This window comes from Nyctereutes procyonoides, unplaced genomic scaffold, assembly GCF_905146905.1.
Source record: "Nyctereutes procyonoides isolate TBG_1078 unplaced genomic scaffold, NYPRO_anot_genome, whole genome shotgun sequence".
In the NCBI taxonomy this organism is placed as follows: domain Eukaryota; kingdom Metazoa; phylum Chordata; class Mammalia; order Carnivora; family Canidae; genus Nyctereutes; species Nyctereutes procyonoides.
The window spans coordinates 7,322,714-7,394,802 of record NW_026575120.1 but is presented as its reverse complement, the minus strand read 5'-3'; the positions used below and the strand labels follow the sequence as shown (position 1 = coordinate 7,394,802).

The window sequence follows — 72,089 nt, the reverse complement described above, 5'->3', positions numbered from 1 at the left end:
ATATTCAGATGTGATTTCTAAACCTGCTCCTCCATAGCCAGAGCCCACACCTAAAAAAAGACCGCTGCAAAGAAGGGAGAGAAGGTACCTGAAGGAAAATCAGGAAAAGTTGATGCTGACAAGGATGGAAATAACTGCAGAAAATGGAGATGCCCAAACACACCAGGCACAGAAAGGTGAAGCCGCTGGACATACCACATGAAGCGTACATCTTTGTGGTGACTGTACAGTTTAAAATACTGCTTTTTATCAAGTTCGATTATACATGAAAAAGGAACATATGAGTCTTGATCTTGTTGTAAGTTCAAGCCCTGCATTAGGTGTAGAGATTACTTAAAAATAAACTCTTAAAAAAAAAAAACACTTCCCGTGTGCCTAGGACCGACCTAAGTGCTTGACACCCTTCCTTGAGGCCCATGATCTCTTCCTCTTGACAGGTGAGGACACTGAGATGCAAGAGGTTAATCCAGGATGGGCAGCTGGTGCATGACAGAACTGGGATTCTGACTACAGTGGCCTGATCCCAATGCCTGTGTTCATGACTGTGATGTGACAGGTGAGTGGCCCACAGAGGTAAGCAGACGTGTGGAGCGAGCAGAATCACAGCCGAGTTCCCACTGTGTCATGTATTTTTGAAGGTTTTATTAAATTTCCCAGTTACATGTGAGTTTTTTCCTCTAGAAACCAAAGGGCCATTCTATTCCATCTTCCCCTTTATCATCCATACTTGACAAAGTTCTGCTAGGAACCATGGGAAATATAAAGCATAAGTAGACACAGCTCTTGCCTTCAAAGGGTTTTAATACAGAAGATGGATGGGGGATGAAGTCAGTGCTGAATGAGGCTTTAAGCACGTTTCTTGGCTGTTTCCTCTTGTTGCCAGAAGTAGCCCAGCTCAGGTTATTCTGCTCAATAGCTCAAATTGTGGAAAGGCCTCGAATTCAACAGCTGATGGCTAGGTTTTAGGAGTACACGGTCTTTGTGTGTTTTAAGGGGCAAAGATAAGACTTGAGAGTAGGGTGATGCTGTTCCTCTCAATCACTGTGAAACATTGCAATCTGTCCCTGCCCAGGGATAAGTTCTCCTTAAAACTCCTCCACGGGGATCCCTGGGTAGCGCAACGGTTTGGCGCCTGCCTTTGGCCCAGGGCACGATTCTGGAGACCCCGGATCGAATCCCACGTCGGGCTCCCGGTGCATGGAGCCTGCTTCTCCCTCTGCCTGTGTCTCTGCCTCTCTCTCTCTCTCTCTGTGTGTGTGTGACTATCATAAAATAAATAAATTAAAAAAAATAAATAAAATAAAGCTATTAAAAAACAACAACAACAAAAAAAAAAAAACTCCTCCACGGAGGAGACTAAATTTTAGCTCTGGTCACCAGAGAAGCCATTCCACATCCCAGTCCCTCTGACCTGCCTCAGAGCTGTTGTTAGGCCCAGTGTAGTAAACCTCTATTGAGGACCCACTGTGAACTAGAGAGGATGTGAGGGAAGGCGGGAGGTGCGGTGAAGGTGGTGTTGAAGGTCCAAAGGGCATGGTGTCTGACTTGGAAGGATTTGTCACTGAAATGGGACAGTTTGTGTATTTTTTAAAGATTTTATTTACCAAAAAAAAAATTTATTTACTCATTCATGAGAGACACACAGAGAGAGGCAGAGACATAGGCAGAGGGAGAAGCAGGCTCCTTCCCGGGGAGCTTGATGCAGGACTCAATCCCAGGACCCTGGAATCATGACCTGAGCCAAAGGCAGACACTCAACCTCTGAGCCACCCAACTGCCCCAGAAGGACAGATTTGTCAGTAAAAGCTGCTCAGTGCAGTGGCAGAGGTTCCAGAGAAGACCCTGTGAGAGCTCAGAGAGGGGGTTTAAACCGGTTTTGGAGTGTGGTATTAGTAATGTGTGTGTGTATATGTATGTGCATGTACATGTCTCTCTCTGTTTCTATGTTATGCATCTATGCGTGTCTATGCATGTCTGAGTGTGTCTGTGTGTGTATCTTCCTTGAAGACAAGATACCTGACCTAAATCTTGGAAGGAGATTCCAAACCAAGAGAAGTCATGAGCAAGTGCACAGAGGTAACAGGTGACATGCAAAGACCCATAAACTGGGCTGTGAGGTGGGGAGGTCAGGTGACAAGGCCTGTCAAGCTTAAGCTTAATGGACCTACACAACTTAAGACACCTATGAGGGGTTAAGTTATGCTGTTAGAGAGCCAGGGGTCCTAACTCTGAGAGGTTTTACACAACCATTTCTTTTTTTTTTATGATTTTATTTTTAAGTAATCTCCACACCCAGTGTGGGCTTGAACTCACAACCCCAAGATAAGAGTCGCATGCTCTAAGGACAGAGCCAGCCAGGCACCCCACAATATTTCTTTTTCCTTCTAATGGAAACATGTTTTCCTCAGCCCTCTCCCATGACCCCTCTCCTGCCGGCTCAGTTGTCCAGGTGAAGACCCTGTATCCACTCAGTGGGGGGTTCCTGTTATCTCAGGAACAGACTTCCACTATGACAGTTTCTTTATAAAAGCTTATTTTTTGCTTCTAGAAGTCATTTCAATAAATAGCTGTCAGATTAGACTCTCATTTAAACAGTATCTATGGTGGGGAGAGGAGTAATTAAAATGTAATGAGATGGTTAGCAAATGGATCTGGGACTTTTTAGCTTTCTTATTCTAGGGAAATCAGAACCAAAAGGCATTTTTAAGCACCTGATCTGCCAAAGCTTTGCACTAGGGAGAGGGGCCAGTATGTGGATGAGCAAGAGAACAGCCTGTCCTGTCCTCCACAACATAGGTCCACGCTCCCAGGGGAGCAGAGGGGAGAGCAGCTGACTGTGTCCAAGGAAGTGGAGGGTGCTTGTGTCTGAACTGAATTTCTAATTAATTGGATGTTTGACAGGCAAAGACAAGGGCATTTGGAGCTGAAGAGACAGCGGAACAGACAGTGTGACCAGTGTGGCCTGGGAGGAAATGGTGCTGGAGCCGAGGAGAAGTCAGGGCTGGCTGAAGGCCTGTGTCCTTGTGGAGGAGCAGTAAGGGGAGGCAGCTGGTAAGGTGGCCCGAGGGCTGACCCCAAAGGCCGTGGGGCACCAGGCTCTGGAGCCGGGCTGTACCTACAAGCAACCAGAAGTCGTCGAATGTGTGCAGGCCTGATGCATTTCATGTTTTAGGAAGGCAACTGGATGGACGAGAGAGAGGAAATGGTGAGAATCAATCTGGAAGCTGTTAGAGGAATAGATGATGAAGCCTGCTTTAGGCAGAGGGATTCACGGAAAGGGACACGTCAAGAGATATTTAGGATGCAGACCTGCGCTGAGCTGGGTCCTGACGGTAGGGGAAGGAGTAAAGTATGGTTAGAAAGCTTGCTGGTTTGGGAAAATAGGTGCCTACCACACACCGTGCCAGGATACCTGAGGAGAGCGAACGCTTTTATAAACTGCCTTCTGGTATCATCTCAAGCGAATCTAAGAATGGAATCACCTAAATATGTGGCAGAAGGCAAAAGGAAGAGCTAAAGGAGGGCATGCTGAGAGGTTTGTTCTTTGGGCCCAGATGGAATCTGCCAGTTTTTCTAAGGTCTGCAATTGTACTGTTGGTGCCAACCACTGTCTGCTGTATAAAGTGGGACTCACTCCAGACTCCCACATGAGACATTTCTGGGAGACCCGTTGGATGAGAGCACATGACGAATGCAATGCTGGAAGGACATCGACGGGGAGCTCTCTAGAAAGTCGCTGGAGCTCAGATATGAGGAGACACACGGGCTGGAAATCCAGGCTGCAAATAATTAGCACACCAGAGCCAGCTGGAGCTAGCAGAGGGGAGGGGGGCACAGGTGAAACCACCCAAGGAGGGCCCAGGACAGGAACCCAAGGAGCTTCAGCATTCAGGAAGCAGCTGAGGAGGGGTGGCGGTGGAAATGAGACGCGAAGAGGACAAGGAGAGAGTGGCGGCTAGGAATCTGCCATAAGAAGGACCAGGCTGGTCAAGGGCAAGGAAAACCTGTGAGGGGACAACTTCACAGTGGGAGTAAGGGGATTGGGCAGCAGGTGCTGTGTGGGCCTAAGTGATGCTGGGCACATTGCAAGTCAGGCCATTCCCTCTGGACTGCTGTGCCTGCCCATGTGCTAACTTCTCTCAATCCAGACCCAGCACTTGGCCCACAACTCATGGCTGCAAGGGAGGCCACTGCCTTGACCTTTTGGGGCTCAGGCCGCTGGGATCAGCGGTAAAGTCTCATGACTTCCCTTCACTCATCTGTGGGATAAGAGCTTTTGGGCCACTGGGCCAACGCCACTCTTTCTTGTTTTGCACTGAGAAAAACCATCAGTGTAGATACCGTGCAAAGATATTTTTGGAGCATGGCTTTGATCATGCGGTAGCAACATTCCAGAAGAAAAAAGCTTCTTAAGAATCTGCTGCTTGTTGGCTGAGAGATTGGGTGTCGTGCTGATTGATGAAGGTCCCAATGCTCAGCAGTTCGGGGGAGAAAGCAGGCCTTTGCTATCAGAGGAACCGCATTGCATGTTCTCATCGTGGCAAGCCAGCTGCTATCTTCATGGTTAAGCAGCTCTAATGGCTACCATGTGTCAGCTGGAAATTGTACTTAACCAAAGGGATAAACAGCACTGCATCACAGAGCCACGAAGCTTCTGTGCCTATCTGCGCATCATGAGCGAATCACGTCTGTTAGAATCCTATACTTTGTGTCAACAGACTTTTTAATACATGTATGACGTTTTATAGTCAGCTCTGAAGATTTTTAATGTGGGAATGTGATGGAATAGGATTGGAGAACTTAATGATGTAAAGGTTCTACAAGTCAAACCATTCTACTTTTCATAATCATGCTGCAACAAGACATATATTAGTATTAGTATGTGCATATATTAGCAAGTTATTTCTTTGGTTAAACAGAGATCCCAATGGACAGGAGGTTGATTTTAGAAGTTTTTAACCACGAATGAAGCAAGATAGGGTAATTATTAGACTGAGATAAATCCAAGAAAATTCTATTCCTTTTGATGGATTGGGACCAAATGCAGGTTTTTCAAGAAAAGGTAAAAAGGCATTTAACCCACAGTTTTTTCTTTTAGAAAATTAGTATTTTTTTTATTTGATTAATGATGGGAATTGGTCATGTCCATATTCTGGCCTTTCCTCTTGTCAATTCAGAAAATAGAATATATTCCATCTGCTGTTGCTCCCCTCACCCCACATCTTAATCTCATTAAGGCAGAGTTGCGGGATCCCTGGGTGGCTCGGTGGTTCAGTGCCTGCCTTCAGCCTTCAGCCTGGGACATAATCCTGGGGTCCTGGGATCGAGTCCCACGTCGGGCTCCCTGCATGGAGCCTGTTTCTCCCTCTGCCTGTGTCTCTGCCCGCCCCCTCTGTGTCTCTCAAGAATAAATAACTCTTTAAGAAAAAAAGGCAGAGTTGCTAAATAGTAATAGTTTATGATAGTTTTCAATGAGAATTGGATAATTATAGATATTGAGGAATACCCAACACTCATGATCAAAGAAGGAGGCTATGTACATGAGGAAATCCGTGAGGTCTCATTTTGGCAATTTTATTTTGACAATTTATTCCCCTTGTTAATTTTTTTTTTTTCTGGCCTGAACTTGAACCATTAAGGTCATTTTTGTTCTGGATGGGTTTGGTTCTCATTCATTTATTTACTAGTGCCTAAGATCTGCAATTGTGCTACTGGTACCCACCATCATCTGCCTTAGACGTGGGACTCACTCCAGACCCCCCAACCTGTGCCATTTCTGGGAGACTTTCAGGGACTGCACTGGACCATGGGCTACACAAGTGGGTTCTTGAGGGCAGGGATCTCAGATCCCCAAGAGGGATAATAGGAGAATCCTGTCTGGCTAGATTCTCCAATCTCTCTGACCAGCACTAGAAATATGTTTTAAGAGTCTTCTAGTTGAAATCGTCTATTACATGCGACGTGAACAATGTCATTTACTCTTTTTCTTATTTGTCATGGCTCCCAAGAATCATGGAGATGTTTTTCAGACCAAAATATTGGGGACCTTATTGCCTCAAACTTTCCAGTGAGAGACGAAGGAACTAAACATATGGCAAAAGAACATTGCTAGTTTAATCATTCCTTTTTATTTCCTAAAAGACAAGACTCAAATGATTCTGAGTTAGAGTAAGCGCCCACACAGTCCAGTAGAGCTTGGTGCTGGAATGTTCTAGAAGATTCTGATCCTGTGGTGTCTCATTACGAAAGCCTGAAAAATCAACGTAGCTTCAAATTCATGCGGTGAAATAACGGGCATATGAGGAATGTAATACTATGAAATATAACATTAACCATGTATCAGCCCTATCAGTCTATCAGAAATACACAACAAAGCAAGGGGTCCTGAGAATCTGAAGAAGGCCACTCAATGTGGCTAAATGGCTTTGTTATTAAAAGAGCCCTAATCTGGTAAGGCTCTGAGGTAAAACCCCTAAATCCTGACTTGGGTGTTCTTGTGTTTTAATGTTTGTTCTGCTGAGGTACTATTTTTCACCCAGCGTGGGTAAGAGTGAGTGGGAAGGATGGACCTTAAAGCAATGGAAGGATTTTTAATTCTTATTTTCTACCTATACTGCCTGGAAAATGTTTCCGTTGTTATGTCAAGTAGTACAAAATAAAACCAAGCAGTCTTGTGTATTTACACTGGGGCCTTAGTTATGCAAAAATGTGGATAGGTGAAGCATTAGTAAAAAATGTAGTAAAATGGTACCAGTTATGTTGGGGTTGTAAATGTGTCCTTTTGCTTTTCTTTTTTCTAAATATCAGTACTAAATAAAACATGTACTAAATATTTATAATGAAATTGAAATCTGAAAAAAAAAATCCTATTCTTATTTTGTAATTAGTACCACACATTCTTGTCTTGTCTGAAAAATCCCATCAAATGTAATTAATAGTCTTCTACCTTGGGGTAATGTCATCTGGGAAGCTTTTCAAGTTTTGAAAAGGAACGCCTGGGTGGCTCAGTGTGAGTATCTGCCTTTGGCTTGGGTGGTGATCCTAGGGTCCTGGGATCGAATCCTATGTCAGGTTCCCTGCAGGGAGGAATCTCCCTCTGCCTATGTCTCTGTCTCTGTCTCTCATGAATAAATAAATAAAATCTTTAAAAAATAATAATAGTTTTTAGGAACTGTGAAGTCTGTGTGGGGAGCTGATGTACAGCCAAGGTTGAGGACCATGACAAATAGGACTCTAGACTAGATCACTGAAGCTGAAGGGAGTGTCTGCAGCCACTCACTATTATGAATAGTGGGTAACAGAGTGTGAGACTCCTGGGTGGATCCCTTTGAACAGGATTCCCTACTGAGGTTTCCATGTCACTATTAGCTTAATGGGACCTGGAAAATAGTCAAAGTTAATTCTTTTTAAAATTATTTATTTGAGAGAGAGACAGGAGGAAGAGGAGATAGCATGAGCAGGGCGGGAGAGGGAGAAGCAGGCTTCCCGCTGAGCCAGGAGCCCAACATTGGCTTGAGCCCAGGACCCAGGGATCATGACCTGAGCTGAAGGCAGATGCTTAGCTGACTGAGCCATCCAGGTGACCCTCAAAGTTAATTCTTAACGCAATTTTCATTTAAATTCATTTTTTAAAAAAAGCACAGATCTCCTAGCACTCAGAAATGGGAGAGGATTTGTGAAACAAACTATACATGGGACACTACAGGTTGGAATTCACCTCCTCAGATGATTGGTACTAACCAATAGATCAATCATGACAACTTTTTTTCCTCTTTAAACATTTATTTGAGAGAGCACAAGCAGGGGGAGCAGCAAAAGAAGAGGGAGAAGCAGGCTTCCCGCTGAGCAGGAAGCTTGATGCAGGGCTGAATCCCAGGATCCCGGGACCATGACCGGAGCCCAAGGCTTAACCAACTGAGCCACCCAGGTGCCCAAACCATGGCACGTTTTAAGCTAAAAATTCAGGAAGACACTAAATGTATCTTTTTAGCTAAATGTGTGTGTGTGTGGGGGGTGGGTAGATGGTAGTGTGGCAGCTATAGTGATGGTGACTGGAATCTGAAACTGTAATATGGGAAGTGACACAAACTCCTCAAGGCTTGGACTGCAATAAAAATAAGATGTAAATCAACATAATGGAGATTCTGATCTAAAGGCAAGATCATTGTGTATGTAAAGTCTTCTTAATTATCTCCATAGGAAAAGAGAATATTTTCAGATTCTAGAGACTATTATAAATGAAAATTTCTTGAAATCCAGGCATACAGACATTTTCAATTGAGTGGAACAGGAGACACTGATGGGGTGTCTCTCAGCCTCTGCTCCCCTTTCCAGGAGTTGCCCATGGTCAGACCCAGCGGCTGCCATCACACTTGCCTTCTTGGCTCTGGATGATAATGGGACTTGGCATGAGATCAAGCAAAGTCTCCATCCTGGGAGTTCTGAATTGGGACTGTGAGATGCTAGGTTATTATTCCTGCAGGTCATATAAACCAGGGAGTGAAGGCAACCACAGTGGGTCACGATGCACATGTAAGCAGGGACTGGTTTGCTGAGACCAATGGAGCGGACGATGGAAGAGGGAACTCAAGGGAGGGAAGCTGACTGCTGACTTCTTGGTCCTGTCCTCTGTGGGTCTCAGCTCTGCTTGATGAACTTGGATTCCATTAGCCATCTCGAGAGCCTTCCATAAATGCCTTTTTGCTTAAACTAGTTTGAAGTGATGGTTTTGCCTTGTGACCCAAAATGCCTTGACTAGAAAAAATGGTAACCAAAATAAAATGTGTAACCTAACCAATAATTAACACTGAGAAAGGAATGTAAATGGAAGCAACATTAAGAATGTATTAGTCATTTCTCTCTGCTGAAAATTTTAGTGCAGTCATTCTTACCTTTTTGGGGGTGGTAGCAGTTAGAATTCCTTAAGAAGCTGATGATGGAAGCTATAGAGCTTCTCTTTAGTGAATCCCTCCCCTCTGTTTTTGCATATAATCCATGTATCACATGATAAGTACCTAGGTAACTGGTTTTGATTTGAACTGTAATAAATGTACACAGATATCAGTCATTCTCATTCTATCATTTAGGTTATAATCTTCTTTCTAAAGGAGGAAACCAGTTTTCTCTATAAATTTTAGTTCCTTTACCTTGATGGCTCAATCAGAATTATTCAATTAAGTTATTATCATCTGTTAAATTATGGGATCTATATGGTATCAAAATACCTTTTTATAATATTAAAATACTTTTTGAATGCAAATCATGGTCTGTGCCCCAAACATGAATGTCTTATTAAGGTGGATTAAGGGTACTTCACATTGAAATCGAATGCCCTCTTCTGTAGGCTAGGCTTTTCTTCCCTCTATCGAACTTGAACTTATTGAAGGGCCCCAGCAGCTACAAGTCAGTCTGTTATCTGAATCCAGTCTCTACTACTTGTCAGATAAGCTTGGGCAAGTTCTCTAATCCTTTGAGACTACATTTTCTCATTGGCAAATGAGGTCAACAGTGGTACCTAATCATAAGGTTTTTGTGAGGTTTTAGTAAGATAATCCATTTAAAGCACTTGGCAAAATGCCTAGCACAAGACAATAAATATTACTTTATTATCTAGATGAATAGACATAGAAATTCAGTCACAATATACTGTGAACTTGCTTCTCTTGAAAAGCCTTTTCTCCTGACTTGTCCTGCAGACTTATACTGATAGAGAAAGGGCTAGGATTGAGTCAGGGTCAGGTCCATTCAGGGCTTTCCTTCTCTGTGAAACTCCCTCCCTCTTCTAGACAGAACGAGGGACGTCTTCAGGCTTCCCTGGGTATTCCTCCACATTGAGTTGGAATCAACTGTGTAGACGGGCTCCATCTCCAGACTCTGAGACAGGAACTGTTTGATTCTCCTCCTCTGTATCCCATAAGACAATTTGTTGAATAAATACATGCATAAAGAAGCACAGAGCCAGTAGCACAGGGGATTCCTGCCCTTTCCCTCTCATTAATCAGATCCCGAGGGAGAGCATGGAAGAGGTTACAGAAGTGAAGAGGTTGGTATGAGAATAAGAAGGATCCCTACAAACTTAGGGAAAGACTGATTGTTCAGTAGCCATGGTAACAAGGAGCCGCTCGAACTGGTTTTAAGTCTTTTCAATCTATCCGCGACAACTAGCTGAAGTGAACATGCTTTTGCAAACCAACTGGTGTTGGCTCTTGCATACGAAGATCAGTCAATAAATTAGAATGGATCTGTGCCAGTAAAAAGCATCCAAGCACCAGCCAATTGATAGGTCTCGCATGAGCAACCACACTTCCACAGATGTCAACCTACTCTCACTAAGTTCACCAATCCATGAATTCCACACTTCTCAAAAACCCTACATGAGATTAGCCGTCTGCTCTGTTCTTGGAGACTATGCCTGAAAAGCACAGTGTTCCCTTACTAGAGCCAATAATAAATTCAGTTTTGCCCTTTTACTTCAGAATATTGGGAAACTGTCTCATCATTTTCCCAATCCTGATATAGAAAATTTTTGTATTTAGATAAATTTCATGTAACATAATTCACCATCTTAAACATTTTAGCGTATAATTTAGTGATTTTTAGTATATTCACAATGCTATGCAATCGTCATCCCTATTCAATTACTGAATATACCCTTTTATCCTCAAAGGAAACTCTGTACTTCCCATTGATCTTCTCTTCATCACTTGCCAACCACTAGTCTACTTTTTGTCTCTGTATGCTTGTCTATTCTTGACACATCAGATGAATGAAATCATACATCATGTGGCCTTTTGGGTCTGGCTTCTTTAACTTCAGCATGTTTCATGATTCATCCATGTTGGAGGATGGATCCATGCTTCATTCCTTTTTATGGCCAAATAATATTCTACTGTATGGACATAATACATATTTTTAGCCATTCTTCTGTAAATAGATACTTGGGTTGTTTCTACCTTTTGGCTATTGTGAATAATGCTGCTATGAACACTGGTGTACTTTGGTGTACAACTATCTGTGAGCACCTGTTTTCAATTGGTTGACAATTTTTTTTTTTTTTTAGGACTCTGACTATATCACCTTAGGGGTGCCCTGCCTGGCTAGGTCAGAGAAACATGTGATTCCTGATTTTGGGATTGTGAGTTTGAGCCCCACACTGGGTGTGGAGATTACTTTAAAATAAAATCTGAAAAATAAATAAATGAACCACCCTACTGTCTTCTAGCTTCCATGATTTATTTTTAAAAAAATTTTTATTAATTAAAAAAATTTCAGTTTTCTATTTAGCTTTCTAACTGTGCTTGTGCCTTCAACACTTTCGCAGTGATTTTCTGCTCCTCAATTGGGAAAGCACACTTGATCCTGTCACAAACACAACACACATGGAACCACTGTAGGCCCTGCTGACATGTTTTCTTTCTTATAGACAACTTCATAAGAACTATAGGTCTCATAGCATGAACTCCTCAAATCACCATGTGTGGATTCTGTGCTTTCCCGACCTTCTCAGTATAAAGTTAAATGATCCTACTACCAGGGGTTTCAGACAGCCTAGTACTGTTAGAAGCTGTATCATATATAGGACAGCCTATGACAGTGTGTCAAATGCTGGGCTATTCTGAATGTCTATGGATGTCATCCCCATAAAAGGAAAAAGCTGTATGATTCCTGATAAGAAATCAGCCATTAACCTCATTAAGGATCCATTTTATGTGATGAGGTGCTTGTCAGAACAGGCAAATCCAGACACAGAGAGTAGATTAGCGGTTGCCAGGGTTAGGAAGAAGAAGGAATGAAAAATAAGGTATGGGTTTTGTTTTGTTTTTTGAGTGATGAAAACATTAGAAATTAGTAATGATGATTGCATAGATCTGTGAATGTATTAAAATCCCCCCAATTAAAAAAAATCCCCCAAATTGTACATTTTTAAAAGGATAAATTATGTCTTGAGCTGCTATAGAAAATCTAAATTGGATATCTCAAAGGCATCTCAAAATCATTGTGTCCAACAACATATTTTTGTTCTTTAATATCAAACCTTGTCTTCTTTCTGTGCTCTCTAGAGCTCAGTGAGTGGACCACCATGCATCTACTTCCACAACAGAAACCCTAGGTTATGCTTGCCACCTTGCTATTCCCTTCCCTCAATATTTAGTCCATCCCTGAATCCTATCAATTTCACCTCCTAAATGTCTCTTTAATTTTTCCATTTGTCCCTATCTTGAAGATTCCATCCCAAAGCCACCATCTCTCATTAACAATGCTTCTTATCTGGCCTCCTTATGTATGCACTCCTGCCCCTCTTCAATTTGCCATCCCTGCAGCAGCTGGCAGGGCTGGAATGCTCAACAGATATACCAGGTGCATACTAATTACATCAGCAAAGCAGACCACTTAACAAATTGAGGAAAAATTTCTTGGAAAATTTTGGTATTTTTCTGAATATAAAATTTCTGTAAGTAACAGAACACCCAGCTCACACTTGCTGAGATAGTGGGAATGTATTTTCTCACCTAACAAGTCCAGAGTTAGGTAGGCTCTAAGGTTAAGCTCAGCCATGTCTTGAAGCACCTACACTTTTTTCCATACTGCCATTCTACTGCCTCCCCGATGGTGGTAAGATGGCTGCGAAGCAGCAAATTGGCAGCATGTTCCTCTGTTCGCATCCAGTGACAGAAGAAAAAAATCCCTCAAGGATAGGTTCTTCCTTTAGCTTGTATCAGGCAAATTTAAGTTATAGGCACACATGTGGACCAGGAAAAGGCCAAATACTCATTGGTATGGACTGATTATGGTCTACTTGTGGATTGGATGGGCAGTGGAATAAAATTTGATAATCTGCAGAGGAGGAAGACAGGGACGGATGCTTGCCCTTGATGCAATAATATGGACCTTCTTTTAGGCAAGACTTGAAATATAGGGAAGGGGCCCTAATATACTGCAGAAAGAGGAAGCTAACTTTAGCTAAATCTCATTTACAGCATGAGTTTTCCCCCTTTGTATTTCAATATTCAAAACTCAAATGCATTTTCTGTCATCTGGCACAAACAAAATTCAGTAATTTATCTGTAATTCAGTAAAGACCTTTCCAATTTTTCTTATTGCACTATGATAAAGTTAAAATTTAAAGATTATCATATGGATTCAAAGGTGGATCATTCTTTTTCCAGTTATAAAATATATTGAGCACAATGACAGAGATTCACTAACCACAGGGTAAATACAAGTCAAACACTTCCCTTTTGGGCTCTATGCATTTAAGCAATATATATCACACATTTACAATTGTGCCAGCCAGCTTTAAGTAAAAAGAAAACATATTTTAGGAACAGTTACAGGATAAGCCAAAAGACCTCTAAACAACTCTTTTGGCTAATAGACCTAGATACATAATAGGTAATCAAATTATAAAAATCTGCTGTATTAAGAATCAAGTGCATTTAACCCAGAGATCAGGGGTTCTATGTGTAATCTTTATAAAAATGAGGTGTTATTCATTTGACAGTATACATAAGTCACTAGCAAGCATTGAGATGCATTATTCCCCTACCTATGTGTGGTTGGCAGCTCCTGGAAATCTATAGTAGAAGCTCTCTTCCCTAAGTAGCCAGGATCTGTAGCTGGTCAGTTAAAAACCAAAGTAGTTAAAGTGGAGAATCACAAAATTACAATAAATATCTTTAAAATGTTATTTTAAATTAAAAACATACAAGTCTATTCATTCATCACTCCTTTGATAACAGGCTTTTTCTTGTGGCATCTGGGTGGCTCAGAGGTTGAGTGTCTGCCTTTGGCTCAGGTCGTGATCCCAGGATCCTGGGATCGAGTCCTACATCAGGCTCCTTGGAGGGAGCCTGCTTCTCCCTCTGCCTATCTCTGCCTCTCTTTGTGTCTCTCATGAATAAATAAATAAAATCTTTAAAAAATAAAATAAATAAATAAATAAAAGGCTTTTCCTTGGAGTGGAGTCTACAGAAGGGGGCTGTACATAAGACATGCATTAATGCAAGCAAGTAGCACTACCAATTTTAGTTTCAAGTGAAGACTCAAGGCACCTGTGGAAAAAAACTGAGGGTAGAATTCCGCTGGATTTGGACAACATTTCTTTCCCCCTAAACTTACATGTTTTTCCCATACCTAATTCCACAGCATTTTTTCTTAAGACCCGATAAAGACCTATCTTTAGAGATAGGTGCTGATATCAGATAGCTCTTTATCAGGTCTTCCCAAGAATTTGGCTTATTTTCACAGAGATCACAACTCTCTTCACGCTCCTATTTGTTTGCTTTGGGTAATATTGAATTAACTTATGTAATTACTCAGTATAACTTGCATAAACAAGTTTGGGAACAAATGACTGACTTTTGGAATGCATACAACTCACGAAGAAGTGATTAGCCCATCAGGGGTTAGCCTACTTACTAGTTGTAAAAATTGCATGGGTCTTCAGCATTAGGAATGTTTTTCACACAGAACAGGCACTGGTTCAAAGGTCTAAACCAAAGGAAAGCTGAGTTGGTTTTAGAAACAGAAAAATCTAAATTCAGAAACAGCATTGAAATTTATATGAACTTACAAAACTCCTTTGAGAAGAATGCTAAGGAGTAAGATTTGAGCAGACCTTTCTTTACAAAGCTTCCAGTAGGGCCTGCAATGCTTCTCTGTGGAAGAGCATGATGCCTGAGCCTCCCATTGGATGTGTTTACTATCACTGGGTCTACTCTTGATGAATTCTCTAAAATATTAGAATATATCTCTCTTTGAAGAAGGCAGGAAAGGAGCTCTTCCCAGTTCATGTTTAAGGAAATATTAAAGTCTAGCTTTTGGCTTTCAGCTTGGAGGAGGCCAAGGTGTAACCGGCTTCAGTTATCTAGATATCTGGCCAGGTTCACCCAACACTAGGCACCCACTTCCAACCATGCTGCCTACATTCGGCCCCAACAAGATCAAAGTTGTATACCTGAGGTGCACCAGTGGGGAAGTTGATGCCACATCTGCCCTGGGGTGAGGATCAGCTCCCTGGGTCTTTCTCCAAAAAAGGTTGGTGATGACATTACCAAGACAACAGGTGATTAGTAAGGGTCTGAGGATTATAGTGAAACTAACATTCAGAACAGACAGGCCCAGATTGAAGTGGTACCATCTGCCTCTGCCCTGATTATCAAAGCCCTCAAAGGACCACCAAGAGACAGAAACTGAAGCAGAAAAACATTGTAGACAGAGGAAATGTCACTTTTGATGGGATTGTCAATACTGCCCGACAGATGCAACATCAATCTTGAGCCAGAGAACTCTCTGGAACCATTAAAGAGATCCATCCTGGGGACTGGCCAGTCTATGGGCTGCAATGTTGGTGACCGCCACCCTCATGGTATCACAGATGACAACAATAGTGGTGCAGTGGAATCCCCAGCTAGTTAAGAACTACAAAGGAAAATATTTCAATAATCATTGACAACCAAAAAAAAAAAAAAAACAACCCAGCATTGAAGTCTAAAGTACCCTTAATATGGGTCACATTACTAAGGACAATAAAATTCTCCAAGGGAACCAATTTGCTAATCACTAGGGGAAAATCTATCTCGTTTCCTGGTGCCCTCTTGTGATAAAACAGAAGGTCTACAGTGGGGTTCATAAAGCTTTGAGATTCAAGTATCTGAAAGAGATACTCGTTTACCTTCATTACCTTCATACCTACCTTCATTCAGTTGGACTGCACACTAGGAATTAGCTACCAAAATGATAAAAGTGATGGTGTTTGAAAGTGGGCCATAAGATTAGAAGTATTTCCTCCCCACCCCCTAAATTACCTAAAATGAAATTACACTAATTTTGTAAGTAAAAATAACAAAAACCACCACATTTTACCACCACAGTTAGTTTAATAAGCAGAACCACCTTAAAGCTTTGGACAAAATGACCAATAGCCTTAACATGAAGGCTTTTAGTACTTGTACTTTTTGTTTTTTGATTTTAAATGTATTTTTTTAAAGATTTTACTTATTTACTCATGACAGAGAGAGGCAAAGACATGGGCAGAGGAAGAAGCAGGCTCTCCGCTGAGCAGGGAGACAGACATGGGACTCAATCCCAGAACCCTGGGATCGTGACCTGAGCCAAAGGCAGATGCTCAACTGCTGAGCCACCCAGGGCCCCTCTTTATATATATATATATATATATATATTTTTTTTTTTTTTTTAAAGTAATCTCTCCACCGGGGACGCCTGGATGGCTCAGCAGTTGAGAGCCTGCCTTTGGCTCAGAGTGTGATCCTGGAGTCCCAGGATGGAGTCCCACATCAGGATCCCTGCATGGAGCCTGCTTCTCCCTCTGCCTGTGTCTCTGCCTCTCTGTGTCTCTCATGAATAAATAAAATCTTTAAAAACAAAAATCTCTACACCTAATGTGGGGCTCAAACTCACAAGTCAGAGATCAAGAGTCATACACTCTACCAACTGAACCAGCCAGGTATCCCTCTCTTCCAGTAATTCTTACTGAATTCAGGGGAAGACCAATAATTCTTTTTAAGTTTTCCTATTGTTTTGTTTAAGAACTTCAAAAATAACAAAAACTAAGCAAGGCAAATCCTCAGCTGTTTTCCTACTTAGCATTTAGGAAGCCCACTGTATTATGCAATTTCTAAAATGCAGTACTGAATTGGGTTGACAGTGACCTTGCGACAGTTACTTAGCCTGTCTGTGCCTCAATTTCTACATCTGTAAGAGAGTGATATTACCTATCTGACTGTTAAGATAATTAAATGACTTCATGTGTAATTAGTTATATGTAAATTGCTTTTAACAGTGCCTGGCCTGTAGTAAGTTCTATACACATTTAATAAACAAATGCAAATTTTAAAAATGTTGATGAGTTTACGAAGTATATATTAGAATATTTTTTGTGGAGGCACCTGGCTGGCTCAGTTGATAGAGCAGGTGACTCTTGATCTCAGGGTCAAGAGTTTGAGTCCCACATTGGGCATAGAGATCACTTAAAAAGTTTTTGTATTATTTTCAACACTTTTTAAAAAAAGATTTTATTCATTTATTCATGAGAGACAGAAAGAGAGAGAGAGAGAGAGGAAGCAGAGACACAGGCAGAGGGAGAAGCAGGCTCCATGCAGGGAGCCCGATATGGGACTTGATCCCGGATCTCCAGGATCATGGCTTGGGCCGAAGGCACGCACTAAACTGCTGAGCCACCCAGGGATCCCCTCAACACTCTTATTCAACATTCTTACTCTTCTAGATTTTTATTAATAATTTCCACTAAACCTAGAAAAGTTAAATTTATGCTTAATGAAAAATAAGTATATTTAGGAACAAGTAATCTAAATTTCCAAGATGAAGACCCCTGATGTCACGTGCCATGCCCATTAATAGAAGTTCTTCCTGAACCCATCTTCCCCAATGTGAGACCCTTGAGAGATGCTGACCATGCACTAGTAAGGAACCCAGTCATAAATGGATGTGTCTGTGTGGTTTTAGAACATAAACATGAATTCTTAGATGCTCCCCCTTCAAAAGGTGGAGCATAATCCCCTCTTCCTTGAATGTGAGATAAATGTAGTAACTTGCTTCCAAGAAATAAAATGACCTAGGTAGCTCAGTAAGTTAAGTGTCTGCCTTCAGCTCAGGTCATGATCTTGGAGTCTTGGGATTAAGACTGTGTAGAGATTTCTACTCAATGGGGAATCTGCTCCCTCTGCCCCTCCCCCTGGCTTGTGTGCACTCTCTCTCAAATAAATAGATAAATTCTTAAAAGAAGAGAAGAGAAGAGAAAAAAGAAAAGAAAAGAAAAGAAAAAGAAAAGAAAAGAAAAGAAGTGGAAGTGATGATGTATGACTTCAGAGACAAGGTCATTCCTCACTTGGACCCGAAGGAAGCTGAGAGAAGCCAGCTGCCATATCATGAGGATACCAACAGCCCAGTGGAGAGGCTCACACTGTACAGGACTGAGGCCTCTTGCCAACAACCCTATGAGGCAACCATCTTGCAAGTCGACCAACCAGCCCCAGTCTTCAGATGACTGCAGGTCTGATTGCTTGAGAAACATCATGAGGCACACTGAGCCAGAATCACCCATTAAGCCACTCCTAGAGCTGGCCTGCAGAAACCATGTAAGATAATATATGTTCACTGTACTAAGCTGCTATATTTTGGGGTAATTCTCTTCACAGCACAGACAACTATTAGTGTGTGTTCATGGGTAAATGAGAGCAGTGTAAAGTACCCTTTCTAGATCAGATACTACCCAACTGGTGAAAATCTATCGTTTTGACCCAAGAGCTATCGCCACCTGGCAGTCAGATGTTGTGATAAAATGGTTTCTTTCTTCTCCCTGCCCAGTGGCTGCTTTTATGTCACACGCATGACAGAGTTATTAGCATAACTGTCCAGAATGCCTGAGATGAAGTTCGAGTGCAGTCTCAGTGAGATAGAGACTATTAGTAAAAGGTGATAGCCTGGCTATGGAGAAGAGTGAAGAGTGCACAATACACTGTGTGGGCTTTCGTTCTTTGTCCTAAAGGGTCAGAAACTGTATTTTATAAGAATGTTAGAACTAAAAAAAAAAGAATATTAGAACTCATAAACTAAACTGACAGACTTGGGGGCTGAACTATACAAAGTAAATCCATAGAAGACTAATGTCTAAATCAGAAAGCTTCTCTGAATTTGCTATGTGTAGAATGTAATTCTGGTTTTTAATCCAGAGTTCCTCCTTTTTTTTTTTTTTAAAGAGAATTTTTTTTAAGCTTTTATTTATTTATGATAGTCACACAGATAGAGAGAGAGAGGCAGAGACATAGGCAGAGGAAGAAGCAGGCTCCATGCACCGGGAGCCCGACGTGGGATTCGATCCTGGGTCTCCAGGATTGTACTCTGGGCCAAAGGCAGGCGCTAAACCGCTGCACCACCCAGGGATCCCCAGAGTTCCTCCTTTTCCTGAATGATAGCTTGGAGTCATATTAGCAAATCAGAAGGTGGTTCAGTTAAGCTTGCAATGAGAGCGCAAAGTGGCAAGTCCCAAGCCACAGCAAGTCTTAATAAACTGATACTACCTGAAGAAGAGAATACTGCTGGTCACTAAACTACTCACATGTCATGGATTCAGTACCTCTCTTCCATGGATAACAGTGTAGGTGCACCATTATATATTGTTTCTCCAAACTCTTGGCAAACTGTTTCTGTTCACAATTTCTTTCCTCAAATGAGTTAGTACCACTTAAAAACCACAGTGTACCTAGGAAACATTGGGGCTCACCTCACCACATGCTGACTTAATTAGTTTAAAATCTCTGGAGGTATCTTATTACCATGTCCTTGGAGGTGCCTCACTGTTGTCTTCACACATTACTTGTATAGTTTGGAACACAGGACATTAATCAGCATATCAGAGCTTGTCCAGAGATAATATTTTGGAATTGGCAAAGCCTCTGCAAGGCAGTTTTGTAATTTCTGATCTTTTATCTAGAAAATTTCCATGATCAACAAAATTCTAAGTTGAGATCACCAGGGGCAGAATAATAAACAGCGGTTGTCAAAATAGGGCATTTATGTGATACTAGCCCTTTTTCAACCCACTATATGTAGCAATACAGTTTTCTAACTTGAGTCATGAGTATACTTACCAAAACTGCATCATTCAACTTTGGAACAAAGGCTAGTTTGTACCTGTCAGTTTTATAACTTCAAAAATTGTTTTTACTATATAATTAAATATTTAATTTCAAGAGAAAATATTTTAGAATTTAATGTCTTAGTATTAATCAATAGCTGATTTAGTTGAAAAGTATATTTTATCAAATGTATATGCACTTGAATTATTAAAACTTAGAATTACAATAAAATCCTCAATATGTTGCTATTATATAATTAGATACATTATAACATCATTAGTAATGTGCCAAAATAATTTCATAAATTTATAAATATATCAAAATCTCTTTTAGTTTCATTGTCCTCAGAAACCCAGGACCACTCAATGGTTATTTACGTGTCATTTTCATCAGCGATCATTCTTACTGATTTTGTATGCTACTGAAACATCTTTCCCTAATTATTTGTTTTACTAAAATGAAAATAATTTTTTTTCTTGGAAACAAAATGAAGTCAAGTTAATTCAACAGCTGCTGCTACTTCACCTGAAATTTTAAATAGCTCCAAAGCCACAAAAGGAAAAGGTAAATACATTAGCTTTAACCTAGCTAGTATGCAATAAAAATAAAAAAAAATCTACTTTGGGAAAGTTAACTCAAGTGGAAAAACTGATTAAAGTATGTTCATTAAAGGTCCTGTCATTAGCACTTTTATTTAGTACAATATATGCTAGAATATAAATACATAACAATATGCCCTTTCTTATCACGGAGTCTTTTATACAACTAAAATTCATTTTATATGACAACATTTTATATGACAAAAGAAAAATAAATCAAACCTGGAAATTCTCAGAAAAGGAGCAAGGCTATAGGAAAATAATGCATTTTATATAAATTATAGAGGACAGTTACAAAGAAAATCCATTACCTTCCTCTCTGACTCAATTTTACAAAATAAAATCAACACATATTATTCTGTGAATTGCTAAGAGTACGTGAACAACTGTGGCCCTTTCAAAAGACAGTAGTCAAACTGTTATCTTGATGTCATATATTGTTCTTAGTTCTTAACTGGAGTTGAGCTTCCTTTCATAGTCTTCTTTAGGTGGTGGTAGTTTGGCAAGATTTTCATCAGGAAATCCAGCTGTAGAGTCTGGGGCTAAAACGATAAGATAATTAAGGACTGATAAGCAGAAAGCAAAGTTAAGAACACCAGGCAGAAATAATTACCACCAGGCCAGGGAAGTATAGGTGATTTTCACTGGCTTATTTTCACTTAAGTGTTTAGGTTTTTTTAAAATTTTTTTAAAATTTACAATGAATATATATTCAGTTTGGTAATAAGAAAAAGTCAAAAGATTTTACATATAAAAATAGACATGAATCAGTTTTCAACCCTGCTTCTGAAGACTTTATCATGGCCTCCAAAAAGTTAAACGTTTCTTTTTTTAAAAGATTTATTTTATTTATTCATGATAGACAGAGAGAGGCAGAAACACAGTAGGAGGGAGAAGCAGGCTCCATGCCAGGAGCCCGATGCGGGACTCGATCCTGGGACTCCAGGATTGTGCCCTGGGCCAAAGGCCGGTGCCAAACCGCTGAGCCACCCAGGGATCCCAAAGTTAAACGTTTCTAATCACAATACCTGGAGCACAGCACAGTGAATGTAGTACAGTTCTAATCATAGAACACACGGAGTACACTGCTTTCCACAGGACCTACACAGCACATAGCTATCTTCCTCACCTGCTCTTCACCCTTCATGTATCAGCTCTGCCCAAGCTTCCCTCGTGAAGCTCAGGAGGGGTACTTGTGACAAGCAAGGAGTTTTGGCCCTACGTATCATGATTCAATAAGCCTGGGGAATCCTTCATTTAAAAAGGACCTCTATGTGATCACTGTGATCAGTAAAATGTGGACAACAGTATGTACTAAACTTCAGATATTCTTACTCACTTAATTCTAATCTCCTTTAACCCAATTCATTTCATTTCTCCCTCTTCAATCATTTTTGCTGTTATGCAGAAAGAAAGAGAAAAGAAAAGCTGGATTTGTCCTTATTGCCTTTTTAGTCTATGGAAGTAATACTCATTTATAATTGTAATAAAAGCCAAACATCAGAGAAACAATAATCCAAAGAAAACTGGAGTTTTAATTTCTGATAAAATATGGCTAAGAATAAACTGCAAAGTGATCAATGGCTTGAAAAATATTTTCTTTTGGGAGAGGAGAGAGAAGCTGGGTAACTAAAACACTATACTGTGTGCCAAGCAATGAGGCTCAAAACCTTAATCAGTATGTCTTCTGTCCAAAGAAAGCCCCAATTGCCCTATCTTATTTACCTCCTTCATAAAACTCTAAATAAATATTCTTCATTATTGTTGGTTCTTAGGAGGAGAAGATAATTTCTCATAAGACAGGAAAATATCCAAGCATATTTGCATATTCACAAACTGTGTTTATTTTCAAGTCATCTATGTTGGTAAACTAATAGATGAATCCAAGTTGACTGTCCAATATAAATTTGGTACAGTCATTCCTTACCCTGGAGGATTGATATTTTAAGACTGAATCAACATTTTATAAAGTTTGGTGACACAGCTTCAGTAAAAACACGTAAGACCAGGAATAACGTCTCTGGATTTTCTTTTCTTACCATCAACTTGTCATTGTCACCTTTGTATACATTTTTGATAATAACTGAAAGACAATAATTTCATTGCAAATAAATTCTAGCGTTAGTAATGTTTCTGTAACGTTTTACTTTAATCATTTACTTTTTTTTTTTTTTAAGATTTTATTTATTTATTCACAAGAGACACAGAGAGAGAGAGACACACAGACACAGGGAGAAACAGGCTCCATGCAGATAGCCTGTCGTGGAACTCGATCCCAGGTCTCCAGGATCACACCCTAGGCTGAAAGTAGCACTCAACAGCTGAGCCACCCGGGCTGCCCAATAGAAAAATAATGTGATATTTTGGAGAAAATCTACAGCCCTAGAAATAACTTTTTTTTTTTAGCTACAATTAATGTACAATGTTTTATTGGTTTCAATTAGAACATACTGACTCAACAATTTGATAAATTACTCAGTGCTCACCATGATAAATGTAGTTGCCATCAGCAACCATACAACACTATTACAATATTAATGACTACATACCCTGTGCTGTACTCTTCATTTCTGATTTATTTGTTTTTTGATTTATTTATTTTTAATAACTGGAAGCTTGTACCTCTTAATCCTCTTTATCTATTTCACCCATCCCCCACCACCTCTTCTGTGGCAACCACCAGTTTGTTCTCTGTATTGAAACCTTTGTTTCTTTAAAAAATTTTTTTTTATTTATTTGAGAGAAAGAGAGAGAGCAGAGCAAGAGAGAGAGCATAGGGGAGTGGCAGAGGGAGAGGAAGAAGCAGGCTCCTCACTGAGCAGGGAGCCAAAGTGGGGCTCGATCCCAGCACCCTGGGATCATGACCTGAGCCAAAGGCAGACGCTTAAGTGATTGAGCCACCTAGGTGCCCCAGAAAGAACTTTTTTTAAAGACAGGTTCTAAAAAAAAGACACGTTCTAATACCTGTGGTCGCTCAGTCTGTACCCGACGAAGGCAGTCTGCACCGTAAATCACTGTATTCTCAGGGATGACCTCAAATGTATTCAGGCTGCAGCAAGCTCCAATGATGCAACCACTTGTCAGTATTACATTTCTGCCCACATATGCTGCAGAAAAAAAAGAAAGAACTGAAAGTTAAGACAAATGATTAGAATGTTAACTTTTTTCCTAAAATGATCTGAGTATAAAAATGCAAACTAGTCTTAAAAAAATTAAAGGAGGGCAGCCTGGGTGGCTCAGCAGTTTAGCACCGCCCTCAGCCCAGGGTGTGATCCTGGAGACCCGGGATCGAGTCCCACGTCGGGCTCCCTGTATGGAGCTTGCTTCTCCCTCTGCCTGTGTCTCTGCCTCTCTCTCTGTGTGTCTCTCATGAATAAATAAGTAAAATCTTTAAAAAAAAATTAAAGGAAATATTTCAGTTCAGAGTTTGTAAAGCATAGAGGTAGACGCCAGACTAGTGTTAGATGGATTAAAAACAGAGCTTTGCTGACTGGCTGTGTCACCTTGGGCAAGTCACTGTAAATTCTCTGAGTGAGTTTATCTGTAAGACGGAAAGACCAATCTACTTACAGTTTGTTGTAAGGAATAAATGAGGTAAGTGCTAAGTATAGGTTTGACACATAGTAAGTATATAATAAGTAGAAAATAACAGTAATAATTGGTAATCCAAATTAAAATAAAAACCATTAAATAAATTAACAAGAAACATTTTAGGGGTGCATGGATAGCTCAGTCAGTTAAGCATCTGCCTTCAGCTCAGGTCATAATCCCAGGGTCCTGGAATCCAGTCTTATATTGGGCTCCCGGCTCAGCAGGGAGCCTGCTTCTCCCTCTCCCACTCCCCTGGCTTGTGCTCTTTCTCTCTGACCAATACACAAAATCTTTAAAAAAACCAACAAACCAACCATTGTCTTTCATGTCAATCAGGACCATCAAAGTCATTATTCTAAAGATGTCTAATCGTTCAGGTTTTCTGGACTGTAGTGGAATGGACACACTCTTGGAGCTGCTTTCTAGTAGTGGAGGTGACTTTATATGACCTCCAGCCTAGCTCCATTTATGATAAGTAGCTTCCATTTGTTCCTGACTGGCTGGGGTAAAGTATTCCTGATATTAAACAAAACCAACTTCAGGACACCTGGGTGGCTCAGTGGTTGAGCATCTGTCTTTGGCTCAGGGCATGATCCCGGGGTTCTGGGATCAAGTCCTGCATCGGGCTCCCTACAAGGAGCCTGCTTCTCCCTCTGCCTATGTCTCTGCCTCTCTCTCTGTCTCTCAATACATAAATAAAATCTTTAAAATAAATAAATAAAGCAAACTGCTACCAACAACAAAAAAAAGATTTTCTTTAATTCTGCAATTATATTAATCAATTATCACCTTAACATTATGATTTAATTCAATTCTGATTTAAATGTACACAGCTGAATGTTTTTTAAGAAAGGAAGGAGGGAGGGGAAAGAGAGAATCTTAAGCAGGCTCCACGCTGGACATGGGGCTCAGTTTCACAACCCTGAGATCATGACCTGAACCCAAATCAAGAGTTGGACACTTAACCAACTAAGCTACCCAGTCAGATCCACTGCTGAATTTTTAATTCAATGTATTAAACACATTATTAAGTTCCTTATAGCAAAGAATTAGTCTCATAACTATTTTAGTGCACTTTCAACCATACTTTCCTTCTACTTTGCCATAGTTTGTCCTTAGGTTATTTTCTAGGACACAATAAAGAGAAAGGAGGTAATCACATTCCTTTTTCTTAATATTTTATTTATTTATTTGAGAGAGAACGAGAGAGAGCAAGACAGTGAGAAAGAGCATGAGCGGGGGTGGGGGGTTGGGGAGGCAAAGGGAGAAGCAGACTCCCCACTGAGCAGAGACCCCATCCAGGGCTTGATCCCAGGACTCTGGATCATGCTGAAGGCAGACGCTTAAACAACTAAGCCACCCAGGCACCCCATGGTAATCACTTTTCACAATACAATTCCAACTATAGCTTACCTTTTGATTCAATAACATTATTATCTCCCATTTTCATGGCTTGGGAATCTGTAAGCCAGAGTTAAGTAAACACTGTAAATATGTTCATCTTTTTTTTTTCCCTCTACTAATTCACTATATCCTTACCAGACACTGGGGCAGAGGACAAAGGCATGGAAAGGGCCATGCGGACCCAGTCTGGCCAGAACTTTTTGCTCAGGGTAGCCTGAAAGTAAAGTTTTAATCTTTAAATACAAGTATCTCTAAGTATATATAAATGCTTTCTATGTTTTTTAAAGAAATGAGCATCTTTTACCCCAATTCTATGAGTAACATATTTTTACTCATAGACTGTTTTAAGAAAATTAAAATTACTTATCACCAAATCACTTAAAGATAACACTGTTAACAGTGTGATATATCTTTATATAATACATATAATTCCTATTATATAACTGAGAATCAAACTGTATAAATTTTTACAGCTCACTTTATTTGGTTCAATTAAATCCACAAGCAAGCATTATCCCATATCATTAAAATCTTCAAAAACATAATTTAAAATGACTGCTTTATGGCCCTAATAGTCCATTCTGTGTACTTACAGCTTAATTTATTTCAATATTTTGTTATTGTTAAACATTTAGATTTTTTTCCTTCGAGTTTTCCTATAATAAACACACTGTTAACCTAAGCTATACAGGAATCAAATGGACAGAGCTAAGGTTCTTTAATCAGGATAGAAGCCAGGATTCCCGTTTCTATATCTACTGCCACTCAATCATTGCTATCTGTCAATAAGTTGTAGCAACAGGAGCAAGATGGTACCTAAAGATACGTATGTGTGTACATGCACGAATGCATACTTATAATCTATTTGATATACTGATAGATAAAATATGACAATTTCTATGGAATGGATTTGGATACTAAAGACAGCTGTGAAGAAGAGGTTACTTAAGTTATTGTAAAGGATACAACAGCCAACTTCAAACACATTATTGGTGCCAATGATCATAGGTTTTGGTTCTGGATCCTCAGCATCAGGGGTGATATTATCAGGGTGACTATAAAAAGAAGAGACAAATCATTGAAGTCAATAATGCAATAAACACTTCTCTTGTTTTAGAATTTGGGTTCATTCTTTCAGTTTACCTCCATCAAGCTTAAAATGTGTAACTATATAAGTAATTTCTTAGTCCAAGTGAATTGTTTATCCTTTATGCTGAAGAATTGATTTTGAGTTGAAAAAGAACTACTGAAATGTAAAGAAGCCATAGGCAGATACCTAAAGAGTCAAAGACAAACTTTCCTTTGCTTGTTTTTAAAGCTCAAAGTCCAGAGGGCCTTTTCCAGGACAAGGTAAACATGTTGCCGGTTATCATTTTTAGCTTCTTAAATTGTAATCAAAATCATGCCCAGCTTGAAAAATTTCCATTCTAAATAATCACTTGACATTGTGAAAAGCAAACAGATATTCACATAAAATAATTATTTTATGCTGTTAGGTAGTTTGAAATACTTGGAACATAAAATGTTTGCGGTCTAAGAGGAAGCCATTTTTTAAATGGAGCTTTATCTCTGACAGTTGAGTTACTACAGAATATGGCTATTGTCAACTGACTTACACTAAAGGTGCCAAAATGAATTTTAAAAAGAAACTGCTTAATATAGTAAGAAACTCCCAAATTCTAAGTAAGCATTAAGACAAATCAATCTCTTTATCACAGTTAAATATTTTCCCAAGGTCTTTCTTACAAATTCCATACATTGTTGCTATAAATTAGGTATAAGCTTGAATTTCCTGCCAAAATTTTATCTAGAAAGCTTTACAAATGCTTAAGAAAACTTCACAGGTATTAGAGTCTCGTTCACTAAAATCATGTACATGTTTAACATTTTATTATTTTTTTAATCTTTAAAGTTAAAAATTGCCTCTAGAACCCCCAAATTTTCAAACAGAATTCTGAGTCTTACCCCCCACAAGGCATATGAAAAAGTACATCAGAGTTCATTAAATCCATGTGTCTGGGTACAAGAAATAACATTTCAGCCAGAACTGAGAAATCCAATCAAGAGACTCTCTTCAAGGTGGTCAGCACAGTACTTGGTCGCTGGAGGCAGGAAATGTTTGCTTCAGGCACAGAAGAGGTAGTGACATGTAAGGGGGAGGTTATCAGACCAAGAGGGGGAGACTCTAGTCAGCCACCAATGAGTTCTCTCACCTCGGACAAGTCTCTTCACCACCCATTTGGCCTCTGGTTTCCTCATTTACGAATTACCTGTGTTGAAAAGATTCTTAATGTTTCTCTAGTTTTAAAATAGTGGACTTGCCAGATGTCTGCTGTAAAACATTCCTACAGATAGCTGAAATTAATTAAAAAAAAAAATCTGTGGTACTTTGTTCAGAGTGTCTGTAAGGGTCTTACTCACGCATTTATGATAAGTGCCTGTTCTTCTATGAGGTTACCCTCACCAATCACTATCGGCCCGGCTTCTGCAATAATTCGTGCTTTAGGGTGTATTACCGTCCTAGGTCCTGTTAAAAAGATGATGAAACGAAATTACCGGGAGGCTATGCTTCCAATGCTTCCAATTGGAGGGGAGAAGGTGACGGGGGGTGGGGGGGTGGGGGTGGGGGGGGTGCCGAGGCTATTGGGAGGAACATTTCCTAAAGTATGTGCCAGGCACCACACTAGGCACTTTGCAAACGTTATCTCCTCAGCTATTATCAATAGTAGTTGGTGCCAAATCTCAAGCCAAGGTGAGTGGAGACAGCACAGGCCTTGGAGCCGACAGCCCTGGCTTACCGGCTATTTGGAAGCCTTTGCTATCTCGGCAGTGAAATGGGGGTGTGAGGATACCAGTCTCCCTGAGTCGTTATAAGGATTAGGTGAGATAATGTTCGTGGACAGGGTATTTTGCCACATTTTTGGCAATAAAAATCAGTTCCTTTCCTTGTTTTGCTTTTCCTATAAAAGTGAGGCTCTCTGCTTACAATGCTGGTGCTTTCTCATGCTAGTGGGCCACGGAGCAGGAGCACTGTCTTACGCTGGTGCACTAGAGTTAGAATTTTTATTAAGTGGCTGAGAGGAAACACAGGTGGAAGGGGGGGACAGGTAACATGGAAACCTTACCTTTGTTACGTTGTCACCATCCCTACAGCCCCACCCCTGGAAGGAGGCAGAGCTTCTGCTGTGTCTGGTGGAAGACATGATTTTAACCAGGTAAAGGTTGGAAAAGGTTACAAGGAGGCAGTGCAAGGAGTCAAATGTGATTACTGGAGTCCTAAGACTCTGAAATAGGCTAGCTGAGGCAACGTGTTCTTCCTCAAATTGAAGGGGGCATGAAGAGGTCTTAGTCTCAGCACATCCACTTCGAGATCACAGCAGAGGAGAGGCACTGACTGCTTTAACAGGGATAGGATTCTGGAGTGCTGACACATTCCCTCCCCTGGTTCTTCATTTCCTGAGGGCCCAGTGCTTGCGTGATAATGAAACCACTTGTGAGAAAATATACCCTCACTTTCACCACTCCCTGAAGCCCCAGCCCCAACCACCCCAAGGCCGAGGCTATTTTTATTGGTAAACAAGCAGACATGAGGTAACTGACTGAAAGGAAGAGAGCAGTGTTGACAGAAGGTAGAGAGGCAGTCAGAAAGATGACACTGTCCATGTAACCCAATATTCGACTGTGTAAATTAATTTATCAAATAATCATTATCTGCTTTTGACAGGCAAGATGCAGGGCTATATACATTACAGGAAAGCAAAATGGAATACCTGTTACTTTTGCCCTTTTGAGCTTGCATATCTTCATTTTGTTTTTTTTATCTTGAAAACTGGAAATATTTAACCTACTCACATAGATGTATTAAAATAAATAAGGAGGTGTTCTGGGGCCTAGAGAATTGTTAAGGAACCTCTGTGCAGCTTTGTTTTTCCCCTAACAATGAAGAGCTGAGGACTGATAAGGAGGGTGGGGCCCAAGACAGGATGCACAGTCAAAGGACCGCACAGTCTGATAAGAAATAACATGAGAGTGCCTTTGTTATTTCTGTCACCTCTGGCTCCCCAAATCCTCAGCTGCGAAAGTAAAATTTCTCTGGCAGCTTCTCCCATTCAGGATGGAAGATGGGATCTCCCGGATCTCTGGGAAGGTTCTCAGGTGGCCCATGATTGGGAATAGGTGTACCTTTTTTTCTTTGTTAAAAAATACATTTATGAAAGTAATACGTGCCCATTATAAAAATTCAAACAAAGCAAAAAGCGGAAGATCCTTTCTTTTTGCTAATCCTATTCCCTAGAGGTAACTATTCTTAAAAAGTTTGGGGTATATTATTCCAGGCTTAAGTTCTACTCTATACTTAAGACCTGTAAACATCACTATACATAAAATACATTTCATCATAAAGTTAAAAAATAAAATAATTTGAAGGTGGAAAATATGAACTATAAGCACATAGTTTTTTTTTTTTTTTAATCAAGGAATAGTACTTACTATTTTGCAATTTACTTTTATTCACCTGAAAAGTCATGGTCATTTTTCCATATAAGTACATTTAGCTAGCTATTCTTTTCAATGGCTGAATAGGACTTCATATCATATTAACACACCATAATTTATTCAGCCAAGCCCTTAATGATGGGCATTTAGATGTTACCATGTTTGGGGGAGAGGTGCTAAACAATATTGAAACAAACACTGGATTCCTTTGAAATGAGATATTTTTTTATAGGTCTTCCAGCTGTGTGAACCAATTTAAACCCACAGTTTGCACAATACCAGATTTGCATTTTACTTTAAAATGTTCTATGATAAAAGAGACAAATCATTCAATGTTAGGTTCTTTATAATTAAAGCCCCTGCCAGCACCCCACCCCTTATCTAGAAAGTCCAGACTCTGGCCTCTACCACTTAAAAGCTATATGCTTAATCTCTCAAATACTTGTTCTTTCACCTACAAAAAAGATTTGATTTAGAACAACCTACTTCATTGTGTTGAAGTAAGGATGATACAAAATAATGTCTGAAAGGGAGATCACAGGGTCTGGCCCATAGTTGTTACAACTGGGAGGTTTGTCACTATCTGACATCAGAAGCTATTTGTATAACTATCATAATAAGCAAAACAACTCCTTCTGGTCTGAGAAACAGAAAAAAGAGTATACTTTACTCCTCTACTCAGGTTTCTAGGGTGGTAACTCCTTTCAACCAGCAGGGGGAAATGTACATATGACTGTAAAATAGTAAAATAAATTAATAGAGATGCCTGGGTGGCTCAGCAGTTGAGCATCTGCCTTTGGCTCAGGGCATGATCCCAGAGTCCCTGCATGCAGCCTGCTTCTCCCTCTGCCTGTATCTCTGCCTCTCTCATGAATAAATAAATTAAATCTTAAAAAAAAAAGAAATTAATAAAAGTATTTTCCATACTCGTATTAAAATCTTAGACGAGGAAGAGATTAGTATGCTGTGATAGAAAGCAGATCCTTTGCCACTGCTAGATAAGAAGCTAGAGGCACTAGATATTCTGCTGGTCCTCAAACTGTAGCTTTTGACAAGCAGACTTGCAAGAAGCTACCTGAGAATGGACTAGTATTGACAAGGTCATCACTAAAACATGTCTTTCTTTAAAAGTTCATCTGAAGGAAAAAAAAAAAAAAGTTCCTCTGAAGGGATGCCCAGGTGCCTCAGCGGTTGGGCATCTGCCTTCAGGTCAGGGTGTGATCCTGGAATCCCCAGATCAAGTCCAGCATTAGGCTCCCTCCGCCTGTGTGTGACTGCCTGTGTCTTTCATGAATAAATAAATAGGGCAGTCCGGCTGGTCAGCGGAATAGCTCCACCTTCGTCCCAGGGCCTGATCCTGGAGACCTGGGATATCAAGTCCCATGTCAGGCTCCCTGAATGGAACCTGCTGCTCCCTCTGCCTGTGTCTCTGCCATGCGCTCTCTCTCTCGCTCTCTCTCTCTGTCTCTTATTAATAAATAAATAAAATCTTTAAGTAAATAAAGTTTCTATGAAGTTCCTTTAAAAATAATTGATATTTTCGTTTTTCCCTTTCAGAAATGATATAATAAATGTGAATTATACAAACACAAATTTTAAAAAATTAACCCAAACCCCACATCTTATACAATTTTTAAACATAATATCTGAGCTATTTTAACCAGGCACTGCACTTTAGTACTGTTATTATCATTTTTATCTTATTAAGTTAGCTAGAGAATGACTGGAAAACTGGTTATAAATCTGAGGGCCCTGAGTTACAAAGCAAGATCACCAGCTTACAGGAGACCTGTTCTTACGACACCACTGCCACCTGGTGGCAGCACTGCCAAACTACAAGTCCCAGTGTTTCGGGGCTGAAGTAATTAAGTTAAAAGGTGAGTATCAACTTTGAATTGTGAAGGAACGACAAAAATCATGGGTGATGATAAACTGAACAGTCCCATAAACCTCTTGTAGGTCTTGGGGCAGAGACGAGAGGAGTCAGTATACATGTATTTCAGCATGTGACCGCTAAGATTTTGGTTTGGAGAGCTTGTTAAGGGGATGCGCTGATGCAGGTGTGTGGTCCGCACAGCGGGCTTCACCTCTGCATGGTTTTGTGCGGGAGGCTGGCACCAGAGAGCCCAGGAATTCAAGTGCTATTCCAAGTCCTGGGCGGCAGCAGCAGCAGCAGCAGCAGCAGCAGCAGCAGCAGCAGAAGACTAAAGTGTGGACACAGATTGCTCCACACTCTTCTACATGCAAGAAGCACTTTTACCTAGAATGGGTCTGATTTCAAACCAAGTTTAAGGGTCTTGAGGTTAAAATGCTTTAAAAATAAAAATCTGTCACCATGGAAAGATTTTTTTTTTAAAGGTTGTTGTGAATTTCCTTGGAGCTATCGCTGGCAGGGTAGTTTGTATATTTTCTTACCAAATGTGCTGAAACCCTATTTGGCTTATCTCCTTGTTTGGATAAATGTGTCTAGAGTTGGAGTTGCCTTACCGGCTGATGGATTATTTTTTTAAATGGTTGGCTGGGCTTGATGTAACACAGCCAAAAAGGCATTCCTTGCATCAAATTTCCCTTCCCCTCATTTGGTAAAGGACATTTTTCCTGTCTATCTTTGCCACAGAAAGCAATCTTTGTGCACATTTTCATATGTCAATAAATAGTTCAAAAAGACACAAGCTTTTTCTCTTGAAAATTAAAACAATTCTTTTGACCTGTAAATTGAAGTACCTGTAAGAACTGCTTTACATGTGATGAATTTCAAGTCAAAGCCACTGTTCTGCCTTATTTAAAAAGATTTCCATGGTAAACGGAAGCTTTTGATCTGCATTAAAAACTCTGATGGGGCAGCCAGGGTGGCTCAGCGGTTTAGCACATGCCTTCAGCCCAGGGCCTGATCCTGGAGACCCAGGATCGAGTCCCACATCAGGCTACCTGCATGGAGCCTGCTTCTCCCTCTGCCTGTGTCTCTTCCTCTGTCTCTCAAGAATAAATAAAATCTTTAAAAAATTTTTTAAAATTAAAAGCTCTGATGGAAAGACAGAATAAGTGGATGAAGGGCATCCATTTCAAAGTTTTACCACTGTGTGGGGTTTGGCCTTCCTACTACAATGGCCCAATGAAGCCCTGACCTAAGACCAGGAGGCTATCACCCCATAATAGGACTACAGAATAACTTTCTGAAATGTTTAAAAGCAAAATTTAAGGAAATAATGCATGGCCCAAGAAGCAAGGCAGCCTAATTAAAAGCAGGCTTGATACTAAGAAACCTTGTTTATCCACACTGTAATTAACAAGAGAGCTGTTATTTTTCCCAAGGTCGGTTTCCTAGCAGCCTCTAATGAAAGGGGTCAGGCTCCAGCAGAGCCTCAAGTCATAGGGTTTCTGCTTAAGGACAATACTTCAAAGCTTCAGACTCTTTTCTTTGATAAACCGAATACCTGATTTTCAAGGGGAACACAAGATCAGGTTTAAAGTTCTATTACACCACTGAAACATAGAGAAGGAAAAAATTACTTTCCTTCTGAATATTTCAGAATGGAATAATTTGTTAAGAGTATAACCAACGAGGGGATGGAAAGTTATGCATAACATCCTGAAAAATCCATCAATTCAACTACAGTTAAGTTTACTGCTACGTGACCCAGTTAAAAAATTATGACTTATGCTATAATCTTTCACTGAAAAAATCTATGTTGAACTGTCATTTTACATTTTAACCATAGAATTGTGTACTATCAGCGAGGGGAAAAACCTATATGGAAAGTTCTATTTAAACACTCTTTCTTTCTTTCTTTCTTTCTTTCTTTCTTTCTTTCTTTCTTTCTTTCTTTCTTTCTTTCTTTCTTTATGATAGTCATACACAGAGAGAGAGAGAGAGGCAGAGAGAGAAGCAGGCTCCATGCACCAGGAGCCCGACGTGGGACTCGATCCCGGTTCTCCAGGATCGCGCCCTGGGCCAAAGGCAGGCACTAAACCGCTGCGCCACCCAGGGATCCCTAAACACTGTTTCCTTATAAAAGCTCAACATTTAGGGAAGGTCAGTTGATAATCAGGATAAAGAAAGGAGAGGAGCACAAAGTAGCGGAAGGCAGCAGGAAAACAATAAAGTGAATGCTGACTCCTGATACCCTCATGCCCCAATCCTATGCAGTGGCCAGCGGCCCACCTTTCTTTTTCATGATAAAGCCTTTACTGCTATTCTATATAAGCTTCTACAAATAACAGGAGTTTTTTTTCCAAATCTGAAATACACATACACACAAACATGTATATACACCTTTGTGTACATTTATGCCAGCAGAGATATCTATACTCTCTATGTATCTATTATATAGTAGGTAGAATATAGTTTAAAACAGGGAAGAAGTACAAATGAAAGGGAAAATCTGTGTAATTAGCTATACTATTTTAGTCTTACTTTCCTTCTAGTTATAGAATACCTTTGAGTTAATGAGAGGGTTATTCCTTGAATCATGATGAAACCATAAAAATATTAGATTAAGAATAATGTAGAACAGCACTCTGATAAACATGTGGCCATCATGATTTCTTCTCATAAAAAGTTTGCAAGTGGTTTAGGAACTAATAGAGAGCACAGACTGAACAGAAATTGAGTCATCTTCTAAACTTTGAAATTCTGTCTAAAATTTAAGTATAAATCCAACCTGGCAAATTCGTAATAATGTTCCATAAGACAGGTACAATTTTCACTTGTTTTCTAAGACATGATGCCTAACTGGCTAAAGGCCTGGACTTAATAAAATTCACAATTTTTTTTCCTATTAAAGATACTGTTAGTATATTGAACAGGGCATATTTTCTCTCTGAAAGTGTACTTAATTCACCAAAAGCTCTACACTGGTAACATGCAGCTGCTAGTAAGGATAGACTCACATTAGTAAAGCTACAAGGGCACGATATGCAATGAAAACATACATAAAAGAAAGAACAAGTGGCTAAAATGTTAAGTTTGGGAAAACTGAATCATGTCCATATAAGCAAGGTGCCACAGGTTCAATGGTTCATTTGATTTCAATGTTGGATCTCACCTCTAACCAGGCTACACTCTGTTAAGATTTAACAGTGCCAATTAGCTGGTGTTAGGATTTGGTCAATGACTTTCGTAAATATTCTCTCATTGAAACCTTCAAAAACCCCTTCAGAACCCTACTGGCTGGGGGCAGCAATGCGCCCAGTTCAGACTATGACCTCCCAGCCTTCCCTGAAGCTAGATGTGTCCATGACACTAAGTCCAAGGCGTCAGACATACAAAGAGAGATTGTGTGGAGCTTTCAGGAAGACTATTTAAAGGAAGCTGACTCAACAGGGAGGTACACCCTTTTGTCTCCACTCTTCCCCTTTCTTATCCAAGATCACTCTTGGCACTTTAGCTATCGCATCCTGGCCTACAAGGCTGGAGCTCCTGGACAATCAACTGACCAGCCCTGAATTGCCTACCTCTATCCTTATTTATATAAGAAAATAAACTTTTGCATGTTTAAGCTAATACTATATGCAGCTGCACCAATTCTAATACATACAATTACACACAGATGGGGAAAAAATGAAAGTTGGTGAGGTTAAGTAGTACAGCTGAGGCAAATCAGCAAGTAAAGAGCAAGGATGCTAATCCAGGTCTGTCAGACTCCATGGTCCACACTCCTAATAACTACCAAGTAGTATATGAGCTCCACGAAGGCAGTACCTTTGTCTGCTGTGTCCACTGCTATGTTCCTAGTGTTAGCACAGTGCCTGTCACATAGTAGGTACACAATTGATGTTTCTCAAGTAAATGAATGGCTTTATTGTCTCATTAGCTTATCAGATAGTTTATTTTTTATTTTTATTTTTTTCAGATAGGAGTTTAAATATAGAGTGATCAGGGTGCCTGGCTGGTTCAGTTGGTGGAGCATGGGACTCTTGACCTCAGGGTTTTGAGTTTGAGCCCCATATTGGGTGTAGTAGATTGCTTAAAAATAAAATCTTAGAAATGTATCCATCACACAATTCTTTTAGAAATATTAAACACTTACAGGAGAAATACATTATTTTGTCAATAAAATTAGGACATTAGTGAAACAGACAAATATATAATACCTAACAATTGTAAAGCATCACAATAAATTAAATTACATCAATTTTTGAGAAACAACACTAATAAACTATTTTCTTACCTATGGTTACATCACCTCGAATTTCACTTTCTACACACACAACTGCTCCAGGAGCAATCTTCACACTGTAGAAAGAAAAAAGTAACTTTACCACAGGTTAAGTCTTTAAAACATTGTTATAGAAGCTATCTTGACACTACAATAAGAAAAAAGGTTTAAAAATGGATTAAAAAAAAACCTAAGAGAGGGACACCTGGGTGGCTCAGTGGTTGAGTCTTTAGCTCAGGTCTTTAGCTCAGGGCATGGTCCTGGGGTCCTGGGATGGAGTCACACATAGGGCTCCCCATGGGGAGCCTGCTTCTCCCTCTGCCTATATCTTTGCCTTTCTGTTTCTCACAAGTTAAAAAAAAAAAAAAAAAAAAACACCTAAGAGAATAAGGTATTTAATATACTACAAAATTCTCAGGAGGCATACTATCCATCAGGCTAAAATCAATAATGATACCTTTTTAAAATGCTTGAAGCAGTGCCTAGGTAGCTTAGTTTAAGTGACCAACTCTTAATATATGCTCAGGTCATGATCTCGGGGTCATGGGATTAAGCCCCTAGTCAGCCTCTGTGCTCAGCAGGGAGTTGGCTTGAAATTCTGTCTCTCCCTCTGCCCTTGCCCTCTCCCGTGTATACTCTTTCTAAAATAAATAAATAAATCTTCTCAAAAATAAAATGCTTGAGAAAAGAGGATTTGGATTCTTTTAACACCAGTATTGTTTCCAAATAGGAAAAAGCTCAATACAATCTAACAATCCATCAGTAAGGGACTGGTTAATAAACTACGGCGCACCACAGTCTAATACACAGTCATAAAAAATAAAGAACAATCCTTCATGTAAAGTAATAAACATTCATAAAAAAGAAAGAATAACCTTTTATGTAAATATTTGGAATGATTTCCAAGCTATATTAAGTCAAAAAAAAGTCAAAGCCAGAAAATAGTTTTATAATACACCGTTATTTTTGTAAAAAGGAAGAAAAAGAATGTACATTCAAAATATTTAACAATCAGCAAGGTTATATTAATACAGAAATCAACATAGAAATTCATAATTTATAGAGATTTCTACTTATTCTCTATGTATTATAAAACTGCTTGTCAAGGGATATAAATTGGAGTGCAAACTGTCCCCAAATTACTTACTTCCAAATCATGTATTGATGCTTTTTGACATTCTGTGACATCCTGTTTGACACAGCTGAATCTAGCTAACTGCTGCCTCAGCTGAGCCATGAGCTGACATGAAACTCTGCCAAACAAATTCCCCATTAAATTGATAATCATTTGGTAAGTTCTTCTCATTAAGTATTTTTCTTAGTAGTAATGATATTATTCATGGTGTTAAATATGCACCCAGTTCTATAAAATAACAGCAATATAATTTTAGATATTTTGACTTTTAATACTATTTGGATTTTTCAAAATTTTGATTTTTAGTTATTCACCACAAATATACAGAAATACGGTAAGTCTGGGGACACCTGAGTGGCTCAGTTGGTTAAGCATGGGATTCTTGATTTCAGCTCAGGTCTTGATCTCAGGGCTGTGAGTTCAAGCCCCACACTGGGCTCCATGCTTAGAGCCTACTTAGAAAAAAAAAAAATGAAAGAAAGATATTACACAATAATTTTTGTATACTGACCTTGTTTCTTAAAGCCTTGTTTTAGTTCAGTTCAAGAAGATTCTCTGGGATTTCTAACATAAACAATTTTGTTATCTGTGAATAGGGGCAGTTTTATTTCTTCTTTTCCAATCTGTATGCATATTATTTCCATTTCTTGCCTTACTGCCCTGGCTAAGACTCCCAGTATGATGTTTAACATACTTAACCTGTTCTAGCTCCATAAGATCAACAAAACTTATCAAACTATCTAAGCCATAAATGCATTTTAAATAAATTATTAAAATCTGGTGTATAAAACAGTTGAAAGTTTCTTTTTTTTAATTTTTTATTTATTTATTTATTTATGATAGTCACATAGAATGAGAGAGAGAGAGGCAGAGACACAGGCAGAGGGAGAAGCAGGCTCCATGCACCGGGAGCCCGACGTGGGACTCGATCCCGGGTCTCCAGGATCGCGCCCTGGGCCAAAGGCAGGCGCCAAACCGCTGCGCCACCCAGGGATCCCCAGTTGAAAGTTTCTTGACCAAAATGTTAACGCTTTGGTTTATAAATTTTCTAAAAACTTGCCTTATTTTAGCATATGTTTTTCAACCAGTAAGAACCAGAAATATACAGTGTAATGGTTCACTCATACTAATATTATTTTTTAAGTTCTACAAATATTCATGTATGAAAATACTAATTTTTAACTTATAGTAAATAGTATAAAAATGTTAATAGTACGTTCTATTTGTTTTTCATGTCTTTTTTGGACATTTCTTTGATAAAAATAATTGTTATTGCCAGGGTTTTTTTCCCCCCAAATTTTTATTTTAGACAGGTTCATGTTTTTAAATTTGTCTTCCTAAATGAATGCAAATTTTCATTATATGTAACATGAACTTTAGTAAATAGGTAAATTGGACATGCTATTTTGGTAAAAAGGACATGCTTGCCATTCTTACAAAGTATTTAAGCACTAGATATTTGTATTTGCTTGACTATTTCCAAACTCTCCCTGGAGGAATATATAAGGTACTAGTAATATTCATTATTCAATATTCATAGAGAGGAGCTGTATAGTAGGGACATAATGGTAGGGAGAAAACTTTTTTCATTACCTGCCCATTTTTTAACTGTTTGCATTCTGAATCTCACAAATGCACTGCCTATTCAATATATAAATAAATAAACAAGACAAAAAAGAGTGTGATAACATTTTCTTAACACCAAGGGCCAAGGAGGTCCTGGATGCATTTCCATAATCAAGGTGAAATTTTATTCCTATCTCTTTAAAAAAAATCTACCTCAAATCAGACTCCCTATATGCCCTCTCCTACTTTATTTTACCTAAAAATACTCTCTTGCAACTCTTAAGTATCATTCAGTGAATTTTAGACTTCTTAGTTCCCCATTAAGACCAGTTTTTTTAAAAAGATTTATTTAATTATTTGGGGTGGGGGCACGAGTGGGAGGGGTAGAGGGAGAGAGAGAATCTCAAAAGCAGATTCTGCATTTGAGTCCTTGACCCTGATGCAGGGCTTGATCTCACAACCCTGGGAGCACAACCTGAGCGAAAATCAAGAGCTGGATGCTTAACCCACTGCAACACCCAGGTCCCCCAAGACTAGTTTTTTTGTTCTAAGTTTAAAACATTGTTCCCATGGCTTCAGCAACAATCCTTTTTAATAAAGGATAAAATCATTATTCACTAGTAACACTTCTCATTACTTCCAGTCTTTAAATAAATATCTATCATAAATAGAACTCTACTATGCCATATTCACAATGGGATTAGTTATAGTATTTCTAGACTACTGTCTACAACTGTTCTGTGTCATTTTATATCCAGGATGCTTGATACTCTACTAGCAGAAACAGGACACATGTCAATGTAAGTAAGAAATAAAAGATTATGTTATGAAATAAATACGAATACTTGGGATATTCAATATAACCATATTTAGATCCATTTTTTACATTAGTTTGTTCAGGGTAATGAAGTATTTTTGGTAATGAAGTGTTTTGGTTATGCTGGCTATCAAATGATGATGTACCTATAATTTAAGTGAGACACCTGGGACACTTTTGTTGACGGTATCAGGGCATTTATTGGAGAATACTGTACCAATATGAACCAGGAATCATCAACACAATCACAAGGTTTGACCTAGAAATCTATTTCTGGGGTTCCAGCATCAAGAATTCAATAGGAAGAAAATATATGCACAAACTGGCAATGTTATTTAGAATAATGAAACCATAAAAGGGGAAGGCTAATAAAATAAAATATAATCATCAATTTACTGGAATACTATATAATTCCTTAACTATAAAAAAAAGATAAAACTATCTTTTTATAGAATAAGTTTGCTCCTCTCTGAGGCACTGCATTCAAGAAATCAGGCCCAGAGGTAGGTAATGATGAAAGGCAGAGCAAGAGTAAGCCCACCAGCTTCCCTTCCCGTTTGCCTTGCTGACCCTCATACAGAATTTAGGCAACAAGGGGAATAGATGGGGATTCTTTTCCAGAGAAACTATCAGACAACATTTCTTCAATGAAAAGTTCAACTTCCTGCCTGACTTCACCCTAAAGCATATCAGAAGTAAGCCTAATGCACATACCTGGAGCTTCCAGTTGCTTAGTTCTCATTCTTAATAATGGACAGACAGCCAAAGATTATCAGATATACCAGGAAAGCCTCCAAGTAAAAAAGGAAAAAAGCAAGAAGAGGAAAGAAATAGTCTGAGGAAACACAGACAATTCAGATAGTAAAAGAAAACTTAAAAAAAAAAAAACCCCACCTTATAATTCAGAGAAATAAGAGATACCGCTGCATAAAGCCAGATAGAAGTCTATGAAAAAGGAAGTCTAAGAAAGAACTTCTAGAGATTAAAAACATGACCAAAATTTGAAATCGTAGGAGTGAGGTTAAAAAAAAGAGCTCTTTCAGAAAATAGAACAAAGTGAAAAAAAAAAAAGTGTACAGAAAAAAATGAGAAAATTAGAGAAGCAATATATGAGGCATAAAATCCGAATAAAAGAAATTTTAAGGGGTGCCTGGGTGGCACAGTCAGTTGAGCATCCAACTCTTGGTTTTAGCTCAGGTGATGCTCTCATGGGTCCTAGGATAGGGCCCTACATTGTGTTGCATTGGACTCCTTGCTCATCAAGGAATCTACTTCTCTCTCTCTCCCTCTCTTCCTCCCCCTGCTCTTGCTTTTTCGCTCAAAAAAATAAATTTTAAAAAAAAATCTCAAAAGGAGAAAAGAATTTGCAGAAAAAAACTGTTAAAGAATAATACAAGAAAATTTCCCACAAATAAAGGATATTAATCTCAACTCTAAAAGGATGTGAATGCAAAGGACCCATGCCAAATAACATCATCTTGAAATTTCTGAATGCTATGGAAAAGATCCTTACAGTTTTTAGAACAAAAGACCAAAAACAAAAATAAAAAAAACTCACAGAAAAAAAAAAATCTCACAGAGGAGTTAAAATCATCAGAACAGCATCAGCGTCCTGAATGCCAGTACTGGAGGCTAGAAGACCAGAAAACAATCCCTATAGAATTCTAAGCGAAAACTATGTTCAAACTAGAGCTATCTATCCAGCCAGAAATATAGCTCTGAGAGTCAGGGTACAAACTCTTTAATATGTCTCTCCATCATTTACATTCTAGAACCCCCCTAAATACTCCCTTATACAAGTGCAAAGTAACACCAAATTTATTATTCTTAAATCACACCAATTTGGGGCACCTGGGTGGCTCAGTGGTTGGGTGTCTGCCTTTGGCTCAGGTCATGATCCCTGATCCCGGGGTCCTGGGAAGAGTCCTGAGTCAGGTTCCCCACAGGGAGTCTGCTTCTCCCTCTGCCTCTGTGTCTCTCGTGAATAAATAAATAAAATCATAAAAAAAAAAAATAGAAAATCACACTATTGTACCTACTAATAGGGAAAACTGAAAAAAGGAGACATACACAATTTTTTCTTCTACAAATTTCAGTGGACAAACCTTCCTACAAAGTATTTTTAAAGTTCTAAGTAAAAAGATGGCTTTTTATCAGGTGGCTGGGTGGCTCAGCCAGTTAACCAGCTGGGATCCCAGCTCAGCAGGGAGTCTGCTTCTCCTTGCCCCTCCCCCTGCTCATTTTCTCTCTCAAATAAGTAAATAAAATATTTTTTAAAAAGTATATATACATGGGGGATCCCTGGATGGCTCAGCGGTTTAGCGCCTGCCTTTGGCCCAGGGCGCGATCCTGCAGTCCCGGGATCAAGTCCCACGTCGGGCTCATGGAGCCTGCTTCTCCCTCCTCCTGTGTCTCTGCCTCTCTCTCTATCATAAATAAATAAACCTTAAAAAAAAAAAAGTATATATACATATATCAAACAAAAACTAGTAATCTGAGTCTTTCTTGAAGAAATATTTGACATTAGACACAGCTACACCTGTTTCCATCATTTTGACATACACTGACTTTCTACAAGGTAGACAAATTAATGAAATTCTAGAAATGATGAATCTGAGTTATGTGTTCCACTCTGAAGTCACAGAAAAAAAAATATATAATCTTTCTACCAACTACATGAAAAACTTGAGAAAAGCAGAACATAGTCCAACCGTCTCATCTTACAGATGAGGCAACTGAAGCCCAGAGACTAGAAATTTCCTGAAGCAGTTCATCCCTGGGGCATCATTATCCTAACACCAAACAAGTCTTCTTCTGCTAGCTGAAAGTTTCCTGGAAACATCCTGAGGTGTTGGGTAGTTTTCCTGTGAGAGCTGAATAAGGCTGTCCTTGAATACATCACCATCTGTAAATGCTATTCCTCTGATGCTTTTCATTTGGAGTGAGTTTGTGCGTCAAAACAATGCAATTTTATTAGGCCCTGGTCAGAGAAATTAGGCTTTATAAAATACCTCTTGTCTTAGGCCTTATTTCCAGGTTTCCATTTCCATAGTCTCCCTCTATGATTTTTTTTAAGGATTTTATTTATTCATGAGAGACACAGAGAGAGAGGCTGAGGCAGGGGGCCGAAGCAGGCTCCCACGGAGAGCCTGGTGCAGGACTCGACCCCGGGACCCCGGGATCACGCCCTGAGCCAAAGGCAGACGCTCAACCGCTGAGCCACCCAGGCGTCCCCCCCCCCCCCGCCGTGACTATTTATGAAAAGAGCATTAAGGAACATTTAACTTGTCCTGGACAGGCGAGGGGAGCAATCCCAGATGTCCCCCTGTCCAGTGTCATGCCTCAGGGAGATGACCTCAGGCAGAGTTTGTGTCCTCATCAACACACTTCTCCCTGATGCAGAAAATAATTCACCACGAGACCAACCAAAACGAGGTCCAAACATCCCCGTGCGGACTCCACTGCACCCCAGGGTGGTGAGGCTGGGGGCTCAGGCAGTGGGAGGAAAAGGCCATGAGACGAACAAGCCAACAATATCCTCTCCATTACTATACACTAAACACGACCTTCTTTTTAAGAAATATTTTATTTATTCATGAGAGACACAGAAAGAGGCCGAGACACAGGCAGAGGGAGAAGCAGGCTCCCTGCAGGGACCCCAGGATCCCGCCCCGGGCCGAAGGCTGGGGCTCAACCTGCACACGATTTTCACAGGAGATCTGGTCCTCTCTCGCTGGTGAAAAAAGATTACGGCTGCCTGCCTCCGTAGAAGAAAGCCCTCAATTTTAATTCCTTACGATACAACCAAGAGCTTGGGCGGTTTTCCAAGTTCAAAGAGGAGCCCGCAGAGGGTGCTCAACGCGGCCGCCTTCCCAAAGCGCGAGCGTCGGCATTTCTCTCCAACCCGGTTCCCTCCCACCACCGGTCCCCGGCGGCGTAGACGGCTGGGGGGGCCGCCACCAATCCTCGGGGGCTACAAAGGCGCTAACCCCGGGCGAGCGGGCCGCGGGCCGCGGGCCGCGGGAGGGGCCTGGGGCGTGGCCAGCACTTCCCGGGCGGACGGGAAGCCGGCGGGACGGCCGGACAGCCGCAGTGGTCACAGGGGGTGGGGGCGCGGGGGCCTGTGTCCCGGGGCAGTGGGCGGCCACACACTCCCTGCGCAGCGCCCCCGGAGACCCTGGAGACCCTTTCCGCGCAGGCGCGTGGCGGCGGGATCGAGGGACAAAAGCCGTCCCGGCCCCAAAGCCGCATCCGCTCCCCATCCTCCCTGACGGCCACCTCGTCGTCTCCTTCCTCAGCGGCCGCCAGGTCTGGGCTGTGAGGAACCATCCAGGCCGAGCACCCCGGATGAGACAATCCCTACCACGGGCGACCAGGAGCAGATTTTCGACTCCTGGGGAGCAGAGAAATAGGCTTTTCTCAAACAGCGGACTCACCTCTTTTGAGCCTTCTCCGCCATGGCTTGGACCCCGTCTCCAGTTGGAGCGGAGATCGACACAACCGCCTGGCTCCAGCGATGATCTCTACAAGCGATTGGAGCGCCTGGCGGGGCCGGGGGGCGGGGCCTGCTGGGCGGGCCCTGCTGCGGGGAGGAGAAACCGCCGGTGCCGGCCTCCCCGCGTCCCGGTCCTGGGATTTTTTATTTTTTGAATTTGTTTATGAGAGAGAGCGAGCAGCACAGACACAGGCAGAGGGAGAAGCAGGCTCCATGCAGGGAGCCCGACGTGGGACTCGATCCCGGGTCCCCAGGATCACCCCCGGGCTGAAGGTGGCGCTAAACCGCTGAGCCACCCGGGCTGCCCTAGACAGGGATTGAAACAGGCACAGCCCAGCCCGGCACACGTCATGACGACCCCGTTATACCCCGCCGTCCTTTTTCTGTCTGTTTTCCGATCTCTGCTCTTAGGATTCCTGCCAGGCTCTTGCACCCTTTTCGGTGGGGCGTGAGCTCACCTCTTCCTGGGCTGGGTGAGCTCCGCATTCCCGTAAGCGAAGTACCTTCCTCCCTGCCGGCTTTCTCGGGTTAATAATATCTCTAGTTCTGCCCTCCTTGCCGAGCTTCATACCTGGTTACTCCATTGCCTGCTTGGCCTCTCCACTTGGATGCCTCAAAGTTGTATCAGACCTAAAAGGGATCGAGCTGAGCTTTTGATTTACGCCCTCAATTGGTGCTTGGTCTCCGCCTGGGTAAAGGGATCCGCGGTTCGCGTAGCTGCTCAAGCTGGAAACTCAGTAGGCATCCGAGGCTTTCCTCACCCCCCTGTATGTCATTCACCGCAAGGATCTGCCACTTCTCTTTTTTTTTTTTTAAGGTTTTTTTTTTTTTTGGATGTTATGCTATATGCTGGCAAGTTGAGTTTAAATAAAAATTTTTTAAAAGGGGGAAGATTCTATCATCTATTATTTATCAGAGAGAGCATGCACGAGCAGGAGGAGCAGCAGACAGAGAGGGAGAAGTAGGCTCCCGGAGGTGGGGCTGGATCCCGGGACCCTAGGATTATGAGCTGAAGGCAGAAGCCTAACGGCTGAGGCACCCAGGCGCCCCTGCCACCTCTCTAGTAAGTTCAGCAGTCGTCCCTCCCGGTAGTCTGCTCCCTCCACCCTTGACCTCTAGAGTGAAGACCCCATCCCTGCCCTCCACCCCCTCCCCTATCCGGGCCTATCTCCTTTAGCCAAAATCATCCTTTAAAAATCAATCCAGGGCAACCCCGGCAGCTCGGCGGTTTAGCGCCGCCTTCAGCCCAGGGTGTGATCCCGGAGTCCCTGGATTGAGTCCCACGTGGGGCTCCCTGCAGGGAGCCTGCTTCTCCCTCTGCCTGTGTCTCTGCCTCTCTCTCTCTCTCTCTCTCTCTCTGTGTCTCTCATGAATAAATAAATAACATCTTTAAAAAATTACTGAATAAATATATGGACAAATTTAGAACCATTCTATGGTCCCCAAGCATATAAGCACTTACCCCTTTTCAAGCAATGTCTGTCTAAATTAATTGGAAAGACTTCTAAGGCATGTGTATTAGAGTTCTCCAGAGAAACAGAACCATGGGAGATTACACACGCACATTTATTTTAGGAGTTGGCTTATGTGATTATGGGAGCTAGCAAATCTGAAATTCATGGAAGCAGACCTATGGGCTGGAAATTCAGGGAGGAGTTGATTTTGCAGTCTCAAATCCAAAATCTACATGCTGGAAACTCAGGGTTTCTATGTCCCAATTTGGAGGTAGAATTGCTGCTTCTTTAGGAAACCTCAGTCTTTGTTCTTATGGACTCCCAACTGATTGGTAGCCTGAGTCGATACAATAATTAACCATGACAACATGCGAGAAGGACCATTTTATCAACATTAGGTACAGTGTCTAGAGCCTATAAGCTTTTTCGGGACCTACAAACTGAGACCTGAAAATAAAATGTACTGATTTCAGGGGTGCCTGGGTGGCTCAGTCAGTTAAGTGTCTGCCATTGGCTAAAGCATGACCCTGGGGGCCTGGGATTGAGCTCTATGTGGGGCTCCCTGCTCAGTGGGGAGTCTGTTTCTCCCTCTCCCTCTGCCTCTCCCCCCTGCTCATGCATTCACTTTCTAATAAAATCTTTAAAAAAAAAATGTACTGATTCCAAAACACAAAAAGAAAACTACAAGTAGGACTTAATAAATACTTAAAACAAACACAAAAGGAGTAACTTTTTTCCCAACAAATTAACTGCAACTCAATTCTTCTGTACCTAACAATTATATTTCATGGGGGATGTGATTGCATTTTAATATGTTCAATATTATGTGAGCTTATTCATTGTTCTACTGTCATCTAGATCTTTGAGCTACCTGTGGCGTGGAGTAAGCCGTCCATCTGTTTAGAAACCTCCCTCCAGTGCCAATTTAAGCATTTCTGTTTCTCTTGCTTTTTAAAAATGCCCTATCTTCGCAGATAATTGCTTCTTTATTTACCACTACTGGATACCCATGGTATACAGCCCCTGTAGTTCTTGGATTAGAAGTATTCATTGCCATTTCCATCTCTCTAGTAGATGGAGAGCTGCTTGAAGGCAGGGGCCATGTCTTATTCATCTTTATATTCCTAGTGCCTGGCACCAATCTATCATAAAATGGTAGTCCAATAATGCTGCCATTTTTATTGTTATCCAGTTGTTTTACTTTCAACTACAGTCATCAACCAGCTTTAGATTCCATGCTTTTACATACTTTATCTAATCTTCATAATGATTCTGTTGAGACAGGCTTTATTATATCTCATTTAAAAAATAAGATTTTATTTATTTGAGAGAGAGGGAATGAGAGAATACAACTGAGGGCAGGGCAGAGGGAGAGGAAGAAGTAGGCTCCCCACTGAGCAGGGAGCCTGATGTGGGAGTTCTGTCCCAGGACCCTGAGATCATGACCCCAGCCCAAGGCAGACATTTAACTGGCTAGTCCACCCAGATGCTCCTAATTTTTTTTTAAGATTTTATTTGTTTATTCATGAGAGACACAGAGAGAGAGGTGGAGACATAGGCAAAGAGAGAAGCAGGGTCCCTGTGAGGAACCTGATGTGGGACTCAATCCCAGATCCCTGCGATCATGAAGGAAGAGGCTCAACCACTGAGCAACCCAGCCATCCTATTCCTAATTTTTTAATCAAGGAGTTCAGTGTCAGAAGAGATTTAGCTTAGAGTCCCTTAGTTAATAGGAGATTCTCCCTCTGCTTTTCCTTCTTTGCATAGCTATCTCTCACTAAGAGGTGGTCCTTGCCCTTAAGACGCTTTTGTATCAGGCCGTACTCTCCTGTCCTTTATTTAAGGCTGCTTGCTGTTGCATGTGTCTTCAGAGATGAAAAATGGCCAGTCAGGTACATCACTCTAATACTCTGGGCTCAGTAGATGGACTCTACTAGCCAAGAGATGACTTGTTTTTGTCTTGCTTCTAGGCAGTCTCTTGTATTTCTTGACCATGCTCTGGAGAAAAGCATCTCCTTAAATGTTCCTCTCTACACTTTACTTCCTTAAACCCTTTTAAAGTTTCATATGTATTTACTGAGTATAAAGCATATGCCCAGTACAGTTCTATATACGGGGGATACAGCAATAAACAAAACAAAATTTCTCCCTTTTAGAGCTTACATTATAGCTGGGACAGACCACAAACTAGTTGAGAAATAGATACGTAAGAGGTGGTGATAGGTACTATGAAAAAAAAGAGAAAGAAATAGCAGAAGGAGGACAGTGATGGTTGGGAGGAGGAATCCTTCTGCTCTTTGAGAACCTGCCTGCCTTCCTCATGCTCATGTCCTTGCTCCCCTTTGCCAGCCGACTGGTTATCTGTTCACAACTGGAAAATAAGATTTTTCATGAGCTTAGTGAAGAAAATATGACAGTCAGATGACTGGAAAGGCAAACAACGCAGTATGTAAACTAAACAAAACGAGAACTTCTGAAAGCAATGTTTTCTGTACATTCTTAATATAATACCCAAATGTGTTTTGGTTTCTATAGTGCAGTTCCCTTTATCAGAAAGTCAACTTTTATACTGCTTCTTGCCAGCCCTTTTGTTTGCTCTGTACTCACCCAGGCCTTCCTGAGCCATATAAAAAGATCAAAGAGAGCCTGCTTGAGGTTTCTCTTACAGAAAGGCACCTGTTAAGGACTCTGAAAAGGACAGTATCTTTGTTCCAGTTCATAATGGATTGGCTTCAGCTGTTTTTCCTCCATCCTGTATCACTTTATCAAGGGGCTGCTTTTCCTTTTGCACTTCTGTTTAATTATCTCTGCATTATGGATTCATTTTCCATCCATGCCAGGTAGGCTTAAGGGCTAATTTTATTCTTACATTTATGAATACCATAGTAGATCAAAAAGCACAGATTGGGATGCAGACATGAAGATTCAATAATTAATTATATGGTTGTTTTTAAGTGATTATCACTATCACTGATTATTGATTGCTTGGTTATAAGTATCCCTGATAGAATGAAATGGAACTGGAAATTGACATCATGACTGCATTGACTCAAAGTATGGTAGGTTTACATTAAATGGGAAAAGGATAAAAATAAACTCTAGGGAGAGATAGATGTTGAGATGGTACAAGAATTCCCCAAACAGATACATCTATACCCCTACCATATGTCCTCCATATTCTTGAACAGTCCTAAGTTCATGGAATTTTATCATTTTCAACAAAATTAAATTTTGTTAAATATATAACTAAGTGATTTTAAAAATGCCTTTGTATGGTTTCTCAGAGAAATGGAATAAGTCAAAAAAATATGTTAGATTATATCTCAATCTGGGATTTAAAAATTATTGTCACTAGAGATTTGATAACTTGATTGAAATGATTTTTGTATAGCTAATAGATTCTATACATGAGAGACAGTCCCCGTTTTAAAGACTTATTTTGTTTTAGAGAGAGAGAGAGAGCAGGGAGGAGGGGCAGAGGGATAAGAAGAGAGAATTTTAAGCAGACACCCTGCTGAGCATGGAGCCCGAATTGGGGCTTGATCTCATGACCCCAGATCAAACATGAGCTGGAACCAAGAATCACATGCTCAATGGACTGTGCCACCCAGGCGCTCCAAGATAGTCTCCTTTTTTTTTTTTAATTTTTATTTATTTATGATAGTCACACACACACACACAGAGAGAGAGAGAGAGAGAGAGAGAGAGAGAGGCAGAGACACAGGCAGAGGGAGAAGCAGGCTCCATGCACCGGGAGCCCGATGTGGGACTCGATCCCAGGTCTCCAGGATCGCGCCCTGGGCCAAAGGCAGGCGCCAAACCGCTGCGCCACCCAGGGATCCCTAGTCTCTGGTTTTTTTTTTTTTTTTTTTTTTTTTTTTTTTTATTTATTTATGACAGTCACAGAGAGAGAGAGAGAGGCAGAGACACAGGCAGAGGGAGAAGCAGGCTCCATGCACCGGAAGCCCGACGTGGGATTCGATCCCGGGTCTCCAGGATCGCGCCCTGGGCCAAAGACCGGCGCTAAACCACTGCGCCACCCAGGGATCCCCCTAGTCTCTGTTTTTAAAGAAGTTTGCGGAATACCTTTTGTAAAGTGAAAATCCATTGCCAGAGGGCTACCTCCTAATAATTCACTTGTTTTAGAAATTAAATTTTTTTTAAAAAAGATTTTATTTATCTACTGATTAGAGACAAAGAGAGAGAGGCAGAGACATAGGCAGAGGGAGAACCAGGCTCCCTGTAGGGAACCTGATGCGGGACTCAATCCTAGGACCCCGGGATCATGACCTTAGCTAAAGGCAGACGCTCAACCACTGAGCTACCCAGACATCCCAGAAATTAACATTTTAATACATTGGGGGTTTTAAGTAAAATCTAGCTGTATCTACTAATCAGTTAGAATTTCTGAATTTGGTATGTTATTATATACACAATCTGTAGTATGTTACTACAAGTTCACAACTGGTCAATAGCCTTTCCTTCATTTAGGAGATGGAAGGGTGGTTGTAAAAAAGTTTCCTATTGAGCAAGAATCACAAATAATAAAGCAAAACAAGTGCAAAAACAAAAGTTAACTCCCAGAGGGTTAAGATTTCTGGCTTTGGAGTCAGCCTGATGGGTCCTGGGTCCCTCCCTTCCTGAGTGTCCTTATGTATGTGAATAAATTCTCTCCAAGTTGATCTGTGAAATGGAAATAATAATGCCTATGTCATGAGGGTATTTTAAGGATAAATAAAGATATTTCTTAGAAAGGGATCATTAGCACAATGCCTAAAATAAAATAAGCACTCAACATACCATGTAGCCTACATTGTACATGTGTAAACATTTTAATGTTTACAAAGCCTTAGGGCAGTTGCTACTTCCAGCTTCCACTTCTGCTGTGTAAGAAATACGTGTACCCCTTATTTTTCCATGGCAGGGAGGTGAAGGTTTGGCCCACAGCATTGATTGGGGTGGGTTAGCTCAAAGAGAAGCACAGAAATGGCCCCCACCTTGTGTGATAGAGCTGCTCACACTGGGGAGCCTACCAGTCCCTCCCAAGAATGACACTCTCACCACTGTGTGTGTGTCACTGTGCCACGGAGCCATGGAATATACCCAGTGATGGTCAACAAAACATAGGCCTCTTTGACTCAATTTTCCTATCCCTGAGTAGTCAGTACCTATTTTCACACCTTTTCATTCAGATTTATTAATTTGGTACCAATTAAAACAAACAGGGGCACCTGGCTGACCCATTTGGAAGAGCCTATGACTCTTAATCTCAGGTCATGAGCTTAAGCCCCATGTCGGGTGTAGTGATTACTAAAAACAAAAATAAAAACAAAAACAAAACAGCAAACTTTGTAAAACCAGCCAACCAACCAACCTCCATATACTATGGAAAGAAGTGAGTCCTTATAATGTGAAATCCCCCAGGTCTCTGCACATTCTCAGGTCATCTACCAGCTTCCGAGGGAGGCGGTTTCCACAAACAACATTTAAAAAAACCCACCAACTCATACGATCTTAAAGTGCAGTCAGGAGGGTGAAGAGCACCTATAAAGATTTTCTAATTGAGTTTTCAAACACTTAGAGAGTGGCATGGCGTCACCTTTCCCACTGTCCCACTGTGGAATGGTTCAGGGCAATGTAACCCAGCAAAAAAAAGAGAAGAGCCTCATCTTGATGAAGTGATGTCTGGAGAACTTTCCTAGATCCTCAGCTGGCTAGGTTCACACCACTTTTCATTCAGGCAATAAGCCACTAGATTTTTAAGATATCCCCACCAGGAAACCTTCTGGAGCTGTGACCCACAGGATTATCAGGGGCAGGTATTGTTCCCACTTGAGTGGTGGACATCAAAGAGAGGTTCGCAGGATCACTAAGGTGGGAATCAAAATTTGTCTCCTAGGAGGGGCGCCTGGGTGACTCAGTTGGTTGTGTCTGCCGTCAGCTCAGGTCATGATCCTGGGGTCCTGGGATCCAGCCCCTCATTGGGCTCCCTGCTCAGTGGGAAGTCTGCTTGTCCCTCTCCCCTTGCTCCTCCCCCTGCTCATGCTCTCTCTCTCTCTCTCTCTCTCTCTCTCTGTCAAATAAATATAAATAAATAAATAAATAAATAAATAAATAAATAAGATCTTTAAAAAAAAATTATCTCCTGAGATAGTCATTTCGAATGGACTCTGGCTTTTTCTCCCTTGGTTCTTTCCTTCAGAAAAACAAAAAGACTTTGGGGTGATAACAGTATGGCTTCTTTAGGTGCTACATGGGGCTTAGCTCCTTTGGAGTATCCAGAATGATATCGGGAGTGACTCATTTGTCACACCATTCCAAATCAGTCTCACACATGTCCTTTTCTTTCAGATACCTCTTTCTCCTGGCTGGGGGGTCCGCCCTGGCCTTGGCTGCTATGGGTCCCTTTGCTGTGCTGGTCTTCATCCCTGCTCTGTGTGCCACGGTTCTGATTTGCTTGCTGGGCCCACAGGATGTCCACAGGTGGGCTTTCCTCTTTCAGATGGGCTGGCAGACGCTGTGTCACCTGGGGCTGCACTATACTGAGTATTATCTGCAAGAACGTCCTTCCGTGAGGTAAAGCAGCCTGTTCATTCGGCTATACGAAAGCAACCAAGGCTTAGCTTGCACCATGGTGGAGGTGGAAAGAACTTGGGTATTGAGTTTAAATCCAAATTCTTGCCCATTTGAGCGGTGCAACCTTAAGCAAGTCATTTAACCTCTCAGCCTCAATTTCTTTTCGTAAAAAAAATAATGTGTGTGCATGTGTATATGTATATGTGTGTGTGTGTGACAATAGCTGTCTTGCAAGACTCATGTTCGAGATAATATAAGTGTAATTATATGACTATAAATAACTACCACGTGTTGCCTGTGTAGCACAGTGTCTCGCACTTAGCTTTAGTTATCGTTATGCCTGAAAAAGGCGCTGAAGCAGGAGTCCCAGTGCCCACAGATGAGGCCTGCCTGGAGGTGACTAAGCACAGTTTGCTCAGCTCAGAGTGGGTGGTTTGGACACACAGCCAGTAGCTCTCCTCCCCGTTAGCAGGACCAGGAAGGACCACTGTAAACCTTTGCTGCCTTCCCATGGAAGTTGCTGAGCACGAGTTTTGCTTTCATTGAGACTCAGCTGTTCCAGTCTCCCAGAGGAAGGGTGGTTACCCAGTCTAGGAAAGAGAATCAGACACTAATTATAGTCTAGAGAAGTGTTTTCATAAGTTGGTGACATCACCAAGGTTAGGGGAAATCAGGTATCTCTGCAATCTTGGGGCCTGTGGTCAATGGCTTCCTCTGTTATCACAAGTGGTTGTGGGTCCATGGCCTGTCACTCAGAGAACAAGGGCTGAGACCTGTTGAGGCAGGTCACCTCTCTGATTTCAGTTTGCCACTGGTTCGCTCATTTTGCCATCCCTACCACAGCCGGAATTCTTTTCTTTGTCTTCATCATTTTACCAGAGGCTTTAGGGTTTGCTTCTTGGAAGAAGAGGCAAGATGGCAAGTGGGTAGGGAGTGGGGCTTACTAACTAGGGTGTGGTGAATTAGGATTTCTGTAGGGAGCTGGGACCTGATAGGGGCCAGAGGAGCAAGTTGAACAGGATCTGGCTGATGGGAAGAGGGCTGAGCCAGAGCTAAAATGGGAAGATGGATTAGTTTGCTCTGGCTGTCTTAACAAGGTACCGAAGACCGGGTGGCTCACACAACAGAAATTTACTTCCTCTGGAGCCTGGAAGTTCGAGGTCAAGGTGTTGGCAGGTTCACCTTCTTCCAAGGTCTCTCTCCTTGGCTTGTAGACAGCTGTCTTTCCCTGTGTCCTCATCTGGTTTTCTCTCTGAGTGTGTCTGTGTCCTAATCCCCTCTTCTTATAAGGACACCAGTCATATATGATTAGGGTTTACCCAATGACCTCATTTTAACTTCATCATCCTATCTCCAAATACAGTCATATTCTGAGGTACTGGAGGTTATGGCTTCAATATATGAATTTGGAGGGGAACACATTCAGCCCATGACAGCAGGTGTACAAACAAGGGTTGGTGGTGTTTGGAGGCTACCTTGCTCACTGCTTGGATAAGTCAGGTGAGGAGATGAGTTGTCCTCAGACTCACAGAAACAGCAGCAGGTGGGAAACAGTGCAATTTTCTCTCCACAGGGGAGCGTTCCTGATTGTAGAAGGCATCTTATAATTTTCATTAATTTTCTCCATAATAGCCTTGCCAGCAGGATCTTCTCTACCTTGTGACACTGAAGCAGAAGCAGTTCAGGTGATTGGTTAAGAACACAACTCAAACTGCTAATGACTCAGTGCACACCCTGAACCCCTAGCTTGACTCACCGTTCCTGAGGACAGATCCCAAAGCCTGCAGAATCTTACTATCAGGGACTGGTTCATATTTAAAATCTTCATCTTCTTAGAGTCCCTTCAGTAATAAATTTTTGTTTCTTCTATGGCAAATTTCTCCTGGGTCTCTGATCCTAATCTGTATAAGCCACTCTTAGGAATATTAGAATATTTCCCCATAATATTCCTTGTCATTTTTTTAGTTGCCTAAAACTAATGATTTACCTTTTGATCCTGACCAGAGTAGCCTGTGGTCTGAATTACTCCAAGAGTCTTTGTGGGGACACTGCAGGGCAGGACATCGGTCTTCATTGTTCAGAGCTATTTGCTATGGGGTCATGTGGGAGGGATTGGAACAGGATGAAAGGAATATGGAACATTTTTACATTTTAAATAAATCTCTTTCAGGTTCTGCATCACTCTTTCTTCCCTCATGCTTTTGACCCAGAGGGTCACATCTCTCTCTCTGGACATTTGTGAGGGAAAAGTGGAGGGAGCATCAAGAGGCCTCAGGGACAGAAGCTCTCTGTCTGAGCATCTGTGTAAGGTACTCCCCTATTTCAGCTACTTGCTCTTTTTCCCGGCTCTCCTAGGAGGCCCCCTGTGTTCCTTCCAGAAATTTCAGGCTTGCGTTCAAAGGTCCAGGAATTTGTGTCCCAGGAGCTCTGTCTGGGTTCTTCCCTGGAGGGGTCTGCAGATGCTGGGCCTCGAGTGCCTAAAGGTAATCCTGAGGAAGGTGCTGACTGCAGGAGCAGGTCTGACCCACTGCCAGCAGCTCCAGTGCATCTTTGTCATGTGGTCCACAGCTGGGCTCTTCAAACTCACCTACTACTCCTGCTGGATCCTGGATGACGCCCTCCTCCATGCAGCGGGCTTTGGACCTGGGTTTGGTCAGAGCCCTGGTGAGGAGGGATCCATCTCCGATGCGGACATCTGGACACTGGAAACAACCCACAGGATATCCCTGTTCACGAGAAAGTGGAACCAAAGCACAGCACGGTGGCTCAGACGCCTGGTATTCCAGCAGGGCGGGGCCTGGCCACTGCTGCAGACATTCGCCTTCTCCGCCTGGTGGCATGGACTCCATCCAGGACAGGTGTTTGGTTTCCTCTGCTGGGCTCTGATGGTGGAAGCTGATTACCTGATTCACACCTTTGCCAGCTTGTTTATCAGTTCCTGGCCAATGCGGCTGTTCTATAGAGCTCTCACCTGGGCCCACGCCCAGCTCATCATTGCTTATATCATGCTGGCCGTGGAGGTCAGGAGCCTCTCCTCTCTCTGGCTGCTGTGTAATTCTTACAACAGTGTCTTCCCCATGGTGTATTGTATTTTGCTTTTTCTATTAGGAAAGAGGAAGCATACATTTAACTGATATCTTTCCCCAGCCTTCCTCTTATACATCCACGAAACAGGGTTTAGAAAGTTCTAGATGGTGTGTTCATGATGCATATGCTTGGACTTTTCCATACTAGGGTTTTTCTTTCAAGTATTGGATGTATACACCTGCTGTCTGCCCATAGATATTCGTATGTCTACTTTAACAAGCTATTATACTGGTACTGAAGATTTAAGAAAAAAAAAAAGACAAAGACATGGTTTCTTCCCTTGGGACTTCCCTTAGGACTTAGTTTAGGTGTGGAAGCAAAGTAAAGTGATAAAAGCATAAGGTACTATGAGCCAAATGGCACACCCAAATACACACATGGACACCGAAATATTGAATGTCCAACAGGTCCATTTGATCCTGGACTGTGAGTTTAGAAAGACAAAAACAAAAACCTAAATCAGGGGCATGTGGGCTCACTCAGTAGAACGTGTGACTCTTGATCTTGGGTTCATGAGTTCTATCTCCATTTTGGGTGTAGAGATGACTTAAAAAACCGTCTCAATTGGGATGCCTGGGTGGCTCAGTGTCTGATTCTCTGCCTTTGGTTCAGATCGTGATCCTGGGGAACCTGGGATCAAGTCCTGCATTGGGCTCCCAAGAGGGAGCCTGCTTCTCCCTCTACCTATGTCTCTGCCTCTCTCTCTCTCTCTCTGTCTCTCATGAATAAATAAATAAAACCTTAAAAAAAAACCTCTAAATCTTATCATTATATAATGTAACAAAGAGAGTTTGTTACGTGAACTCATGTTCACATAACAAAGAGACTCATCCTCATCCACAAGTAATTTGAAAAATTTGGTCTCAAAATGGAAAGGCTGCTATTATCTCAGAATATGTTAATAAACTGAAAATCTGGCTGACACATGATAACTGCTTCCATAATAACTGCTTTGCACGAAACTGACCCATGAGATATGTCACACAAAGAGGCCAAGAACATGAAGTAAGCCCTATTTTCGTACAGCTTTGAGGGTCTGGTTCTCTTTTCTTGGCATAGTCTAGATAACTGTTTCTTCCTCTATTAGGACCCCAAGAGAAAGCTGTCAAGACCGCTAAGTGGTAGTGAAGTCGTGTCATTTCATGGCCGCTTTCACAGTGCATCTGTGGGCCACCCGGCCTGTTACATAATTACAGTTTTTCTTTAAATTGACTTTAACTCAGCTTACTTTTAAAAACTTACTCTATTTCTAAGCAATGGCATTGGAGAGAATTCAGTTTACTGTATTAACTATATTTTATTCTCAGACTCACTAAAAGAAATATGTACAAAATGTGTCCCACTTAAAATCATCCATTCACCCCATCTATCCCACCATAGGAAGCATTATACAAGCATCTAAGCTTCCAAAACCAGCCATTTGCATTCTTTTCAAAATATAAAATTGCAAGTGAGCTTCTAATCTTTAAAACCTGACAAAGATAATACTAAGAAGTTGTACATCACTTAGAATATTTTGTCAATACTATTCACTAACATGAAGGCAAACAAACAACCCAATCTTCACACACAGAACATACCACAACAGTGAGGGCCTTGAACGGATGGCATGAATTTGTAGTGGCCTTCGCTGGAATGGTTCTGTACTTTCTCTCACCACACTCAATAGCCTAGAGGATATAACATGGACAAACAGGGTTTTCCAGGGTTGGGGATGGTCAAGGTTAAACAGTCGCTAGCCAATGGGATGTTAAAGTAATCAAAGACCATTATAAGCACTGGAAGGACATCGTTAGTATCCAACCCAGAGGGGCACCGGGGATGGTGGCAGTGGTGTTACAGTTTGGGAGGAAAGATAAAATATTGCTTCAGCATGATTGATCATAAAAAATGGTCAGGATTAGAAATGGTTAAGCAAATTATGATGGACTATGATAGAGCTATTAAAAATCACTGCTTCTGCGGAGCTAGCCATGTAGATGTATCTGTTCAGTTTATGAAAATCCTTCAAACTGTACACTTAACTTATGTACACGTTTCTGAGTGTATATTACACTTCAATAATTTTCTTATGTGAACGCTTTTATTGATTAGGAAAATGCTTATGACAGAATGTTTTAAAGGTAGTCGTGGGGCACCAGGGTGGCTTAGTTGGTTAAGCCCTCCATCAGGCTCTGTGCTGGGTGTGGAGCCTGCTTAAGAAATTCTCTTTTTCCCTCTTCCTCTGCCCCTTCCCTACTTCTCTTCTTCTCTAAAAAATTTTTTCAAAATAAAAGTAGTTAATAAAATATTTTATAGTGCAGTTTGGTCTCCAAATCTATCTCCTCATTGATGGCCAGGGGTAATTTCTCCTCCTCTGGTTAAAACCAGGACATCTACTTCCTTCCTTTTCTATTGGCATCCTACAGAAGTGTTTCGTTTATACTGGACAGTTTAAAGAACAATGTGATGTGAAGATATTAACTAAGGAAAAAAGTCACAGCCAGAGATTTAGACCCAGGGGCCATCTGTCTGCACAGAAGAGATCCCAGGATCTTCATTTCCTTTGTTAGGACTTAATTTTTGAGTCCCTGACTCCTGCCCCAGCTGCTCCCTCAACAATTGGCAACTTTGGTTTCCCTTTCCTTCAATTACTGATGTCACTCCCAAGACCTTGCCCTTTGCCTCTCAAATCCCCTTTGACACATGACCAATAGCACCTACTTACCTCTCTCATTTTTCTCATTTTTTAAGAGAAAGAGTGCATGTGGTGGGGAGGAACAGAGGGAGAGAGAGAGAGAGAATCTTTTTTTTTTTTTGAGAGAGAGAGAGAGAATCTTAAGCAGGCTCCATGCCCAGTGTGGAGCCTGATGTGAGGCTCAGTCTCACGACCCTGAGATCATGACCTGAACCAAAATCAAGAGTCAGATGCTTAACTGACTGAGCCACCCAGCTGTCCCCTGGCATCTACCTTTTATCAGTCAAATTACTCTAACAAGGTTGGTAGGAGCTTTTACAGATCACCCATGGGACCTCATCCAGTTGTTGGAAAGTATCATTGTGTGAGATTTATTAAGAAATCCCTAAAAATGGGTAAGTCATGATAACTGTAAAGCTCAGAATGCTAGCAAAGCTTAGTTTGAAAATATTTAACAAAAAACTGTAAAGTTTTCCTTCCTAAGAGGACCAAAGAACTGTAGATGCCATCATTTGTCTCTTGAAATGGCATTGCCTAGGAAATGTTCTGTGAAAACTCCAGTTCACCTTTCAACCTATTATTTTGGGTAAGGTAGGCTCACAGGGCAGCCTTGTCCCCCTGAAGCATATGCAGCCACTCACCCATGCTGGCCCCCTTTTTAATTTCTTGGCAGCTGCCATGACCAATAGGCAGCCAGTGGCTCTAAATGGGTATCTCAGGTTTAGCAATCCAACCTAATTGTTAAACTTCTCCAAAGGAGACAATCCATTTTGGTTTAGTTTTGTTTTCTATCCATGTAGTTTTTTATAAAGCAGACTACAGGGAGACTTCACGGACAAACATCCACCCAGTTGATTTATCAATCCTTGAGTCATCAATTCTATGAGAACATGGCAAAGGAGGCCCAGATGAAGAATTTTGAGGAGTTTGGGCAAGCAGTAGTAGATATTTCAAACGAGGAAAGTACCAAGAAAGCCAAGTTCTATCTCTGCCTATAGGATGCTACTCAGCCCATGTGAATGATCTCTTGCAGGCAATGAACTCTCTCTCTCAGGTCACCTAAGAGGCTCTGGCGGCCAGCCTACCAAGCCTGAGTAAAAGGGAAGGGATCTAACAATGAGGAGCAGGTTGGTGGTGAAGCAGGTTCAGTAGGTGTGAAAGAATAGATTTGGCCACTGTATTCATACAAGCACATAGAGACCAATAGATTATGAGCATTGTAATGACTGATTGCTATAAAAGAATAAAGTGATCACTAGTAACAATCCTGATTAAAATGCCAGCTATTAGACTATAGATTCAAGTCACTTCCAACAGATTCTTCTCTATATGTTTTAACATAGCAGATAGTGCAGGAAACTTGGTTCCCAGTAATCCCAGGGTTCAGCCCTGAGAGTGAAGTGTTAGTAGTTATATTTTATGTGAGCTTTGTCAATTGCAGCTGTTTCCAAAACAATAAAAAGGTGCAAATAAAATTTAAAACTTCATAAAAGAAAAAACCAAGATACTTTATTCTTTGGCTATTATGAATGATGCTATTATGAACTTTTGTGTTCAAATTTTTTTTTGTAGATGTAAGTTTTCAATTCTCTTAGGTATATATCTATGAGCAGAATTTCTGGGTCATATGGTAACTATGTTTAACTTTTTGAGGAACTGTCAAACTTTTCCACATCAGCTCTACCATTGTATATTTCCATTCCCAATGTATGAGGATTCCAATTTCTTCATATCCTTGTCAACACTTGTTTATCTTTTTCATTCTAGCCATTCTAGTGGGTTTGAGGTAGTATCTCATTGAGATTTTTAAAAGGATTTTATTTATTTATTTGAGAAAGAGAGTTGGGGGAGGAGCAGAGGGGAGAATCTTCAAGCAGACTCTCTGCTCAGCATGGAGCCCAATGCGGGGCTCTATCGTACAACCCATGAGATCACGATCTGAGCCAAAACCAAGAGCCAGATGCTCAACCACCTGAGCCACACAAGCACCCCTCTCATTGTGGTTTTGATTTGCATTTCCCTAATGACCAATAATGTTGAGCACCTTTTCATATGATTGTTAGCATTTGTATCTTTTAAAAAGAGAAGTGTCTATTCAGATGCTTTGCCCAGTTTTGAATTCAGTTATTTAGCTCTTTCTGCTGTTGAGTTGTTAAGAGTTATTTAAGTATTTTGAATACTTGGGGCACCTGGGTGGCTTAGTTTTTCAAGCTGCTGCCTTCAGCTCAGGTCATGATCCTGGGGTTCTGGGATGAAGCCCTGCATTAGGCTCTCTGCTCAGGGAGGAGTCTGCTTCTCCCTCTGCCTGCTGCCTCCCCTGCTGTGCTCTTTCTCTGTCAAATAAATAAATAAAATCTTTAAAGAAATAAATATTTTGGATACTTAATCTTTATCAGATATATAATTTACAAATATTTTCTTCCATTCTGTGGGTTGTATTTTCACTTTCTCAATAGTATCCTTTGAAGCACAAAAGTTTTTAATTTTAATGAGCACAATTTGTATTTTTCCCTTGGTTGGTTGTTGCTTGTCATATCTATGAAACCACTGCCTAATCCAAGGTCATGAAGATTTACACTTATGTAAATCCTAGACTTTTATAGTTTAGCTCTTACATTTAGGTCTATGATATATATTTTTTTAAAATTTATTTATTTATGATAGTCACAGAGAGAGAGAGAGAGAGAGGCAGAGACATAGGCAGAGGGAGAAGCAGGCTCCATGCACCAGGAGCCCGATATGGGATTCGATCCCGGGTCTCCAGGATCGCGCCCTGAGCCAAAGGCAGGCGCCAAACCGCTGCGCCACCCAGGGATCCCGGTCTATGATACATTTTGATTTAACTTCTGAAGATAGAGTGAAGTAGGAGTTCAATTTCATTCCCTTGCATGTGTTTATCCAGTTGTTCCAGCACCATTGCTAGACTGTTTTTTCCCTTTGAATCGTCTTGACACCTAAAGTTGATTCTTTTTTTAAGATAAGACCCCTCCCCCCAAATCACTGAGACACCTGGGGGAGCAAAATCTTAGATCTCCACCAGAAACTCCATATCTTAATCCAGAGGTCAGAAAGTTTCCAATAACATCACAGGTCAGGAAACCACTGCCAAAGTCACAAATTCCTTGCATCTGCTTAAAAGCAGTGGAATGCAGAGTCTTGTGAACCCTTGAGAAAACTCACATCTGCTTAAGCCTCCACACCACTGTTGGCTGAGGAAGAACATCTTTTGCTCTCCTCAGGTTTCTGAAAGCATGGTGAAAGATTATAGAGATCAAACACAGGACCCTGGAGGCAAGGGAATCTGAAAAATATTTTCAAGACCCCTGTAATGGAAGGTGGTGGGAATGAATGCTGGTCACCATTGAACAATATACAGCTTATCCACCAGTCACCGACAAATACTGTATGATTCCACTTCTAAGAGGTTCTAAGGTAGTCCAACTCATAGAGACAGAAAGCAGAATGGTGGTTGCTAGTGGCTGGAGGAGAGGGGGAAATGAGTGGCTATTCAATGGGTATAGAGCTTCAGTTAATGCAGGATGAAAAAGTTCTAGACATCTGCTGTCCAACAATGTGCATATAGCTAACAATACTGTACTGCACACTGAAAAGTTCATTAAGACAGTAAATCTCAGGGATCCCTGGGTGGCTCAGCAGTTTGGCGCCTGCCTTTGGCCCCGGGCGCGATCCTGGAGTCCGGGGATCGAGTCCTGCGTCGGGCTCCCGGCATGGAGCCTGCTTCTCCCTCTGCCTGTGTCTCTGCCTCTCTCTCTCTCTATGTCTATCATAAATAAATAAAAATAAATCTTAAAAAAAGACAATAAATCTCATTTCTTTTTACATCTATCTTATTGCAAAATCATTCAAAGGGTTATTTTGCCCTCTTTATATTCTACAACCAAAATAATACCACATAATCCTGTTGCAGTCTTATGATATTTCTTATTCTTCTATTTTTTCCCAAATGTCTGGGGAGATCTGAATCCACCCTATTCTCTTTTATTTGTTGTGAAGTAGGCATCAATGAACAGATTTTCCCTCACTCAGAATCTGCTTCAAGGGGGTGAACTATTTGGACCCTTTTTATAACCCTGCCTGGGACAAAAGCAATTGGTAATAATGACAATTATTTATAATTTTATTATCTCATTTGAACTGGCTTCATATACAACATTAAAAGTAAAGTGCAAGTAATTGCAAGAAATTGCAAGTATATTACATATTTACAACAATGCAAAATTTAATTTTCTGAACAAGTTGCACACATATCTTACCTTACTTATAAAAAAACAATGATTAATAGTCATCACTTTTTAAGACTGTTTTTGTTGTGGTAAAGTACACATAATGTAAAAGTTACCATTTTGACCATTTTTAAGTGTACACTTCAGTGGTATTAAGAACATTCATGGAATTCCTGGGTGGCTCAGTGGTTGAGCATCTGCCTTTGGCTCACGGCGTGATCCCAGGGTCCTGGAATTGAGTCCTGCATCAGGCTCCCCGCAGGGAGCCTGCTTCTCCCTCTGCCTGTGTCTCTGCCTCACTCTCTGTGTCTCTCTCTAAATAAAATCTTTAAAAAAAAGAAAAAAAGAACATTCACATAGCTGGAACCATTATCACCATCCATATCCAGAATGTTTCCATCCTAAATGGAAACCCTGTACTCACTAGATAGTAACTCCCCATTTCCCATCCCCCCAGTTCCTGGTAACCACTGTTCTGTTCTATCTTTTGTCTCTGACTTTCCCTATTCTGGGTACTTGATATAATATTTGCTGTTTGTGTCTGGCTTTTTCACTGAGGTTCTGGTCATCAAGGTTCATCCGTGCTGTACCATGAATTAGAATTTCATCTTTTGGGATGCCTGGGTGGCTCAGCGGTTGAGTGTCTGCCTTTGGCTCAGGGCCTGATCCCGGAGTCCCTGAATCGAGTCCCCGGATCTGAGTCCTACATCGGGCTCCCCATGGGGGATTTCATTTTTTTAAAAAGTTGAACATTAAAAAAAAATGTTGAACATTTGTACTGTTTCCACCTTTTGGCTACTGTGCATAATGATGCTATGAACGTTGGCGTAAAAATAAGTTTGAGTTCTTCCTTTCAGTTCTTGTGGTCATATACCTAGAAGTGAATTTCTGGATCATATGGTAATTCTATGTCTAACTTTTTAAGGAACTGCCACATCATGGCACCATTTCACATTCCCACTAATAGTGCACAAGCATTTCAGTTTCCCACATCCTTGTCAACGCTTGCTTTTCCTGGTTTTGCTTAAATAGTCATTCTAGCGGTGTCTGGTTGCTCAGTTGGTAGAACATGTGACTCTTAACCTCAAGGTTATGAGTTCAAGCCCCATGTTAGATATATATACATATATGTATATGTATATATATATTATATATATGTCATTCTAATGGGTGTGAGGTTGTATTTCATGGTATTTTTCCTAAAGATTTTTATTTTTTAAATTTTTCTAAAAGATTTTATTTATTCATTCATGAGAGAGACAGAGAGGCAGAGACACGGGCATAGGGAGAAGCAGGCTCCCTTCAAGGAGGAGCCTGATGGAGGACTCATCCCAGTACCTTGGGATTGCTCCCTGAGCAGAAGACAGATGCTCAACCGCTCAACTGCTGAGCCACCCAGGCATCCCAAAAGATTTTTATTTTAGGTAATCTCTACACTCAACATGGGGCTGTAACCCACAACACAAAGACAAAAGCTGCATGCTCCATCAACTAAGCCGGCTGGCTGCCCTTCATTGTGGTTTTGATTGGCATCTCCCTTCTGATAATTGATGTTGAGCAGTTTTTTCATATGCTTATTGAATTTTTATATATCTTCTTTGGAAAATGTCTGTTTAAGCCTTTGCCCACTTTTAAATTGGGCTGTTTGTTTTTTTATAGTTGAATTATCAGAGTTCTTAAATCATTATGAATGGTACGGTGAATACCATGGGCTTAGTCTCATATTGGGCAATTTGATGAAGATCTCTTCAAACAGTCTTACCCTGGAATTACTAATCTGCAGGGAAAGAGAAAGATCTTTTTAAAGTGTTCAGGTAAAATTAGTGAATCATTCTTTAAACGATCATGATTCATTCCCTGTAACTACCCACACACATAGTCCCCCGAACAAAATGTGTTTCTGCTGGCAATAGTTAAGAGAAAGAGCTGTGGGGTAAACAGACAACAGCGTCTGCCTCCAGTAGTTTGTCTTCATTGTTAAAAAAATTTTTTAGGCTAAGAATTGAAATCTTGAGCATAACAATAGAATAAAAAATTCCTGGGGCTTATTTATCTGATCATTAACATCTGTTCCACAGACTCTGGCAGCTGCCCTAGTTTTTGTCCTTTTCAAGACCAGATTTGCAGCTTTTCCATAGATTCTATGAACTAGTTCATAGTCTTCCTAAATGTTCCTTTTGTTGTTATCTCATGGCTTAAATTATAGAGAGTTTTCTGTTTTATTTGTAACCAAAAACATATGATAGATGAACATATAGAAAGATGCCTGGAATGATAGTCATCTAATGTTAATATTGGTCATTTCTGGGTAGTAAATGGGGATGGATGTGATTTCATGCTTTGAATTCTTTATGACACTGCTGTATTCAAGGAGTCGGACTCAATAGGGTATAGATGTAAGCAGAAAGATTTAGGGGGTCCATAAAAGAATTCATTTTAGGTCCCCAGCTATTTTCTGTGATCTATGCCCCAATTGGCTCTACTCACCAAAGCATGCTTACTGCAGAATTTCCTAGGAGGTGTCATGATTACAAGAAATGCAAAGATCTCAGCAGTTCAGGATTTTTTTGTTTAAAGATTTAATTTACTTATACACGAGAGAGAGAGAGAGGAAAAGACATAGACAGAGTGGAGAAGCAGGCTCCTTCTAGGGAGCCAGATGCGGGACTCAATCCCAGGACTCCAGGATCACCACCTGAGCTGAAGGCAGACACTCAACCACTGAGCCACCCAGGTGCCCCTCCATGTTCTGGGATTTAAAAGCCTAGTTTAGGGATGGCTGGGTGGCTCAGTGGTTTAGCGCCTGCCTTTGGTCCAGGACATGATCCTGGAGTCCCAGGATGGAGTCCCACATTGGGCTCCTTGCATGGAGCCTGCTTCTCCCTCTGCCTGTGTCTCTGCCCTCTCTCTGTGTCTCTCATGAATAAATAAAAATAAATAAAATCTTAAAAATAAAATAAAAGCCTAGTGTACCCCAAGGTGACCGTCAGATGCTGATCTACATTCTACTTGCAGAGTTTCCCTTTTCCCTGCTCCAGTTGAGATGCCCACAGAGAGGGAGGGGAGAGCTCTTTCTTTATTCACCCATCTTCCCTCCCTAGTAATTGCTTTTAATTCCATTAGGTTGGGCCCAGAGGACAGGGGATTACGTGGAAGACTGGGGCTGGTCTTAGGTGCTCAGGACTTTTGAGATCTGTCACTGGCATTCTCTGGGCTTAGTGGATGTTCCAAGCTCTTTCTTGGGCACTTCTATGAGTTCCTCAGTTCTGTCTGTCCAGTTCTTGGTGGAACATCAATGCATTTTTCTGCTAGCTACTTTCAACTCATACCTCAGTCTCTGAGCTTCCAGCAGGCCATCTCTTTGCTGGGTTACTTTCCAGGTGGTCCACTTGGGAAGAGTCCATTCCAGACAGCTCCAGGCTGGCTTTCTCCTCCACCGACCACATCTGGTCCATAGATATGTCCCCATCTTTGCCCGTGAAAACAGTCAGCTCATTTTCTATGCAACCCTGATTATCTCTTCCTCTGCTTTTCTAGCTCAGGATGATGTAACCAAAGCTCTCATACTAGGACATGTGCTGCCCAAGCTCAGACGTCACATGTCAAGTTCCCTGAGCGGTTCCCTTAAATTGCTTCTCACTTGGCTCGAGGGAGGAGGAAGCAATTTCCCTTCATGCCCTTGGAGAGAAGAAATGCTACAGTGCTCCAAAGACTCTCTTCAAAGGGTCACCTTCTCTACTCTTTGACCTCCACATTTTACTTCTACAGGAAGGAAGTGGGTGCATGTTGAATAGATGTGTCTTAGCACCACATTTCAGGACAAGAAGAAAGAAATTGCCACCTTTGTACCATTCTTGGTTCGGGGGACCTCAACTGAGATTGAAAGAGTCCTATTTATCATTTAGTCCAGTAAGATCCCATTTTAATAAAAAAGCATTCTTAAAATTACTGAGACTTACCTAGTTAATAATTTTGACATATAGGTATTATGGGCAGAATTATGTTCCATCAAAATTCAGATGTTAAACTCCTAAATTCCAGTACCTCAGAATGTAACTGTACTTGGAGATGGGACCTTTAAAGAAGTGATAAAGGTTAAATGAAGTCACAGGATAGGTCCTAGTCCAATAGGACTGATATCCTTATGATAAGAGGTGATCAGGACACAGACAACATAGACTGCATAGACCGGGGGGTGGGGGGGTGGGAGGTGACACAGTGAGAAATAAGGTGGCTTTCTGCAAATCAAAGAGAGGCCTCAAAGGAAACCAACCCTGCTGATCCCATAATCTTGGACCAGCCTCCAGAACGATAAGAAAATAAATTTCTGTTATTTATTTTTTTTAAGTAAGCTCTATGCCCAATGGGTAAGACTTGTGACCCTGAGATCAAGAGACGCATACTCTGGATTCTACATTCAGCCAGCCAGGTGCTCTGAAGTTTCTACTGGTTAAAATACCCAGGTTGTGGGACTTTGTTATGGCAGCCTAACCAAACTAATACAAAAATCTTCCAACCTTCTCCACATATGCATTCCTATGTATTTACATATGTGCACTTAGTCTCAAAAATTAGGATTATAATCATTTGTATTTTCTAGCCTCCTTATTCAATTTAATATATTATAAAGTGTTCTTAAGTCTGCATTTTTACAATGTATTTTTTTAAATTTTATTTTAAGATTTTATTTATTTATTCATGAGAGACACAGAGAGAGCAAGGCAGAGACATAGGCAGAGGGAGAAGCAGGCTCCATGCAGGGAGCCCAATGTGGGACTCGATCCCAGGACTCCAGGATCAGGCCCTGGGCCGAAGGCAGATGCCCAACTGCTGAGCCACCCAGGCGTCCCTACAATGTAATTTTTAATAAATGATACATTCATCACTTATTTAATCAAACGTCTGCTACATGACCTTAACATTGTTTTAATTTTTCACTGCTATAACCAATAAGGTGATGACTATCTTCTAGCGCTAAGTAATTCCCAAGGATTACTATTCAGGTAGTTAATAGGTTAAAGAGTATGCATACTTAGAGGATTTTAGTGTTTATCACCAAATTACATTTGAGACTTTTTTTTTTAGTTGTTGTTGTTGTTTTTTTTTTTTTTTTTTTTTTTTTTTTTTTAATGTAAGCTCTACACCTAACACGGGGCTTGAACTCATGACACCGAGATCAAGAGTCACATGCTCCACCAACTGAGCCAGCCAAGTGCCCCACATTTGAGGATGTTTGTACCATTTACACTCCTACCTAAAATCTGTGAAAGTGATCATCATTTCATGTGCCTTGCCTGGGTATTATAATTTCATAAAAGTCTTTGTCATATTTATAAGTGGTATAAAGCATCATACTGAAGATTACATTTCATTGAGTTGATTACTAACAAGAATAATGCCCCCTCCATACATTCCTTATTGACCATCTATTTACAGATCTTTTTTGTTTGTTTGTTTCTATTTACAGATCTTTATTCAGAAATTGTGTGCTCATATACTTTGCTTTTTCTTTTTAAACCTTCAATCTGTTTGTAAGACTTCCCTATAAGACATTCTTCTATCTTTAAAAGTAATTGTCAAAAAAAAAAAGGTAAGTATGGGCGTCTGGGTGGCTCAGTCAGTTAAGCGTCTGCCTTCAGCTCAGGTTATGATCCTAGGATTCTGGAATGACCCTGCATTGGGGCTCCATGCTCAACGGCGAGTCTCCCTCTCCCTTTGCCCCTCCCCCTGTTCCTTCTCTCATTCTCTCAAATAAATATTTTTTTCAAAGGTAAAGTATAATATAATAAAATATCTGTGTATGTACCATGAAGAGTTAAAAAATTAAAACATTGAGGATACAATTGAAGTCCTTCCTGAATTCCTCCTTATTACTTATCCCCACTTTATCACCTCAGAATAGATTGTATTTTATATTTTAATGTCAAAGTTTATCCCAAAACAATATATAGTCTTTGGGTCATGTTTTAAAACTTTATATAAATGTTTTCCATTTCTTTTTTTTTAAAGATTTTTATTTATTTATTCATGAGAGACAGAGAGAGAGAGGCAGAGACACAGGGAGAGGGAGAAGCAGGCTCCATGCAGGAAGCCCGATGTGGGACTCGATCCCGGGTCTCCAGGATCATGGCCTGAGCCAAAGGCGGCACTAAACTGCTAAGCCACCCAGGCTGCCCAAAACTTTATATAAATGGTATTATCATCTAGTATTATTTTGTGACTTGAATTTTCATTCACAATCCTTGTTAGGTTCATCTATGGTGGTGCATAGAGACCTAATCCCTTCCTTTTATCACTGTTGTATACTGTTCCACTATGTGAATGTACTATAATTTATTTATCCAGTCTCTGCTTCCCTCCAAGTATTTATTAAAATAATTAGCAATGGACATTCTTACAAGTTTCCTTGAGTGCATGTATGAGGGTTTCCAAACATTCCTACTCATAGAGTAACTTGGTTATGATGTTTACATATCTCCATTTTTGCTAGATGTTGTCAATATTCCTATATGTTCTCCGAGGTGGTTGTACCAATGGATACTTACACTAGCAGTATTTGAGGGTTTAATTTGTTACATGTCCATTCCAGTTATTGATACTGTCAAGACTCATACTTTTGCTGATCTGATGGGCGCTAACAGTACTTTAAAAATCTTTTAAAATAGTTTGACTTACAGAAAGTTGCAAAAAATAGTACAGAGAATTCATATATATCTTTTCCCCAGATTTCCTTAAAGTTATCAACTTACATAACCATGAAATTAGTATCAGTACAATATTAACTACTAAACTACTGATTGATCTTACTCAAATTTCACCAATTTTCCCCCAATGTCACTGTTCTGTTCCAGATTCAATAAAGGATTTCATTTCCATTTAATTGTTGTGTCTCCATAGTTTCTTCCCATCTGTGAGTTACTCAGCTTTTCCTTGCCTTTCCTGACCTTGATGACTTTTGATGAATACCAGTTGTTTTGTAGAATGTCTCTCAAAGTGGATATATCTGATGTTTTCTCAGGATTCAAAACAAAATCTTCCTTTTAGATTAAAATGGCTGAAAGAATAATGTGCTTAATTACGAAGAACCCTGTCTTCTGTGGACAGAGATGTATTACTGTGATCATGCTGTTTTGGAGCAAGGGGTCTGGACTCATGTAAGGGGACCTCATGAGTCCTTTCACAAGGGATTCAAGAATCCTTCCTTTCTACGGGAGGTAAAATGCTACCTGCAACTTGGCAAAAGTTAGAGCTAGGGAAGACGTGGGGCAACCTTCAAGCAAGTACATGGCCAACAGACTGTAGAAGACAGTGAGTATGATGATCAGTTTTTGATTTTTGGGGGGTAGGGGAGCAGTAAGGGTTGTGTAGCAATTCCTATCTCTTTCCCTCAGGCCTTTGGTAAAAGGTTTGTTTAAAGTTATAGCCTGACTTTAGATGTGCCTTGCAGAATCAAGAGAGAGGGCTTTATCTGTGGTTGGAGTGCAGGATATAGGGAGAAAGGAAAAGGCAATTTTAAAGTAAAAGATGGCTACAGAGAAGTGGAATCCAGTCCAGTGCCAGTCTGGCTGAGCTACAAGCAACAATCACGACCAATTTGTGTAACATACACATTCCGGGGATTCCCAGAAATACTTTGGAGGAGAAATATGAAAATATGAACATTGTCGCACTGGTTGAGGTCTTGAATGGTTCCTTATTATCATCCTAGACAAAGATCAACCACCATTTTTCTTTTTCTTTTTTTTAAAGATTTTATTCATTCATGAGAGAGAGAGAGAGAGAGAGAGAGAGAGAGAGAGAGAGGCAGAGACACAGGCAGAGGGAGAAGCAGGTTCCATACAGGGAGCCCAATGTGGGACTCGATCCCGAGACTCCAAGATCGTACCCTGGGCCAAAGGCAGGCGCTAAATGGCTGAGCCACCCAGGGATCCCCCCACCGTTTTTCTTTCTTAAAAATAATCTCTGCACCCAACATGTGGTTCAAATGCATGATCCTGATATCGAGTCGCATGCTCTACTGACTGAGCCAGCCAGAAGTCCCAACAACCATGTTCTTTGTGAAGCATTCTATATCCTCCCTTTGCTATTACTACTTCCTCTGTAGTCACACAACTACTTGGTAGGTATAATGTAGTGGGGATCTCCAAGATACTTTCATTTGTTCTCATCTCACTTTCCATTTTATTTGGTAGTCCTGGTGTTGGATTCCAAAAATGTTTGTGGAAAAAATGCCTATGGTGGGCTATGCAGTGTTTCAGGTGGGAATCCAAAACATCATGTAAGATGTTATACCAGGTATAGCTTTTCCCTTCCTCCCCATCCAAGCAGATAGCGGGTTCCAGGTTCACAGCCACAGGACAGGATGTTACAGGCAGAATATGCTGGGGGAAAAGTTTTATCCATAAGATTATACTATGTGTCTCTGAATCAAATCCATTGGGATATGATGAAGAACCTCTGAGGAAAAAGGAAAATAGTTGTCCTGGGTAAACTAGTTGGATTTGGATACAATATGTGTAAGATGTTCTCTAACTTCTTCAGCCTGATTTTGCACACCACTTGGTATGGTCTTTTGTAGGCTTCAATTCTCAAAACTGTAAACATGGAGCTTTTTTTTTTTGGTTGTTATCTGTTTCCTCAGGGGTCAGTTCTGGCAGTTTGTCTTCTTCCAGTGGGTGCTCCTGAACTGTTTATCTCTGCCTGGGAGCTCATCTTTGCTACTGAGAACCCCTGGCTAGACCATTTGCTCTTGCTTGTGCAGCCTTACTAAAGGGAGGAGGTAGTGTTTTCAGCAAGTTAGGGAGAAAAAAGATGTGCCACTGAGCAGGGTACCCAGGTGGCTGGCCTTCTGGACTTGTATATTCCCATTTTTGCTACTTCAGGAAACATGTTCTCCGACTCAAACTGGAAGGTGTGAAATGGGGATGGGTGTGTACGTGGGATGCATGAAGATCTGCTGGCTTGACTGCTCCCACTGTAGCACTTTAAATAATCCCTCAGTAAATTGCCTGTGTTTTGCCTCTCTGAGCCCCCTCCTGCCTCTGGATGCTACCACTTGTGGTGATCAAGACCTCCTTGGCATGGCTCCCATATTTTATGGTAGTATCCTTTCATGTGCTTGCCATCAGCATCCTAGGCTACAGTTTTATTCTTCAATTTGATCATGCATGTTTCCTTTTTCTCAGGGATTTCTTAGTTTCAGATCTACCAAGACTTCCCCCTTCATGTTTTAAGCTCGGCAATATTTTTCTCTGTTCTTTAAAAACAAAAAAATGTATCGTCTTTCAGGTTTGGTGCAGGAGTGGGGTAGGGAGGATCATGTATACATAACTCATCAGAAGCATGTTATGGCACCCTGGCAGCATTTATCAGATAATCAATGGGTCATCCTGATTACCTTGAAGTACTGCAGTGAATGACCTGAAACCAGGAAGGTGGAGCATTTCCAAGAGATACTATGAGGCTGATGGGGTGACTCCTGTTAGCAATATATCCTATTAAGACTGGACTGCTAAAATGTTTTGTTTGCTTTTTAGTTTGTCTACTTCCATGAGAAGAGGGAACTGCTTAGCAGTACAGAGAATTGGTAAGAAACAGTAATAACAGTTAACGTTAACAATCTCAATCACTGTACACCCTCTGCATGTCCCTTTTAAACATGACAGCCACATTATGCAGTATAGGCAGGCTGACTTTAGAACTCACTGTGTAACCACTAGGCCAAGATGTGTGCTACAGTGTCAGCCCTCGGGAATTTATAAAGTAGTGACAAGGATGAAGTGTAGATAGTATTGTTTTGTCTGGTAAAGGTCTGAAACAAGACAATGATGTCACTTCCAGATAATGTGGTTATGACGAACCAGCAGTTTGGACATATGGTCTAGACCTTGTTGTTGTGTGTGTGTGTCTTTTTAAAGATTTATTATTTATTTATTTATTTATTTATTTATTTATTTATTCATTCATTCATTCATTCACGAGCGATACATGGAGAGAAGCAGAGACACAGGCAGAGGGAAAAGCAGGCTCCCCGAGAGGAGCCTAATGTGAGGCTCCATTCCAGGACCCCCAGATCACAACCTGAGCCAAAGGCAGACGCTCAACCACTGACCTAGACATTACTGTTTTCAAACATTTCCTCACTTCCTCTTCTTCCCCCAATCCCGACATGACAAT

General features: G+C 40.9%; 2 protein-coding genes across 2 annotated transcripts; one reads left to right on the top strand and one right to left on the bottom strand.

The window, feature by feature from the left end:
* Window positions 1-20,289: 20,289 nt before the first annotated feature.
* DCTN6 (dynactin subunit 6) lies at window positions 20,290-43,924 on the bottom strand. The gene is made up of 7 exons (XM_055335325.1): window positions 43,817-43,924; window positions 35,875-35,939; window positions 27,632-27,737; window positions 26,177-26,265; window positions 25,220-25,267; window positions 23,180-23,322; window positions 20,290-20,757 (listed from the first exon to the last, which is right to left on the bottom strand). Exons 1-7 carry the CDS (start codon window positions 43,837-43,839, stop codon window positions 20,659-20,661), a joined length of 573 nt encoding a protein of 190 aa, XP_055191300.1. The 5' UTR covers window positions 43,840-43,924; the 3' UTR covers window positions 20,290-20,658.
* Window positions 43,925-48,050: 4,126 nt separating this feature from the next.
* Window positions 48,051-55,178, top strand: MBOAT4 (membrane bound O-acyltransferase domain containing 4). Its single transcript, XM_055334661.1, has 3 exons — window positions 48,051-48,169; window positions 51,681-51,905; window positions 54,076-55,178. Exons 1-3 carry the CDS (start codon window positions 48,051-48,053, stop codon window positions 55,037-55,039), a joined length of 1,308 nt encoding a protein of 435 aa, XP_055190636.1. The 3' UTR covers window positions 55,040-55,178.
* Window positions 55,179-72,089: the final 16,911 nt, after the last annotated feature.

Bases quoted from the DNA above. Each gene is read 5' to 3' on its own strand.
- MBOAT4 (XM_055334661.1), top strand. From the start codon at position 48,051: ATGGATTGGCTTCAGCTGTTTTTCCTCCATCCTGTATCACTTTATCAA. The intron at 48,170-51,680 runs GTAGGCTTAAGG...CTTTTCTTTCAG, and splicing joins TCATTTTCCATCCATGCCAG to ATACCTCTTTCTCCTGGCTG. The intron at 51,906-54,075 runs GTAAAGCAGCCT...AATCTCTTTCAG, and splicing joins CAAGAACGTCCTTCCGTGAG to GTTCTGCATCACTCTTTCTT.
- DCTN6 (XM_055335325.1), bottom strand. From the start codon at position 43,839: ATGGCGGAGAAGGCTCAAAAGAG. The intron at 23,323-25,219 runs GTAAGCTATAGT...TTTTTTCTGCAG, and splicing joins TAATGTTATTGAATCAAAAG to CATATGTGGGCAGAAATGTA. The intron at 20,758-23,179 runs GTATTAGAACGT...TTATCGTTTTAG, and splicing joins TACAGACTGAGCGACCACAG to CCCCAGACTCTACAGCTGGA.